Here is a 72,089-nt window from a genome sequence, read left to right as displayed (position 1 = left end):
TTGTCCATACCCACCAAATTTGGTGGGACCTGTCAACCATCTTTACCCAGACAGAAGATGCCAGGGAAAAGAAGGATTAGACAAGCTGGAATTTGAACTCCTTACCCTTTTTGCTTTCTGGGGTGATAAACAGCTGTCAAGTGAGTCTGGCAACAGCTTTCTCCACACATCCCTTTTAGAGCACATGAATATGGAGGAATGAACACAAATAGCTGTCTGCTGAATGAGCATTTGATTGACAGCTATCTCATGTATATGGCCAGTATAAGAAATAAAAAAACTTTCCCCTTTAAGTAATAATAGTGTCACATGACACCATAGTTTACAAACACTTCAATACTGTAGAAGTAACTCTAGAAGCAACTTTAGAGCTTATTTACATTGTGAAATTTGCATTTTATAAAAATAGTAATCCTTCTACCAGAGAGAAGTTAAATTTTCCTACTCCATGTTACTGGATCTAGTTCTGCTTTTGGATCCATAAATGATAACTAGCCACACAAGATGAACTATCTTATTCCAAAGTGATAAAACTGGAGGTGAATATTCATTTAGAATATCAAACCTCATTCTCACCAAACAAACCTAAAGCAAATAGAAGTGAGATATATCTTTAAAGCTGAGCTTTTAATGAATCCATAAAAACTGTGATATGACATACAACAAAAATTAGTTTGAAAATAACTAAAGCCGTTATCACACATTCATGTATCACAGTGCGGACAATGATGTGCTGTATTGACCGGCAGCGGATCTCCTGAACTGAACTCAACAAGTTTATATATGCCTATGATGCTGTTGAGTTTGGATTAGGAATACCGTGGCCGGTCCATACATCATGGTCCATACATGGGCCATGATACAGGTGTGAAACCTACCCATGGACAACAATTACCCTATAGGATTAGTGGTTGAAGGTTTGCATCAACAGCCTCAACCAACGAATCAAGGAGAGAAAAGAAGAGATGAATGAGACATGGCAAATTCTATGGCTATTACCTTGCCCTATGAAGCTTATGTATTCATAACACATGCTATCAATGGCAATACCTGGCTATTCCTTATTTACAAGTGCTTCTCACTAAATTAGAATATCATAAAAAAGTTAATTTATTTCAGTTCTTCAATACAAAAAGTGAAACTCATATTGTTGTGAACTCATTTTCTGCTCCACCAGTTGAGAGTTCTCCTTCTGTTCTCCCTCTGGTGGTGACAGGAGGTAGTGAGGTTGGTTTAATTGGTAGTGATCTGCCACCTGATGAGGAGGACAACGATTGGATCTCTGGAGTATCAGACTGAATATAAGACAGCCGACGCCCTATCCTGGTGCTGGTCATTCAGTCTGCTTCTCAGGTCTTGGACTTCAGCTCTGTTACAGTCTTCTCAAGTTAAGTTTGTTTTTGCTATTGTTCACACTTGCTCTTGTTGGTCATAGAATCATAGAATCATAGAATCGTAGAGTTGGAAGGGACCTCCTGGGCCATCTGGTCCAACCCCCTGCTCAAAGCAGGATTCGCTAAATCATCCCAGTCAGATGTCTGTCCAGCCTCTGTTTGAAGACTTCCATTGAAGGAGAACTCACCACTTCTCGTGGCAGCCTGTTCCACTCATTGATCACTCTAACTGTCAAAAAGTTTTTTCTAATATCTAATCTGTGTCTCTTCCCATTCAGTTTCATCCCATTGCTTCTAGTCTTTCCTTGTGCAAATGAGAATAAAGTTGATCCTTCTACAATGTGACAGCCCTTTAGATATTTGTAGACAGCTATTAAGTCTCCTCTCAGTCTTCTCTTTTGCAAACTAAACATTCCCAAATCCTGCAACCTTTCCTCATAAGACAGGGTTTGCAGACCGGTCACCATTCTGGTCGCTCTTTTCTGAACTTGCTCCAGTTTGTTGATGTCTTTTTTAAAATGTGGTGCCCAAAACTGGACACAATATTCCAGATGAGGTCTGACCAAAGAGGAGTAGAGGGAAATAATGACTTCACGTGATCTAGACTGTATGCTTCTGTTAATACATCCTAGAATTGCATTTGCCTTTTTTGCTGCTGCATCACACTGTTGACTCATATTCAGTCTGTGATCTATTAGTATACCCAAGTCTTTTTCACATGTGCTGTCACTTAGCCCTATTCCTCCCATTCTATATATACTTTTTTCATTTTTATTGCCCAGATGTAGTACTTTGCATTTCTCCCTGTTAAAAACCATTCTGTTAGTTGCTGCCCACTTCTCCAGTTTATTTAAATCTTTTTGAATCATCTCTCTCTCCTCTCTAGTATTAGCTATCCCTCCTAGCTTTGTGTCATCAGCAAATTTAATCAGTTTACCCTCAATTCCTTCATCTAAATCGTTGATAAAGATGTTGAACAATACAGGGCCCAGGACAGAGCCCTGTGGTACCCCACTTGAGACATTCTTCCAAGTGGATGTGCAGCCATTTACGACCACTCTTTGGGTCCGATCACTAAGCCAGTTATGAATCCACCTAACAGTTGCCTTGTCCATTCCATACTTAGTCATTTTTTCAATAAGGATTGTATGAGAGACTTTGTCAAATGCTTTGCTGAAGTCAAGATATACTATATCTACAGCATTTCCTTGATCCACCCAATCAGTGATACCGTCATAGAAGGAAATTAAGTTAGTCTGACATGACTTATCAGTTACAAACCCATGCTGACTCTGTTTAATCACTTCATTCTTATCCAGGTATTGACATACATGTTGTTTAATAATTTGTTCAAAGATCTTTCCTGGTATAGAAGTCAGACTCACCGGCCTATAGTTGCCTGGGTCCACCTTCTTCCCCTTTTTGAAGATAGGAACAACATTTGCTCTTCTCCAGTCTTCTGGCACTTCTCCTGTTCTCCAAGAATTTTCAAAGATTATGGAGAGGGGTTCAAAAATTTCTTCTGCTATCTCCTTCAGTACTCTGGGGTGTAATTCATCTGGACCTGGAGACTTGAATTCATTTAGGTTAGCTAAGTGTTTCCTCACTATCTTTCTGTTTATAGATATCCTGTATTCTTCTATTCCCTTAATAGGACAGTGAATAACAGTTGATGTTGCATTTCCTTTCTGACAGAAAACAGATGCAAAATAGGAATTTAAAAGTTCAGCCTTCTCAACATCCTGTCTTACCATTTCATCATTTTCATCCTGTAAAAATACTATAGCATCTTTGACTTTTCTTTTACTTTTGACATATCCCCAAAATCCTTTATTATTGCTTTTGACATCTCTTGCAAGCCTCAGTTCATTTTCAGCTTTAGCTAATCTGATTTGTGCCCTGCAGGTTCTGCAGACAGCATTATATTCTTCTTTAGATATGCCTCCCTCTTTCCATTTTATAAACATTTTTTTCTTCCTTTTTAGCATGTGCTTAAGTTCTGTGTTCATCCATCCTGGTTTCCTTAAATGCTTCCTATTCTTCCCTCTTTTCGGAATTGTTAACAACTGTGCATTGAGAATTTCATTTTTCAAGATTTCCCATCCTTCCTGGACATTTTTGTCTTTAAGGATATCCAGCCATTGGATCCCTCCAATTCTCTTTCTGAATCCCTTAAAATCTGCCTTTCTGAAATCTAACCTTGACGTCTGAGTCTTCACAGGTCTTCCACCTCTAGTTATCCAAAATTCTAAAATAGCATGGTCGCTACCTCCTAGGGTCCCAGCCACATTTACCTCCTCAACCATTTCCTCCCTGTTTATAAGGATTAGATCCAAGGTAGCAGTTCCCCTTGTTTTCTCCCTTATCTTTTGGAAGATAAAGTTGTCAGCAAGAGAGGATAAGAATTTCCTTGACCTGTTAGTTTTGCCTGAGAGAGATTCCCAACAAATGTCTGGATAGTTGAAATCTCCCATGACAACCATGTCATATTTTTTGGAGAACTTGGCCATCTGATGCATAAAGAGTTCATCTATATCTTCGGCTTGCACAGGCGGCCTGTAGTAAATGCCTACAATGGTGTCCTTTCCATTGTTCTGTCCTTGTATTCTTACCCAAACAGTTTCCACAGAACTCCCAGTCTCTGAAGCTTCAATCTCTGTGCAGATATACGCGTTTCGAACATACAATGCGACACCCCCTCCTGGTTTATCAAGTCTATTTCTTGCAAATAAGTTGTATCCTTCTAGTCTTGTATTCCAATCATGTGTATTGTCCCACCAAGTTTCAGTGATTCCAATGACATCATATTTCTTTTCCTGTGTTAGTAGTTCCAATTCTCCTTGTTTGTTGCCCATGCTTTGTGCATTAGTATAGAAACATTTTAGTTTGTGATTGGTTTCTCTTTCTCCAATATTTTTATTAATTAGATTCTTTCGTCTTTGTTCTTCCTTTCCACTTCTAATAGCAGAGTTCTCAATAGCATTTGTCAGGTGTATGGCTTTTTCTGGTCTTTTGCTTCCCTTCCCATGTTGTTCTAGTTTAAAGCTCTCCTTACAAGTGTAGCAAGGCGACTTCCAAATACATGCTTTCCAGTCTTCGTAAGGTGCACCCCATCTCTAGCAAGTAGTCCATCGTATAAGTAGTTCACTCCGTGATCCAGAAATCCAAATCGTTGCTGATGGCACCATCGACGTAGCCAGTTGTTCACCTGCAGAATCTTATTCCACCTCCTTGTTCCATGGCCATCCACTGGGAGGATGGAAGAGAAGACCACCTGCGCTCCCAGTTCTTTCAATTTCTTGCCTAAGTCTTCAAAGTCTCTGCAGATGGTTTCCAGGTCGTTTCTTGCGGTGTCATTTGTCCCCACATGTAGTAGCAGGAATGGGTAGTCATCTGTAGGTCTGAAGAGTCCTGATATCCTGTCAGACACATCTTTAATTTTTGCACCTGGAAGACAGCACATTTCTCTTGTAGTTATATCCGGTCTGCAGATAGCGGCCTCTGTTCCTCTCAACAGGGAATCCCCCATGACCACCACTCTCCGTTTCTTCTTCACAACATTTTTCTTTCTCCATCCAGGAGGACTCTGAAGGCGTACAAGGTTGCTGTTTGTTGGCAGAGTCTTATCCTGATGTATTTCTTCATCGTTTTCCTGCGTGAGAGCCTGGTACTGGTTTCTGAGCAGTATGGGTGCTGACTGCCTCCTGATCCTCCTGCTTCTCTGGGTCACATGTCTCCATTCCTCTGTTTCTTCAGGTGCACTTCGAATTTCTTCTCTTTCTGTAACATGAAGAGATAATTCTGCTCTGTCCAAGAACTCTTCACCTTCCTTAATGATCTTCAACGTAGCTAACCTCTCTTCGAGATTTTGCAACTTTTCCTCCAACAGGGACACAAGCTTGCATTTGTGGCATGTGAAGTTTGGCTTTTCCACTGGTAAATCTGTGAACATGTGGTCAATTCAGTTTTTTGTGGTCAGCCAGCCCCTGCTGGGGTTGTGCTGAATTTCCACTCCTATTTATCTGTATTTGCCTTTTGGTCCCTTATTAGATTGGCCTCTTTTTGCTCTGTCTCAGAATATTTCAGAGTGCTGATATAGTGGGAGAAGTCTAGTGAATTCAGGGTTAATTTTGCTATCAGAAGTGTTGGACATTATTTTGGTAGGGTTTTTGGCAGATTTCAGACAGTGTCTTTCCTTTCCTGTCCTTTCTAGTTAGTCGGGCCCCATCGTTTGCTCAGCCTATTTTTCTGCCTTTGTTTGTGTTTTCATCTTGTTTCACCATCAATACATGTGGGGGGCTGTCTTTCCTTTGGGGTCTGCTCTGGGGCAGTTAGTTTTCCTCTTTTCCTGCTTTAGGCTTATGTAGCTGTCCGGTTGTGACGAGGTGTCTAGGATCATCGTAGGTACGCTCCACGACTGCTGCTAGTTGTGTGGTAAGATCAGGGATCTGCAATCTGCATAGTTACCAACCTCTCTGGTTCTCTGAGACTTGGTTTGTGTTGTTTTTTCCTCCTCGGTGACCCATTCATAACAGAATTACCAGCCATACCGCAGATTCTAGGGTACTCAAAGGCAGGAGAAAATTGTTTAAAAAGGAAAAAAAAAAAGGAAAAAAAAAGTGTCAGAATTTTTTTTTATTTCTTTATTATTATTATATTTTTTCCTCTTTTTCTCTGGGGTCGTAGGAGGATTTTTTATTTTCTTTTTCCTCTCCTAATGGAGATTAAGCAACTGTCTGATCGTGTGGAGCAACTTGCTGCTGAAGTACAGGGAATTTCCACCTATCTCATTCAGTCACGTGCTGCTGAACCCAAGATTCCTACCCCTGATGTGTTTTCTGGGGATCGGTCTAAATTTCTGAATTTTAAGAATAATTGTAAATTATTTCTTGCCTTGAAGCCTAACTCATCGGGGAGCTCTGTGCAGCAGGTTAAAATTGTCATCTCCTTGCTGCGCGGCGATCCCCAGGATTGGGCTTTTTCTCTGACACCTGAAAATCGTATTCTGACTAATGTGGATGCATTTTTTCAGGCCTTGGGGGTGTTGTATGATGAACCTAATGCCATTGATCAAGCTGAGAGAACTCTGTTGGCATTAGACCAGGGTCAGGATCCTGCAGAGTTGTACTGTCAAAAATTCCGAAAGTGGGCGGTCCTTACTACATGGAATGATAGTGCATTGGCAGCTCTCTTTCGGAAAGGTTTATCAGAGACCGTAAAAGATGTTATGGTGGGATTTCCTGTTCCCTCTGGTCTGGATGACTCTATGTCATTAGCCATTCAAGTTGATCGGCGTTTACGTGAACGTAAAACTACACGGGAGGCGCTGCCACCTTTTGAACAAATGTCTGAACCTGTGCAATGTGATGGGGTTTTGTCTAGGGTGCCACGTCAGGAGTTTAGAAGGCGTAATAAGCTGTGTTTTTTCTGTGGAGACGCCTCTCATACTATTTCTGTCTGCCCTAAATGAGAGAAACGTTTTGCACACACATTTGCTGTGGGCAGTGTACAACCTAAGTTCCTTTGGCAATTACTCTGATCTGCTCCTTGTCCACGTTTTCCACTAAGGCTTTTGTGGATTTAGGAGCAGCTCTGAATCTGATGGATTTGGACTTTGCTAAACATTGTGGTTTGTCCATGATGCCTCTGCAGACGCCTATTCCTTTGAGGGGTATTGATGCCACTCCTTTGGCGGAGAATAAACCTCAGTATTGGACCCAGGTGATAATGCGAGTTGCCCCAGACCACCAAGAAAATTGTAAATTTTTGGTGCTGCATAACTTGCATGATACTATTGTTCTGGGTTTCCCCTGGTTGCAAACTCATAACCCAGTTTTGGATTGGAAATCTGTGTCTGTGGTGAGTTTGGGTTGTCAGTGTGTTCTTAGGGGCGCTCCTGTTTTCTCCAACTCTCCTCAGTCTCATGATATTTCTGATTATCTGGCTGATTTCTCTGATGTATTTAGTGAGAGTAAGTCTGCGTCTTTGCCTCCTCATAGGAGTTATGACTGTGCAATTGAGTTGATGCCTGGGTGTAAATTTCCCAAGGGTCGGCTTTTCAACTTATTTGTACCCGAACATGATGCTATGCGATCCTATATTAAGGAGTCGTTGGAGAAGGGTCATATTAGACCATCCTCGTCACCTTTAGGTGCTGTTTTTTTTGTGGCCAAGAAAGATGGTTCATTAAGACCTTGTATTGATTATCGTTCCCTTAACAAAATGACGGTTAAATATCAGTACCCGTTACCTCTGATGTCTGATTTATTCTCCAGAGTTAAGAGTGCCTGCTGGTTTACTAAGCTTGACCTCAGGGGGGCGTATAATCTTATTCGCATCAAGCATGGGGATGAATGGAAGACGGCGTTTAATACTCCGGAGGGACATTTTGAGTACCTGGTGATGCCTTTTGGGCTCTCTAATGCCCCTTCTGTCTTCCAGTCCTTTATGAATGATATTTTCCGAGACTTTGTGGATAAGTTTTTGATCATCTATCTGGATGATATTTTGATCTTTTCTAGTGATTGGGATTACCATGTGAAACATGTCCGGACTGTGTTCCGGATTTTGAGGGAGAATTCCCTGTTTATTAAGGGATCGAAATGCCTCTTTAGTGTACAGAGGATTTCATTTTTGGGATTTATCTTATCTCCATCGACTATTAAAATGGACCCGGCTAAGGTACAGGCCATTTATGATTGGGTTCAGCCTACTTCTTTGAAGGCTCTACAGAAGTTTTTGGGTTTTGCTAATTTCTATCGTAAATTTATAGGTAATTTTTCTAGTATTGTCAAACCTCTGACTGATCTGACCAAGAAGGGAGCTGATGTGCTGAATTGGTCTCCTGAGGCTGTCTCAGCATTTCAGGAGCTTAAGCGGAGATTTACTTCAGCTCCAGTTTTACGGCAACCTGATGTCTCACTTCCATTTCAAGTGGAGGTAGACGCTTCTGAGATTGGTGCAGGAGCTGTTTTGTCCCAAAAAGACCCTGTGACTTCTAATATGAATCCCTGTGCCTTCTTTTCTCGAAAGTTTTCCCCATCTGAACGCAACTATGACGTGGGGAATCGGGAATTGCTGGCCATGAAATGGGCATTTGAGGAGTGGAGGCATTGGTTGGAGGGAGCTAGACATCAATTTGTGGTCCTCACCGATCACAAGAATCTGATTTATCTGGAGTCGGCCAAACGCTTGAATCCTAGACAGGCTAGATGGGCCTTGTTTTTCACGCGTTTTAATTTTGTGGTCTCTTTTCTTCCGGGCACTAAGAATGTTAAGGCAGATGCCCTTTCTAGGAGTTTCTTTGCCGATTCTCTTAATGTGACCGAGCCTACTACTATCCTAGGTGAGGGGGTAGTTCTTTCTGCCATTTCGCCCGATTTGAGACGCGCCCTGGAGGAATTTCAGGAGGATAGGCCTGAGCGTTGCCCTATGGGAAGATTGTATGTTCCTGACCAGTGGAGAAAGAGAGTGATGTCTGAAGTCCATTGCTCCGCATTGGCTGGTCATCCAGGTATTTTTGGTACCAGAGATTTGGTGAGTCGGTCGTTTTGGTGGCCTGCCTTGTCTCGTGATGTCAGGAATTTTGTACAGCCCTGTGGAACTTGTTCTCGGTATAAACCATGTTCTCGTTCTAGTGGGTTGCTGATGCCCCTGCCAGTGCCCAAGAGGCCATGGACCCATATCTCAATGGATTTTATTTCTGATCTTCCTGTCTCTCAGAGAATGACTGTTATCTGGGTGATTTGTGATAGATTTTCGAAGATGGTCCATCTTGTACCACTCCCAAAGTTGCCATCTTCTGCTGAGTTGGTACCCTTGTTTTTACAACAGGTGGTTCGGTTACACGGGATTCCTGAGAACATTGTGTCCGATAGAGGGGTCCAGTTTGTTTCGATTCTGGAAAGCCTTTTGTTCCAATCTGGGAATTCAGTTATCCTTCTCCTCCGTGTTTCATCCCCAGACCAATGGGCAGACTGAGAGAACAAACCAGACCCTGGAGTCTTATTTAAGATGCTTTATATCTGCTGATCAAGATGATTGGGTCTCATTTTTGCCCTTGGCCGAATTTGCGCTGAACAATAGAGCTAGTTCTGACACTTTGATTTCACCCTTTTTCTGTAATTTTGGGTTTCATCCTTGATTCTCTTCAGGGCAAGTGGAATCTTCGTCCTGCCCAGGTGTGGACACTGTGGTTGTGAGAATGCAGCAGATATGGGACCAAGTGGTGGATAAGTTGTCACTTTCTCAGGAAAAGGCCCAGCGTTTTTCCAACCGGCATAGGACCATTGGTCCCCGGTTTAAAGTGGGTGATATGGTTTGGTTGTCGTCTAAGAATATTCCTATGAAGGTTGCATCTCCAAAATTTAAGCCAAGATTTATTGGCCCTTATAAGATTTTGGAGATTCCTAATACTGTTTCTTTTCAATTGGCTCTTCCAGTTACGTTCAAAATCCATAACGTATTTCACAAGTCACTGTTGAAGAGGTTTTTTGAGCCAGTAGTTCCTGTGGCGGCACCTCCTGACCCTGTATTGGTTAAAGGCAATGTGGAATATGAGTTAGAGAAAATATTGGATTCTTGTTTGGTCAGACGGAGACTCCAGTATTTGGTCAAATGGAAGGGTTATGGCCAGGAGGATAATTCTTGGGTCTCTGCCTCTGATATTCATGCCAATAAATTGGTTCGTGCTTTTCATCGGGCCCATCCTGATCGGCCAGGTGGCATGGATGAGGGTTCGGTGACCCCTCCTCTAGGGGGGGTACTGTTGTGAACTCATTTTCTGCTCCACCAGTTGAGATTTCTCCTTCCGTTCTCCCTCTGGTGGTGACAGGAGGTAGTGAGGTTGGTTTAATTGGTAGTGATCTGCCACCTGATGAGGAGGACAACGATTGGAGTATCAGACTGGATATAAGACAGCCGACGCCCTATCCTGGTACTGGTGATTCAGTCTGCTTCCTAGGTCTTGGACTTCAGCTCTGTTCCAGTCTTCTCAAGTTAAGTTTGTTTTTGCTATTGTTCACACTTGCTCTTGTTGGTCAATTCAGTTTTTTGTGGTCAGCCAGCCCCTGCTGGGGTTGTGCTTAATTTCCACTCCTATTTATCTGTATTTGCCTTTTGGTCCCTTATTAGATTGGCCTCTTTTTGCTCTGTCTCAGAATATTTCAGAGTACTGATATAATGGGAGAAGTCTAGTGACTTCAGGGTTAATTTTGCTATCAGAAGTGTTGGACATTATTTTGGTAGGGTTTTTGGCAGATTTCAGACAGTGTCTTTCCTTTCCTGTCCTTTCTAGTTAGTCGGGCCCCATCATTTGCTCAGCCTATTTTTCTGCCTTTGTTTGTGTTTTCATCTTGTTTCACCATCAATACATGTGGCAGGCTGTCTTTCCTTTGGGGTCTGCTCTGGGGCAGTTAGTTTTCCTCTTTTCCTGCTTTAAGCTTATGTAGCTCTCCGGTTGTGACGTGGCGTCTAGGATCATCGTAGGTACGCTCCACGACTGCTGCTAGTTGTGTGGTAAGATCAGGGATCTGCAATCTGCATAGTTACCAACCTCTCTGGTTTTCTGAGATTTGGTTTGTGCTGTTTTTTCCTCCTCGGTGACCCATTCATAACACATATGTTATATAGAGTCATTACAAACAGAGAGATCTATTTCAAGTGTTTATTTCTGTTAATGTTGATGATTATGGCTTACAGCCAATGAAAACCCAAAAGTCATTATTTGGTATCCCAGTAACCCTTCTACTGCTGCTGAATATGGCAGTTGTCATGTTGCAGTAGATTTTTCCCAGTGTGTCAGAATTAGTTTGGGCACTGTGAGGTAGAAAATGTAATACATTGCATTGTATACCAACGACTCATAAATGTGCTTTGCTGCCATCTACTGGCCAATGTGTATATGAAAGTTAAGTTATTATTCTCACAACAAGCTGCCATAGAAATGGCTGGGAGGAGCCTCCCAGCTCTAGACTCACACCGACTTCCTGAGGTAAGTCCCAGCTCAGGGACTCTCACTTGTTCCTGAGGTAACTTCCAGTATTTTGCGGTTCAAGCTGCCTGGGGAAGCAAAACACTTCTGTTCCCATCATAGGTTTCCATGCGAGTCCACGTTGAGGGGACATCTTTCTCCACATAATCTCCTCCAAAATGGAGTGAAGGTTCATCCTGTCAGAAGAGATAAAGCTGCACATGTGCTCTCCTGCATGTTGGTTATCTGCTTTGCTTCTAGCCAGGACCAGATCCACGTTGCTGCCACGCCACTGACTTTGCTTAACCTACCCCCTGCGAAAGGGAACTGTAGGCCCAAAAGTGTGAGTACTTCAACACTTTAGTGTGTTTCCACAGAGAGCTAATCTGTGAAGATCCCTTCATCAGTGTAATATTTTTCGGACTGCGCATAGCACTTCCTCTAATAGCAAGTGAAGAGAACTCTGCTCCAGCCGCCCTGAGAGGCCATAACCTCGCTTTTCTCATGAGGAGAGAATCATTACTTCCATATGCACAATATACTGTGAACTTTGCCTTTAAGAGAGAGACTGTACCCCGTTACCTCTTTCAGTAAAATTGTTATGTTTACAAGTTCAGCTAACATAGAAAATTTCAAAAAAACACATGCCATAAGGTTACAGCATTTCCAAAACCTGTCCGATAACAAATGCACTAGCAGGATGCAGCAGGCACCCACTTATAAAGGCTAAGGGTAGCACAGGCACAAACTACTGATAAAAACCGCCACCCACACACCTAGCAAATTAAGGAGGGGCTTGCTGCAAAGTAGAAAATTTGCACACAAATAGAGCTTGAATAGAACGCCAGTCACACAGGTATGTGTGGTGCAAAGTGTCTGGCTAACAGCCTATTGATGACACCCATAGTACTGTATTAGCAGGCGGGCTGCCCAGCACTATTTACAGTTGTGGCCAAAAGTATTGACACCCCTGCAATTCTGTCAGATAAGACTCAGTTTCTTCCTGAAAATGATTGCAAACACAAATTCTTTGGAATTATTATCTTCATTTAATTTGTCTTAAATGAAAAAACACAAAAAGAATTGTCCTAAAGCCAAATTGGATATAATTCCACACCAAACATAAAAAAGAGGATGGACAAAAGTATTGGCACTGTTCGAAAAATCATGTGATGCTTCTCTAATTTGTGTAATTAACTCCACCTGTAACTTACCTGTGGCACCTAATAGGTGTTGGCAATAACTAAATCACACTTGCAGCCAGTTGACATGGATTAAAGTTGACTCAACCTCTGTCCTGTGTCCTTGCGTGTACCACATTGAGCATGGAGAAAAGAAAGAAGACCAAAGAACTGTCTGAGGACTTGAGAAACCAAATCGTGAGGAAGCATGAGCAATCTCAAGGCTACAAGTCCATCTCCAAAGACCTGAATGTTCCTGGGTCTACTGGGTGCAGTGTCATCAAGAAGTTTAAAGCCCATGGCACTGTGACTAACCTCTCTAGATGTGGACGGAAAAGAAAAATTGACAAGAGATTTCAACGCAAGATTGTGCGGATGTTGGATAAAGAACCTCAACTAACATCCACACAAGTTCAAGCTGCCCTGCAGTCCGAGGGTACAACAGTGTCAACCCGTACTATCCGTCGGTGTCTGAATGAAAAGGGACTGTATGGTAGGAGACCCAGGAAGACCCCACTTCTTACCCCGAGACATAAAAAAGCCAGACTGGAGTTTGCCAAAACTTACCTGAAAAAGCCTAAAACGTTTTGGAAGAATGTTCTCTGGTCAGATGAGACAAAAGTAGAGCTTTTTGGGCAAAGGCATCACCATAGAGTTTACAGGAGAAAGAGGCATTCAAAGAAAAGAACACGGTCCCTACAGTCAAACATGGCGGAGGTTCCCTGATGCTTTGGGGTTGCTTTGCTGCCTCTGGCACTGGACTGCTTGACCGTGTGCATGGCTATATGAAGTCAGAAGACTACCAACAAATTTTGAAGCATAATGTAGGGCCCAGTGTGAGAAAGATTGGGCTCCCTCAGAGGTCATGGGTCTTCCAGCAGGACAATGACCCAAAACACACTTCAAAAAGCACTAGAAAATGGTTTGAGAGAAAGCACTGGAGACTTCTAAGGTGGCCAGCAATGAGTCCAGACCTGAATCCCATAGAACACCTGTGGAGAGATCTAAAAATGGCAGTTTGGAGAAGGCACCCTTCAAATATCAGGGACCTGGAGCAGTTTGCCAAAGAAGAATGGTCTAAAATTCCAGCAGAGCATTGTAAGAAACTCATTGATGGTTACCGGAAGCGGTTGGTCGCAGTTATTTTGGCTAAAGGTTGTGCAACCAAGTATTAGGCTGAGGGTGCCAATACTTTTGTCTGGCCCATTTTTGGAGTTTTGTGTGAAATTATCAATGTTTTGCTTTTTGCTTCATTCTCTTTTGTGTTTTTTCATTTAAGACAAATTAAATGAAGATAATAATACCAAAGAATTTGTGTTTGCAATCATTTTCAGGAAGAAACTGAGTATTATCTGACAGAATTGCAGGGGTGTCAATACTTTTGGCCACAACTGTATACTTATGCACCCCACAGAGACAGACGCCCCAGTACACCAAGCCAACAAAAAGGGGCCGAACTGCATCCTGAAAAAAAATGCTAAAAAGTGCAATAAAAGATGATAAATACATTAAATGAGGTATTGGTTAATATTTTGGCCTAAATAGATAAGCTCGCAACCCAACGTCAAGGGTCCTCATGCTTGCGAGACCCACCACTAACTTCAAAAACAGGTAACAAAGAAAAGTTCACCTGCGTGTCTGGTTGCTTGAGATTGCACAAACACCACAGGCGCTCCAAAACCTGCACCAAGACACCACTGCTACAGGAGTGCCCCCGGGGGGTCCTATACCATCCACAAATGCCACTTCCCACTATTGACAATTGTTGTGGACACAAGAGAAGTGTTGAGGGGTCGAGCAACCCACTTCAGCTACCGTGACATCCTTATCTGCTGCCAGTGGGACTACATGCCCCAGCTGACCCTTCTGGAACATCTGGCGCCTCCCGAGTGGCTCACCACAATTATCTCAGTAAATTAGAATACTTTATAACACCAGCTTGAAAAATGATTTTAACCCCTTCACCCCCAAGGGTGGTTTGCACGTTCATGACCGGGCCAATTTTTACAATTCTGACCACTGTACCTTTATGAGGTCATAACTCTGGAACGCTTCCATGGATCCCGGTGATTCTGACATTGTTTTCTCGTGACATATTGTACTTCATGATAGTGGTAAAATTTCATTCAAATAACTTGCGTTTATTTGTGAGAAAAACGTAAATTTGTCGAAAATTTTGAAAATTTCGCAATTTTCCAACTTTAAATTTTTATGCCCTTAAATCACAGAGATACAGCACACAAAAAACTTGATAACTAACATTTCCCACATGTTTACTTTACATCAGCACAATTTTGGAACCAAAATTTTTTTTTGTTAGGAAGTTATAAGGGTTAAAGGTTGACCAGCGATTTCTCATTTTTACAACACCATTTTATTTTTAGGACCACATCACATTTGAAGCCACTTTGAGGGGTCTATATGATAGAAAATACCCAAAAGTGACACCATTCTAAAAACTGCACCCCTTAAGGTGCTCAAAACCACATTCAAGAAGTTTATTAACCCTTTAGGTGCGTCACAGGAATTTTTTTGAATATTTAAAAAAAAATGAACATCTAACTTTTTTTCATAAAAAAAATACTTCAGGTTCAATTTTTTTTATTTTACCAAGGGTAACAGGAGAAATTGCACTGCAAAAGTTATTGTGCAATTTGTCCTGAGTACGCTGATACCTGATATGTGGGGGGGAACGACTGTTTCGGCGCATGGCAGAGATCAGAATGGAAGGAGCGCCGTTTGACTTTTTCAATGCAAAATTGGCTGGAATTCAGATTGGACGCCATGTCACGTTTGGAGAGTCCCTGATGTACCTAAACAGTGGAAACCCCCTACAAGTGACCCCATTTTGGAAATTAGACCCCCCAAGGAACTTATCTAGATATGTGGTGAGAACTTTGAACCCACAAGGGCTTTACAGAAGTTTATAACGTACAGTGGTACAATTAAAAAATCATATTTTTTCCACAAAAATGATCTTTTTACCCCAATTTTTATTTTCCCAAGGGTATCAGGACCTAGAAGTTATTGTGCAATTTGTCCTGAGTACGCTGATACCCCACATGTGGGGGTAAACCACTATTTGGGCGCATGGCAGAGCTCGGAAGGGAAGCAGCGCCATTTGATGCTTTTGGCTGGAATTGAGATCGGACACCATGTCGCGATTGGAAAACCCCTGATGTACCTAAACAGTGGAACCCCCCACAAATGACACCATTTTGTAAACTAGACCCCCCAAGGAACTTATCTAGATGTGTTGGGAGCACTTTGAACCCCCCAGTGCTTCACAGAAGTTTATAACGCCCTGGCGTGAAAATAAAAAATTCGTATTTTTTCCACAAACATGATCTTTTAGTCACCATTTTTTTATTTTCCCAAGGCTACCAGGAGAAATTGGACCACAAAAGTTGTTGTCCAATTTGTCCTGAGTATGCTGATACCCCATATGTGGGAGAAAACTACTGTATGGGCACACGTCGGGGCTCGGAAGGGAAGTAGTGACGTTTTGGAATGCAGACTTTGATGGAATGGTCTGCGGGTGTCATGTTGCCTTTGGAGAGCCCCTAATATACCTAAACAGTGGAAACCACCCACAAATGACACCATTTTGTAAACTAGACCACCCAAGGAACTTATCTAGATTTGTGGTGAGCACTTTGAACCCCCCAGTGCTTCACAGAAGTTTATAACGCCCGGGCGTGAAAATAAAAAATTCGTATTTTTTCCACAAACATGATCAATTAGTCCCCAATTTTTTTATTTTCCCAAGGGTAACAGGAGAAATTGAACCCCAAAAGTTGTTGTCCAATTTGTCCCGAGTACGCTGACACCCCATATGTGGGAGAAAACTACTGTATGGACACACGTCAGGGCTCGAAAGGGAAGTAGTGACGTTTTGGAATGCAGACTTTGATGGAAAGGTCTGCGGGTGTCATGTTGCCTTTGGAGAGCCCCTAATGTACCTAAACAGTGGAAACCCCCACAAATGACCCCATTTTGGAAACGAGACCCCCTAAGGAACTTATCTAGTTGTGTGGTGAGCACTTTGAACCCCCAAGGGCTTCACAGAAGTTTATAATGTCCGGGCATGAAAATAAAAAAATTGTATTTTTTCCACAAACATGATCAATTAGTCCCCAATTTTTTCATTTTCCCAAGGGTAACAGGAGAAATTGGACCCCAAAAGTTGTTGTCCAATTTGTCCTGAGTACACTGACACCCCATATTTGGGAGAAAACTACTGTATGGACACACGTCGGGGCTCGGAAGGGAAACAGTGACGTTTTGGAATGCAGACTTTGATGGAATGGTCTGCGGGTGTCATGTGCGTTTGGAGAGCCCCTGATGTACCTAAACTATTGAAACTCCCCACAAGTGACCCCATTTTGGACACTAGACCCCCCACGGAACTTATCTAGATGTGTGGTGAGCACTTTGAACCCCCAAGTGCTTCACAGAAGTTTATAACACTCGGACGTGAAAATAAAAAAATCATTTTTTTCCACAAAAATGATATTTTTGCCCCCAATTTTTTATTTTCCTAAGGGTAACAGGAGAAATTGGACCCCAAAAATTGTTTTGCAATTTGTCCTGAGTAGGCTGATACCCTACATGTGGGGTAAAACACTGTTTGAGCGCATGGCAGAGCTTGGAAGGGAAGGAGCACCATTTGACTTTTTCAACTCAGAATTGGCTGGAATTGAGATCAGACGCCATGTTGCATTTGGAGAGCCCCTGATGTGCCCAAACAGTTGAAACCCCCAATTCTAACTCCAACCTGAACCCCAACACACCCCTAACCCTAATCTCAGCCCTAACCCTAACCCTAGCCCTAACCCTAACCCTAGCCCTAGCCCTAACCCTAATGGAAAAATGGAAATCAATACTTTTTTTAATTTTATTATTTTTCCCTAACTAAGGGGGTGATAACGGGGGGATTGATTTACTATTTATGGTGGTTTTTATGTTTGGCAGCTGTCGCACGCTAAAAGACGCTTTTTATTGTAAAAATAGTTTTTGCATCACCACATATTGAGAGCTATAATTTTTCCGTATTTTGACACACCGAGTCATGTGAGGTCTTATTTTTTGCGGGACGAGTTGACGTTTTTATTGGTATCATTTTCGGGCACGTGACATTTTTTGATCGCTTTTTATTCCGATTTTTGGGACGCAGAATGAACAAAAACCAGCGTTTCATGAATTTCTTTTGGGGGGGTGCGTTTACACCGTTCCGCGTGCGGTAAAATTGATAAAGCGGTTTTATTCTTCGGGTCAGTACGGTTACAGCGATACCTCATATCGGTCTTTTTTTATGTTTTTTCGGTTTTATGCAATGAAAACTATTTTATATAAAAAATAATTATTTTTGCATCGCTTTATTCTGCGAGCTATAACTTTTTTATTTTTTAGCTGATGATGCTGTATGGTGGCTCGTTTTTTGCGGGACAAGATGACGTTTTCAGCGGTACCATGGATATTTATATGCGTCTTTTTGATCGCGCGTTATTACACTTTTTGTTTGGCGGTATGACAATAAATCATTATTTTTTGCTTCGTTTTTAATTTTTATTTTTTAAGGGGTTCGCTAAAGGGGTTAACTAATGGGACAGGTTTATAGGGCAGGTCGTTGCGGACGCGGCGATACCTAATATGTGTACTTTTATTGCTTTTGGGTTTTTTTATTTCCAAAAAATTGATTTATTGGGGGAATATTTTTTTTTTTTTCTAATTTATTTGGCGATTTTTTTTAATTATTTTAACACTTTTTTTTATTTTTTTTTTAACTTTATTAAATAGTCCCAGGTGGGACATCACTGTCCTGTGACAGATCGCTGATCTGTCACATCACAGATCAGCGATCTGTCACAGGCAGTGCAGAAGGCTTCCTTATGCCTGCGCTTTGCAGGCACTGAGGAAGCCAGCTTCCTGCAGGCCCCCGAAGGCCCCCGTCGCCATCTTGGATTCGGGGGCCTGCAGGAAAGGAGCCCCCCGCAGCAGCGCTGCACATTGCGCTGCCGTGGGGGGCTCAGGGAAGCACGGAGGGAGCCCCCTTCCTGCTGATGGTTCCCTTTAACTTCCGGTACAACGCGATCATGTTTGATCGCGGTGTGCAAGGGGTTAACATGTCGGGGGCGGTCCGTGACCGCCCCTGACACATTGTGCTGGGTGTCAGCTGTGATAATCAGCTGACACCCGGCCGCGATCAGCGGCGCTCACCACGTGGGCGCCGCTGATCGCAGTAGACGTACTATCCCGTCCATGGGCATAGGGGCGGATGGAAGGAAGGGTTTAAAATCCAAAATGTTGGCCTACTGAAATATATGTTCAGTAAATGCTCTGAATGTGATATTTCAGTTTTTCTTTTTTAATAAATTTTCAAAAAATTCTACATTTCTGATTTTTTTAAGTCAAGAAGGGGTGCAGAGTGTACATTAATGAAAAAAAAATAACTTTTTTGAATTTACCAAATGGCTGCAATGAAACAAAGAGTGAAAAATGTAAAGGGGTCTGAATACTTTCCGTACTCATGGTATAGCTGCCTTTCCCTGTTCCTATCTATCTCCCTGAGTGACATGTAGGTGGAGCCATTTAAATGAATGGCTGTATGTGTAATACAATGGATATATCAAGGCCACTAGAGCAATTCTCCACTTTAACAAATGTAAACGGGTTGTCCAGTAACCTAAGTTTTATTCATTAAAATTACTATATTTCTTTTACATAGTAAAATTCACTTTGCCTCCTTTGTGATGATACTTCCCTGGATTCCCTGCAAGTATTTGTTAATCTCATTCCAGCGATGCCAAGTTGACCTAACATGTGACTACTACAGTCAATTACTAGATGACAGCACTGCAATCACCATTGTCACCAGTGACTGATTGCAGAGGTGGCACTGTCAACACAACAATGATAAAACAGAAAGAAATAAGACTGATGAAGGGACGAAACGCGCGTTGGGGCGCTCGTGGAGGACCGCATTGGCAGACCACAATTTATATGTAAGTGCCCAGATTAACTCTTTGTTATCACAAGCAGCCATTCATAGGCAATATAACAGTACCTATTGTGTACTGATAGCTGACATGTAGTTAATGCTAATTAATGTTTTGGCTTTCTGTGAATTACAAATTTGCACTGTTCAGCATAATTAGTAGGTCAGGCTTCTGGCATTGTTTTACTCCTATTATAATTTTTGTAGTGACCTTGGAACTGTATTTTGTATACTTTTTTCTACTATTAGTCTATTTTGAATAAAGATTAATTCTATTGTCATGTTATACTGTCTTTTGCTCTTTTGTGGTTGATTGGTAAAAGAAATTGTTTGGAGAGTTACAATTTAAATTAAAAACAAAACCACAATAAGAATTAGAATTCCCCCCAAAATTCAAGCATTAACACAGCAAAAAGGGCAGCAGTGTTTACATGCCCAAGTCTCAGAACTAGTGCACTGGATGCAGCAAACCCATGTAAAAAAGATGGCAGCAAAACAGGTGAAAAATACTGATGAGACAACCACCCACTACCTACCAATTCATGGAGGAGGTGATTGCTTAGTATTAAAAAGAAAAGATTTAGAATTTACAAGAGAAGTATTAGATCTGTTGTTACTTTTTGACATCACGAGCCATTTTAAATAAAAAGAAAAGTTTATTGCATTGACCATTCAAATTAATGCAGTATTATTGCAGTATTATTATTAATGCATCTTATTTTTATCTATTAATAAAACAATTATTTTCCTGATTTATTTTCTGATTTTTAATCATCTATTGGATGGGGTTGTCCAGTTAAAACAAGTCCTCATTTGAAACAATAACACAATAATAATAATAATAATCTTTATTTATATAGCGCCAACATATTCCGCAGCGCTTTACAGTTGAACAGTTTCAAACACAAGTCATAAGTAATAACGTTAACAATACAATAATTAAAGCGAAATAAGACGACCCTGCTCGTGGGAGCTTACAATCTACAATGAGTTTGGGGGAGATACAAAGCACAGGTTTGTATTTACAATGATGTATTTACAATGATGGTCCAGCCATCTTCAGGGGGTGGGGGATAGATGGAGATAGTGAATGGGCTACACACACACAGGCATAAAATGACTTTGATTACTGAATGTGATAGGCCGCTCTGAACAAATGTGTTTTGAGCGAGCGCCTAAAACTATGCAAATTGTGGATGGTCCTAATATCTTGGGGTAGAGCATTCCAGAGGATTGGCGCAGCACGGGAGAAGTCTTGGAGTCTGGAGTGGGAGGTACGGATTAGGGCAGAGGTTAGTCGAAAGTCATTTGCAGAGCGCAGTGGTCGGTTAGGCCGATAGACAGAAATGAGGGAGGAGATGTAAGGGGGTGCCACACTGTGGAGAGCTTTGTGGGTGAGAACAAGTACTTTGAAATGTATCCTGTAATGAATGGGCAGCCAGTGTAATGACTGGCGAAGAGTGGACGTGTCCGAGAAACGATTAGCCAGATGGACAACCCTGGCTGCTGCATTAAGGATGGACATCACCTCTACCAAATTGACTAACCAATAAACAGTTTGACTGAAGAAAACTCAAGGATTATTCAAAAATAATTGTTAAGCAATCGCACAATGATGGAGCTGTAGTAATTATGTGTTAGGACACCGCTGGTGCCCCTGGATGTGTCTTCCACCTCCCCAATGCAGGGACACCAGTGTGTATACTTACCCATCCGCGCTCCCCCAGCGTCTGTCTGCTCCCAGGATCTGAGCACCGCACGCAGGTCTCCTGGGAGTTATCTTAGGGAACACGCTTCCTGACTCTTAAAGAGCCAGCGTGCACTGCTAAAGATCTCCCCAGCCCATAGCTGGGATATGTCTTGTATATGAGGCATCCTCCCCTATTGAAAGGTGCCTTAGCAACTTAGTTATAGTGTTTCCAGTTGTAAGGTACCCTGATCCAATCCAGTCCTGCCTCCCTGTCCCCTGTGGGGGTAAGCTGCCATGGCTCTGTGGGTTTGTCCTGGAGAAGCACCTGGCATGTACCTGGAGCCAAGTCTAACCCCACCATCAGGGGCTCTAGCGAAGATTTAGGTGCCCGCTTAGTTACGCCCCTCCAGGCTCTCCCCAGACCGTGGCAAAAGAACAAAGGCAGAAATGCTTACCTGCCCAGGTCTCAAAACAAATGCACTATCAGGGTGCAGTGGACCCAATTAAAGATGGCGGTTACACAGGTGCAATAATACCGATGACACAGCCAGCCTTCAATCAGGGATTGGCCGTTTGGTACACCAGTGCACAATAAGATACAATCTGTAAGCGGCAATGTTCACAAAAAAGAGATGCAGAGCATCTGGCTTACAGCCTATTAATGATGCCCATACTCTCAGATCAGGCGGGCTGCCCAGTGCTAACCAAAATGCATCCTGTGTGAACAGAGGCCACAGTTTACAGAGCAATCTGGGCCCAACTGCACCCTGAAAAAATATAGAGTGCCCGGACCATGGCACAGTGGTTCCACATCCACGCGAGTAACATTATGGACAAAAGTTTATATTTCAAACTAGCAAGGGGATTTGTTGGAGAAACCGCAAACCTAGAGACATATTTTGTATAGCATCCTAGTGTAACGATAATGTACCTATCATGTATGATTTCCGATATTAGCACACATTCCGGAATCTTCCATTCTCTACACTTTCTAGAATGATCTATGGCTGTCACAAACACACACGCTGTAGATGTGACCGCCTCCTCGCAGCCTCCTGCTCCAAGGGGGAGATTTTTCACTCACAGCCCTTCTCTTCACTCACAGCCTGTAACATGAGACTCCGTCCTGACCCCCACCCCCTCCTCTCTGCAAGGAATGTCATTTTTTAAAACCCATGTGCTTGCTGTATATGGGGGAGATATTAAAGAAGCCATAATGCGACGCCAGTTTGTGATAGAAAAATGACAGATACATATTTGGAACGTGCTTTGATAGAGCTTCGCCACAGCAGTTTTTGCTAATTATAGCTTCAGCAGAATCCGAGAAGTGGATTCCTGTGCAGCCGGGGCAGCCCGATGCTTCGTGTTTTGTTTTGAATGAATGCCAGCGACAAGCTGAATAAGATGATGCTATGTGCGTTTCTATACGAGGTACCCTCTGCAAGATGATTATTATAGTTTTCTTAGCCAGATTGTAACTCTGAAAGCAGGGGGAGGACTGCCACAAACCAGCTGCTTTAGTGATGTCACAAGCCCAGAGGTATAAGGTACTTTTCCTCAGTCTGCATTCACTTTTGCCTGGGAGACTGCTGCATCCAGACCCCTCAATGCATTGTGATTTCTGGATCCTCCCACCAGCATGGTTTTGCCTATGATGATCTAAGCAACATGTGAGTTTATTTCTTCTTTTAATCCTCTTTTATTTGTATTCGCTTTGTACACAATTTAATTGTCTCATATTGTAAAATCTTTTTATACCTTCTGTAAACACTGCCTTCCATTTGGAGTAAAATATAAAACTACTAGTTCATCTCCATTTTCTAAACCGAACTTTTACGTGCCTGAAGTAATTACGCTACTAATTTCGGTTGGCTTCGGAACCCCTGTATTAATTCAAAATATTAATATAGAAATCGGACCTGGTGGCGGCAAAGTGTATTCTGGGCTAGTGGGTACCGCTGGCAGTGACAGAAGGGGTTTTATAAGCTGATTGTTTGGTTGCGGCCAGAGCATTTATAATTTATAAGCATTTATAATTCCCTCGCTGCAGCGTGCCTGGTAGCCAGTCCACATTGAAGCGGCCATCCGGCGACTAATTATCCTAGGTGCAGTTCCCTGACTGACCTGAGGGTAAGGGGGTCGCCAGAGAGCTGCGAGTTCCAAAGTGGAACTGGAAAGTGGGATATACCTCCCGGCAGTTCGTAACGCATTGTTGGCACTGGCGGGATAACTAAAATAATCCCCCCTGCGGTAAATTGATAGGTCAAGACTAGCTTGCTGTTTTCATCACATTGTGGCAGTGGTGGGATAACTAAGATAAGCCCCCCCTGCACATGTGATAGCCGTGTGCTGGCCAAAGGCCACCCCCCTTTTCGTGACACCTAGTCACACAATTAAAGGGAATCTGTCTGCAAGAACAACCGTCCTAAGCTATCTATATGGTCATGCAGATCATAGGAAGCTGAATAACATGATACCTTGATATCTGCAACCTGATGTATTTTTACAGAGAAATCCATGCTTCTCTTATATGTAAGTGAGCTATTCAGGACTATGGACACTGATCTGCATGAGACTTTGCCTCCAGAGAAAATTATAAATAATAGTGGGTGTTTCCAGTGTGAGACATATCAAATGCAAGAAAAAGGCACTATGTATGAGACAGTGATCACTAAAAAGGAGAAGCAAAGGCGATTTTTATTATAAACAACAAGCCAAAACAACAAATTTAAAAAAACTAAAAACATGACACAAAAGCAATATACTGGGGACTTAGACAATATAATGTCATAAGTCAAATCCTACATTGGGTCACACAAAAAATATGGAGAAGCATGGGGAATAGCCAGCTGGACCACAGGGCAACTAAACAATGTTCAGGTCCAAATGGCTCCAAGTAGGATGATATGTGCAAAAAGATGAAGGAGGCCAATGTGCAAATTAGTAGAGTAATACAAGGTGCATAAATGTGCAAAAATGCAAAAAGAAGGACAATGAGGGCTATGAGATGCACAAATATATGACATATAATAAGGAAAAAAATCACATGTACAATAAGCCAAAGCATTGCACAAGATATCAAATAGTCACCTATCTCATGCTGCTGGAGAAATGGAGATTCAAATGAGAACCGACATGGAAGACAAAATGTTACCCATGCTTGTGACCCATAGGAAAAGGAATAAGCCCAGAGCTCAATCCAGTGTGAGACAAGTAACTAACACAGGACAGTAGAACTGAACTTTGTCTCCTTACAATCACATTTTCTGCAGCTCTCACAGCTCTGCTGTATTACAACCCTGTCTGCCTGTGAGCTGGAAGCTGAGAGGAACCTGCAGATGTGTCAGGTATAATCACACACAGCTCTGCAGTTAGATCAGGAAAGCAGAGAGCGGCTATCACATAATACACTGGTAATGTCCCCTTTTATTTATAACTAGCTGAAGAGCCCGGCGTTGCCTGGGCATAGTAACCAACTGTGGTTAGTTATAACAAATTATAATGATTATATTGCACATAAAAACATTTCACATCATATATTCAACACTACAGATTTGCAACACAAATTAACTAAACGATTACCCAAGTATTGATAGTATTTTATTTTCAACTCATTCAAGAGCATTTTGATAAACATGTTTGGTTTTTCCTTTCGGTGCAAAGATGAACAGATTTTTGGCAGTTCTAACTCTTGAACAGATCACGTAAAGTTGACCATGAGAAAAGCATGGAGACTGCAAATCGATCCCTACTACTTAAATCGATCCCTACTACTTTCAAGGACTGTCCCTGAGCATTGTTAATGGACATTGCAAATAGCAGTTGAACTGGAAACTGGAGGCGTTTATAATCAAAAAACAAATCAGATGGAATGAGTGGAATTCTTGGAATGACAATGTCCTCTCCTTTGGCACATCCTGTTTCTGAGCCGTGTATCTAACCCTATCCTGTGTGATAATGTCTGCTGAGCTGTGTATCTAATCCTCTCCTGTGTGATACTTTCTGCTGTGTATGTAATCCTATTGTGTGTTACTGACTGCTCAGCCATGTATCTAATCCTATCCTGTGTGATAATGACTGCTGAGCAGTGTATCTAATCCTATCCTGTGTGATACTGACTGCTGAGCTGTGTATCTAATCCTATTCTGTGTGATACTGTCTGCTGAGCCGTGTATCTAATACTATTCTGTGTGATACTGTGTGCTGAGCTGTGTATCTATTCCTATCCTGTGTGATACTGACTGCTGAGCTGTGTATCTAATCCTATCCTGTGTGATACTGACTGCTGAGCCGTGTATCTAATCCTATCCTGTGTGATACTGACTGCTGAGCCATGTATCTAATCCTATCCCGTGTGATACTGACTGCTGAGCTGTGTATCTAATCCTATCCCGTGTGATACTGACTACTGAGCTGTGTACCTAATCCTATCCCATGTGATGCTGTCTGCTGAGCCGTGTATCTAATACTATTCTGTGTGATGCTGTGTGCTGAGCTGTGTAATCCTATCCTGTGTGATACTGTCTGCTGAGCCGTGTATCTATTCCTATCCTGCGTGATACTGACTGCTGAGCTGTGTATCTAATCCTATCCTGTGTGATACTGACTGCTGAGCTGTGTATCTAATCCTATCCTGTGTGATACTGACTGCTGAGCTGTGTATCTAATCCTATCCGTGTGTGATACTGACTGCTGAACCGTGTATCTAATCATATCCTGTGTGATACTGACTGCTGAGCTGTGTATCTAATCCTATCCCGTGTGATACTGACTGCTGAGCCGTGTATCTAATCCTATCCCGCGTGATACTGTCTGCTGAGCTGTGTATCTAATCCTATCCCATGTGATGCTGTCTGCTGAGCCGTGTATCTAATACTATTCTGTGTGATGCTGTGTGCTGAGCTGTGTAGTCCTATCCTGTGTGATACTGTCTGCTGAGCAGTGTATCTATTCCTATCCTGCGTGATACTGACTGCTGAGCCGTGTATCTAATCCTATCCTGTGTGATACTGACTGCTGAGCTGTGTATCTAATCCTATCCGTGTGTGATACTGACTGCTGAGCTGTGTATCTAATCCTATCCCGTGTGATACTGACTGCTGAGCCGTGTATCTAATCCTATCCCGTGTGATACTGACTGCTGAGCTGTGTATCTAATCCTATCCCGTGCGATACTGACTGCTGAGCTGTGTATCTAATCCTATCCCGTGTGATACTGACTGCTGAGCCGTGTATCTAATCCTATCCCGTGTGATACTGACTGCTGAGCCGTGTATCTAATCCTATCCCGTGTGATACTGACTGCTGAGCCATGTATCTAATCCTATCCGTGTGTGATACTGACTGCTGAGCTGTGTATCTAATCCTATCCCGTGTGATACTGACTGCTGAGCCGTGTATCTAATCCTATCCCGTGTGATACTGACTGCTGAGCTGTGTATCTAATCCTATCCCGTGTGATACTGACTGCTGAGCCGTGTATCTAATCCTATCCCGTGTGATACTGACTGCTGAGCTGTGTATCTAATCCTATCCCGTGCGATACTGACTGCTGAGCCGTGTATCTAATCCTATCCCGTGTGATACTGACTGCTGAGCCGTGTATCTAATCCTATCCCGTGTGATACTGACTGCTGAGCCGTGTATCTAATCCTATCCTGTGTGATACTGGGCTCCCCCTGCAGTCTGGGTCAGAGGATGGTCTGTGTTGGCACGGTAATAAATTGTGTTATTTCCAGCTTTAGAGAAGGACGATAACACCATAGAAATGATGAGAATAATAGGCCTCAGTTACCACAACTGTCTTCAAAGAAAACTGTTGCTGATAGCAACCAATCACAGCTCATTTTTCATCTTTTAAACAGCTCTGGGACAGCGTGGCGAGTTTTGAGTGGCGACTTTTGTGTTTTAACTTTTATGTGGCAAGGTTCGTGTATGTGTGGTGAAATGTGTGCTGAGGGTGGTGTATGTGTTGAAGCACGTGGTAGTGTGTGGCGCATTTTGTGTGTGTGTTCATATCCCCGTGTGTGGTGAGTATCCCATGTCAGGGCCCCACCTTAGCAACTGTACGGTATATACTCTTTGGTGCCATCGCTCTCATTCTTTAAGTCCCCCTTGTTCACATCTGGCAGCTGTCAATTTGCCTCCATCACTTTTCCTTTCACTTTTTCCCCATTATGTAGATAGGGGCAAAATTGTTTGATGAATTGGAATGCGCAGGGTTAAAATTTCGCCTCACAACATAGCCTATGACGCTCTCGGGGTCCAGACGTGTGTGTGCAAAATTTTGTGGCTGTAGCTACGACGGTCCAGATGCCAGTCCCGGACATACACACATACACTTTTTCCCCATTATCTACCTAGGGGCAAAATTGTTTGGTGAATTGGAACACGCGGGGTTAAAATTTCACCTCACAACGTAGCCTATGACGCACTCAGGGTCCAGACGTGTGACTGTGCAAAATGTTGTGGCTCTAGCAACGGTGCAAATGCCAATCCCGGACATACACACATACATACATACATACAAGCATACACACACACATTCAACTTTATATATTAGATAATCTCTGGAGGCAGAGTCTCAAGCAGATCTGTGTCCGACCCATAGCCTGAAACAGCTCATTTACATATATAAAAAACGTGGATTTCTCTGGAATAAGCCAACAAATCGCAGATATCAATGTACCATTTTATTCAACTTTCTATGTTCTACATGCCCATATACAGATAGCTTAGGAGCGTTGAACTTACTGACAGATTCTCTTTATAAAAGGAACCTGTCAGCAGGATTGTGCTCAGTAACCTACACACAGTGTCAGGTTGACGCCATTATACTGATTACAATGATACCTTGGTTGATGAAATCCGTCTTGTGGTTGTTGTTTAATCTGCATTTGTGATTTTCAGTTAATGAGGTTCTCATGCTTCGGGGCGGCCGGTGTGAGATGGGGGGGTCTTCATGTGGTTCTCTGCTTACATATTCCTCTTTATGGGCTTATGACAGGTCAGTGATCCCTCAGTGATCTGCCTCCTATTTTACACAATGAATATAATACGTATTGAAAAAGAATCACATTCAGCAGATGGAGCTGCTGCATGATCGCATCTATAATATGCATTCAATTATTTTATTTAGTAATATACATTTATTCTGAGAAAAAAATAACAAAAAATTTTTTTTTTCCATACATATTATATGCAGTATGTAAAATAGGGGCAGATCACTGAGGGATCAGTGATCTGTCAGAAGCCATCAATATGAAAACCTTAGCAGAGCACCACAAGAAGACCCCCACAGGCCGCCCCGGAGCACGAGCATATCATTAACTGAAAACTACAAATAAAGAATAAACAACAACCACAAGACGGATTTCATCAACCATGAGTATGAGCCCTCACATAGCCCACTATATACAGTGTGAGCCCCCAAATAGCACCTTGTATACAGTTTGAGCACCCTTATAGCCTCTCTATATACAGGTCACTCCTCTGTCCATACCTTACCTTCCTTGAAAATGATTTTAATTTTTAACATGATCTAATAAAGAATGCACATTTCTTTTATTCATAGACATGATGCTGGATTTGTTTCTCCTGCTTGCTGCCAATACAGCACTCTGGGCACCCCCAAGATTAACTCCACAAGCGGAATAGAACATAGGTGAGCTGGACTTTTCTCTTTACAAGTCCTCTCTATAAGCAGGATAAGCGATGTACATTTTCCATATTTCTTGTAATATACGGTCTTGAGAGCTAATTTATGGTTATCCACTAAACACACTCTGTGAAACATACAATAACTGATCGTGCTTTTTAATGCAAAGGGGACAGTCTTGTTCACAGTGAATAACATTTCTTAAACAGCTCCTTTATTGGAGCAAAATACAGTTGCTTGTAAATTTTTGGGCACCCCTGGTCAAAATTATTGTTATTATGAAGAGTTAAGCGCGTTGAAGATGAAATGATCTCTAAAGGGCCTAAAGTTAAAGGTGACGCATTTCCTTTGTATTTTAGGCAAAAAATGTATATTTTCATTCATTTTACATTTTAAAAATTAGACAAAGGAAAAGAGCCGTTGCAAAAGTTTTGGCACCCTGCATGGTTAGAACCTAGTAGCACCCTCTTTTGCAAATATCACAGCTTGTAAACGCTTTTTGTAGTCACCAAAGAGTCTTTCAATTCTCGTTTTCATCCATTTTTCCTTGGAAAATTCTTTTAATCCTGTGAGATTCCTGGATTGCCTTGCATGCACTGCTATTTTGAGGTCTAGCCACAGATTTTCAATAATGTTCAGATCAGGGGACTGTGAGGCCATTGTAAAACCTTCAGCTTGTGCCTTTTGAGGTCTAGTGTGGATTTTGACGTGTGTTTAAGATCATTATCCATTTGTAGAAGCTATTCTCTTTTCAACTTAATGGATGTGAATACTTTTCCGCCCAATGATGACAAAAGTATTCTCAGAGTGATACCTTTATTGGCTAACCAGAAAATAATATGTTTGCAAGCTTTCGGAGCACAGAGGCTCCTTCTTCAGGCAAGATAACAAATGGATTAATAAGAAAAAAGCACAACATTTAAGGTATACTACAGTAGGACATTTGTTCATTTGGTGGGAGGTGTGATGCCTCCTAAAGATGAGTCAAGGAAATCGAATTAGCATTTTCTTACAAATGGAGAGGCAGTTGGAATGAGGTTCTTCATTGTCTGGAGTCCTTCTGGTGGAAGTGTGAACTGTGTCCATGTAGTGAGTCATAAATCCAGGTGTTAAATTGAGTCCTAGTGTCAAAGTATTGAACATCCTTATAAGTTTGAATTCCCAAATTTTTCTCTCTCTGTCATCCTTAAAATGTCCTTTTACTATTAAGACTTTTAAGTCTGTCATACAATGTCCAGGTCCAGAGAAATGTTTTCCCACAGGCGTGTCCATTTCATTCCTGATTGTATGTCTGTGTAAATTCATCCTTGTTTGTAGTTTTTGCATGGTTTCCCCAATATAGATAGCGCCAGGGCACCTCGTACATTGTATCATGTGCACCACATTGGAGGATGTACATGAAAAGGAACCCATGACCTTATAGTCATGATTTGTGTTTGGTACGCAAACTATATTTGTTGGTAATATGTGGGTACAAGTTTTGCATTTTTTATTGTTACATGGGAATGTGCCAGTCATTGATGGTGACAAGGAGATTCCTTAAGTTAGGGGGCTGTTTGTAGGAGAGAAGTGCTAGTTCTGGGAATGTGTCTTTCAATTTGTGGTCTCTGTGGAATATGGGTTGGAGATCGGCACCAATTTTCCTTAGGATGCTCATGTGGGGGTTGTATGTGACCATAAGAGGTACCCTGTTGTCCTCTCTCAATTTGTAATCCAGGAGGCTGCTTCTTGGGATTCTTGTAGCCCTGTGAATCTGTTCATCTATTACTATTACTACTATTGACTGTGTTGCGGAGGCCCCAGCCCCGCAGTGTAAATACATCATAACACACTGTGGGGCGGGATCTGGGGCCTCCACAACACGCAGGCGCAATAGCCTGATGTCAGTTCTCGGGCAGCACGCACTGCGCATGCCCGAGAGCTCTTGTCACAGCGGAGGCGCCAGCATTCAAAACAGGAGGCAGCGACGCACAGGGGCATCATGATGGACGGATGGTGGACGGCACCCAGACACAGGACAGAGGCATGATGGACAGATGGTAGGCGGCTGATACAGGGGGACACACCATACCTATAGGACACATTACAGGTATGAGGAGCTATTTTTAAAAATTGCTATTTCAGCATCACTAGGGGTCAGAAAAAGAAGAGCCACCTTCACAGAATGCAGCCTTAGTGCTGCTGAAGGTGGCTCTTTACCTGAAAAACACCCTGGGGGGTGATAGGTTCCCTTTAACTTGGGAGGCTATTGGGGTGTAATACTGATTCTGATACAATTTTATACTTATTTGCCTCTAGGCTGTAATACAATCCCTCATTTGATACTTACCTTATGCACATGTTATTACTGTTTTCACTAGGATTTTTCTTTCAACTCTGGATAGTTACAGGCCTCATATTTTGATCAGGTGCAAATTTAACTGCTCACATAACTTTCTAATCTGCCTAAATGACTCCTTGCTTTATATATATGATATCCCAGGTTTATTATATAAACTGTGTTCCAAATTATTATGCAAAAAGAGTTTAGGAGTGATAAGGTTAGAATTTTTTGTTTGTCATTTAAACTCATTGACCGTGATGTGTGTCAGGGCTCTTTATATCACTGAAAGCAATTGCAGATACCTGTGCAAATTAGTTTGGCAGGTGTGTCCAAATAAAGGCAAGACTACTTAAGAAGGCTGTTCCACATTATTAAGGCCTGTTTCACACTTCCGTTTTTGTGTCCGCCAAACGGATCCGTTTCCGTTTTTTTGACGGAAACTGATGCAAACGGATCCGTTTTTAAAAAAACGGATCCGTTTTTTTGACGGATCCGCGGTAACCACTAATGGAAGTCTATGGGACAAAAAAAACGGATCCTGCAAAAAATGGCGGATCCGTTTTTTTACGGAAACCAACGGATTTTGACGGATTTGAAAAAACGGAAGTGTGAAACAGGCCTAAGCAGCCTACATTTTTTGCCAAAATGGGAAAGAAAAAGGATGTGTCGGCTGCTGAGAAGCAACAAATTCTGGAGTATTTAGGTCAAGGCATGACTACAATCAGCATTGCCAATACACTTCATCGTGATCATCGCACAATCAATAAGTATGTAGCTGATTCCCAGCACACACGTGTGCGTGCTGATAAGGAAAAATTGAGGACTCTTTCCAACAGGTAATTGCGTCAGGTTAAAAGAGCAGCTGCAAAAATGCCTTGTCATAGCAGCAGACAAGTTTTTGAAGCTGCTGGTGCCTCCAACGTCCTCCGAACAACAAGATTCAGGGTCCTTCAGAGGTTTGCAGCTGTGCATAAGCCATCCTGTCGACCACCTCTATCCACTGCACACAAGCAGAAACGGCTCCAGTGGGCCAAACGATACATGAAGACTGACTTCCAAACTGTTTTGTTCACCGATGAGTGCCGTGCAACGCTCGATGGTCCAGATGGATGGAGTGGAGGATGGCTGGTTGATGGCCACCCCATGAAAACACGGCAAAGGCGCCAACAAGGAGGAGGTGGAGTAATGTTTTCGGCTGGAATCATGGGGAGAGAGATTGTCGGCCCCTTTAGGATCCCTGAAGGGGTAAAGATGAACTCCATAATCTATGTGGAGTTTCTAAAACAGCACTTCATGCCATGGTTCAAGAGGAAGAACCGTGCTTTCCGCAGCAAGATCATTTTCATGCATGATAATGCACCGTCTCATGCTGCAAATAACAGATCTGCATCTCTGGCTGCTATGGGCATAAAAGAGAACAAACTTATGGTGTGGCCACCATCTTCCCCTGACCTCAATCCCATTGAGAACCTCTGGAGCATCATCAAAAGGAGTGTCTATGATGGCGGGAGGCAGTTCACATCTAAGCAACAGCTCTGGGAGGGTATTCTGTCCACAGGCAAAACAACTGAAGCACAAACCATCCAAAAACTGACAATTTCAATGGACGAGAGTTCAGAAGCTTCTTTCCAACAAGGGGTCCTATGTGCAAATGTAACATCACCTAGAATAAAGTTTTGACTTGAAAACTGTTTGATTTCATTTTGTAATAAGCTGATAATGCTTATAGTTTCACAATTGACCATTTTTTTGTTCAAAATAAAAAGGTTGAAAACTCTGCTGTGCATAATTTAGAGAAAATAGGAGGAAATATTTTTTGCATAATAATTTGGAACACAGTGTAGGTGTTCATTTGGATGGGGGGGTCACAGCATTCTCATTGTTCAAGCACCCAATCTATACTGTAATATCTTTCATTCTTGAATATTGCTTGCGTATCAGCATACCCTGTATGATATTCTGCTTTTTATTGTTTTTAATCATTTTGTTCCAATAAAGAATTTTTTTTTATTATGGATCTTTTCTATACTCAGTTTTTATTACACTTAAGGCCCCGTCACAGATGAACCAGCGATCCCGACGATATGACCTTGTCAGGATCGCTGGTGCATCGCTACGATTGCCGGTGAGCTGCCAAACAGGCAGCTTTACCAGCAATCAGCACCAGCGAGGATGCTGTTATCCAAGGTAAATATCGGGTAACAAAGCGCGCGCGTCACTTAGTTACCCGATGTGTACCTTAGAAACCTGCGTGCTCGCGCCGGGAGCTGCCAGCACGCAGGTTTCTAAGGTACACATCGGGTAACTAAGTGACGCACGCCGCTTAGTAACCCGATATTTACCTTAGAGACCAGCTCCCAGCGCCTGCTTAGAGTGCTGGGAACCTCGCTGATCGTTGGCTCCCGCTGCCACACGCAGAGATGCGTGCTGGCCAGCGGGAGACCAGCGATCAAAAAAATGGCCCAGGCAGATCGAGCACGATCAGCGATACCTGGCGGGGGCCGCCGATCCCCGTCACACACAGCGATCTCGCTGTGGTGTCACAAAATCAGTGATCTCGTTAGCGAGATCGCTGTGTGTGACGGGGCCTTTAGCCTGAGTCTATGGTGTTTCAATTTATAAGAGGTGCCATTAGCATTATTGGTGGCTATTGGAGTGTAACTTGTCTTGACCTCCACTGTTTCTGTTAACGGTCATTTCTTAAAGCGAACCTGGCAGCAAGATTTTGCAAAGTAAACTAAAGGCATTGTCAGGTTGCAGCTGTTATACTGATTAAAATGATACCTGGGGTGAAGAAATCTGTCTTGTGGTTCTTGTGTAATCAGTGTTAGAAATTTTCAGGTAATGAGATGCCCGTGCTCTGAGAAAGGACTGTAGGTAGAGTCTTATCTCCCTACTCTAAGCCAGAGAAACCAAGGATAGACCTGCTCACAGGCCGCCCCGAAGCACAAACAATGTCTCAGAGGAACATGTGCTGCTTAGCCTATATGCATATATCCTTAGTCCTATATACATGATGGTGACAGTGCCTAAAGTGCTGTACTTGACCTGTAGAGACCAACGTTGCCCACTTGGTGGTGGAATATAACCGGAGCGTGCAGTGTTATTACAGGTATGCATGACGACTGCAGCCTTTTAGAATAAACTATTTCAGCAAATGCACAAAAAGCAGTCCTTTCACCTCTCCAGTTTATAGCTGGCGGAATGTTATAAACTAGTCGTTAATTGGCATCCCATCTGTCAGACGGAAGAGCCTCCTGAATCTCTGCTCAGTCCATTTTCCTTTTTGTAATTTTTAAAATGTAAAAAATGAAGATATTTGTTAGCCTAAAATACAGAGGCAATGTGTCATCTTTAGGCCTTTTAGAGACCATTTCATCTTCAGCTTGCTTAACTGTTCACAATAACAGTAATTTTGATCAGGGGTGCCCAAACTTTTACATGCCACTGTATATGATGCACAATTGTTGACAGGAGAAATTCCACCATAATACAATATATGTGGACTGAATCCTGCTCACTGTGCAAAATGGAGCTTTGATTCCTCTTTACCCCATCTTATCTTCTAAGTTTGGTGAATGTGCATCATGTATTGCATACTTAAGGCTAGTTTCACACTAGCGTTTTGGAGCGCAGCGACGGCCTGCGCACGGCCGCCGCTAAGCCCCGCCCCCGCCGGTAGCTCCGCCCACCGGCGCATGACGCTGCATGCGCCCTGCGTCCCCTATCTTTATCACAGGGGGCGCAGGCCGTGCGCAGTATGCGTTTGGCGGCGCATGCGCCTCTTTGACGGTGCGCCGACGCAACCAAAATGCAGCAGGTTGCGTTTGGCGCAGGTCGGCGCACCGTCAAAAGGACGCATGCGCCGCCAAACGCATACTGCGCACGGGCTGGGCCCCGTGATAAAGATAGGGGACGCATGCAGCGTCATGCGCCGGTGGCGGAGCTACCGGCGGGGGTGCGGCAGGGGGCGGGGCTTAGCGGCAGCCGTGCGCAGGCCGTCGCTGCGCTCCAAAACGCTAGTGTGAAACTAGCCTTAGAAAAACGAACAACAGTGGCACGCACCGGTTCTGTAAAATTCAACATCTTTATTTGCATCATAAAAGCCGACTGCAGAGAGGAAGCATGTGCAAAGGACGGCCGTTTCACGCTGGCCTGTGCTTCAGCGAGTCTGGGAATCGGTCAGTGTGAAGACCAATCAGTAAGCTATTAGCGATTCTGAAGATAGAGGATAACTCTTGTAACTGGACAACCCCTTTAGGACAGTTTAACAAATCGCACTGAGGGCGTGCTCCGGGGCGTCCCACACCACTGTGGGCGTGCTCCGGGGGCGCCTCACACCACTGTGGGCGTGCTCCGGGGGGCGCCTCACACCACTGTGGGCGTGCTCCGGGGGGAGTCTCACGGCACTGTGGGCGTGCTCCGGGGGGAGTCTCACGGCACTGTGGGCGTGCTCCGGGGTGTCCCACTTAGAGGGAAGTACGGTACTTCTAGCCCCATATACCATTCAAACCACTAATACAGTATGCCAACATCTGACAGTGGGACAATAGTTGATACACCCATAAAAAACAAACAACCTGGTGTCATGATTGCCCTATTCATATTACCCCCCTGGGAGTCTCTTGCCAGCTGCCCCCCCACATATAATCTGTGGTGGCGATCTTGTGCATTCAGCAGCCCTCCTTTCTGCACATTAAGCAAGAACTCATTTTCTAACAAAAATTCAAGTACAGTGTAAGGGTCTGTCCTACCAAGTCCACATGGGTCTCCTGCCCCGCTTAAAAAAACAAAATCAGGAAATCACTTTGTGGCAGGCCAACATCCCCCCCCCCCCAAAAAAAAAAAAAAAAGTGACATAGGAGGTAGAGAATGGCCACTCGCTGGCTAATTGATCAGGGAATGGGTTTCTTCTTGAACTAGGCTCTCTACGTAATGTATTGGACATGTCTCCCTTCCTCAACCCAGTAAAGTTCCACTAAATATAAGACACGTTATCCCTCCCATCAAGGATGACTGACTTCAAGGTGGAGTCTCCAAAACCGATGCCTCAAATAAAATAAAAGAACATTCTGTATAGGACATATGCATTCATAGATTTTAAATGATAGTGTCTTGAAGCCAGAGGTTGATGGTACTGTGCAGCTGGCTACCAGACCATGCTCGGCTCCTCCGTCCGGTACTTTCCCACCACACAAGCGCCATGGTTTTTACCTACTTCCTCTTGCAGTTGTCCCATGTTCTGTACGCTAATCTCCTATTGCATCAGGGTGTGTTGACAGAAAACATTCTTGCACATTGTAATTAAGGGGCAGCTGACAACACACACAAATGTTTGCATCTTTTGATGTTTCCACCAGCCCTGCCCAAGTGGGTACACCAAAGCAGAAGGGAGCATTGCTCATCCAGCAAATTCAACAAAGTTACCATAGTTGCATACGTTACCCCTAAAACCACTTTTGGCTTGCAGAAAGTTTGTACGCTGCAGTCACATGGCACCATGTCTGGCTGCCTTAGGCCTGTTTCACACTTCCGTTTGTTTCCATCAGTCAAAATCTGCTGATTTGAAAAAAAAAAAAAAACGGATCCACTTTTTTTGGCAGATCCATTTTTTTTTTTCTCATTGACTTGCATTAGCGGTGGATTTTGATGGATGGTCATCTGTTGGATCCGTTTTTTGACGGCTCCACCAAAATTTTGGCGTCCGCTTGAGTGGACGGACAATAAAACATTTTTTTTTTTTTTTTTGTATGCACGGATCCACTTTTTTTACACTGAACATGCCCGGGGTTATTTCCTTTCCAGAAATTTAACCCTGAATCCCGTTCTGGCGGCAGGAAAAAAAAAAAACTTTCCAGGCTGTGACTCCTTTAAATTTCCGACTTCAGCGGATCCGTCAAAACAGTCCGGTGGCATACGTTGTGTCACGACGGAAACAGATCCGTCTTTTGCATTTTTTCACAGATTGCAACTGACCAAAAAACAGAAGTGTGAAAGAGGCCTTAGCTGAGCAGCAGCAATGTGGTTATACAATCAGTCACTCCAATCATCAAGGCTGTGCCAAAGACTGTTCACACCAAGTACAAGCACTCTGTGCACCACAGCATGGCCACATATTTACATGCACCTTCCCACTGGTCTTCCCCTAAATCGCCAGTCTATGATTGACAGTTAGGGCTTCATAGAGTTAGAGATGGAAAATAAGTGGAAAGGTGCACTTAAATATATGGCCATGCCACAATGCACCAAGCTCTTGTACTTTGAAGTCATTCTGCACTGACGGTCCCTTACATTAGTCTAGCACATCAGCCTGTGCTGCAGCATATGGGAAGGACGAGCAGTCACTAGGCTGGAGTGTTACTATACTGCCCTGATAACTGGAAGCAGTTAGCTGCAGGGGGACAATCACTGCCTTTTCTCCCTGTAGCTGCTGCTATTGTGAGCATTCAAATCATGTCTGCCAGGATACAGACCAGCAGGTGTCTGCAGGTAAAAGGCTTTGTTTAGATTACGCTCATTATCAGCAAAGAGACAAGTTGTTTTTAAGCCAGAGAGGACTATTCCTTTATTCATCCAAAATGCGACATTTCAGCCAGCAGCGGGCCTTTTTGAAGCATAAGCAAAATGGCAGATGAAGCAGACCTACAGAGTTGAAAGGAAAGGCCCAACAGGTCCCAGATGTAAAGAGTACTGAACGTACGTTAGCAAAATCTGCTATTTTGTTGGTGCTTGACGAAGGCCACTTGCCAGCCAAAACCCTGCTTTTATGATGCATTTTTGATCAAAGGAGTAGAATCAGCTCTATGGTGCTGTGGAAACAATTGTGCAACTCAGAACATCCTACTCTGATCAGTGCCTGCAGCTGATGATTAGTTTATATGACAGGACATGGCTGTTTCATTGACATGGAAGAAACTACACTTCTCCAGTAGCATATAAAGGAGGAAAAAAATAAACAAACAAAACACGAGAACTGGATGCAAATAGGAAAACTCCTAACAAATGAGGAGAAAAAAAAAAAAAAAAAGTGTTTTTCTCAGACAGCAAGTGCACACACTGCGGAACCACAGCAGTTCCGCAGACATGGTACAGTACCATATAACCCTATGGGTTTTCAAAACTTCAGTGCTCACGCTGCGTTTTTTTCCCCCACACGGTTTTGCTGCGGTTTATAAACCACAGCATGTCAATCGTTTCTGCAGATTCACACCTTTAACAGAGGTGTGAAGCCGCAGGGAAAAACCGCAGACCAAACCGCTGGTCACTTTACCTGTGGTTCTGCAGGGAAAAACCTGCAGGTGATTCCACAGTGTGTGCATACAGCCTAACACTCACATGTGTGAAGTCAGCCTACATATTGTGGGGCCCAAACATTACATTAACTGGTCTGGTGAACCCCAATAGATTAAGAAGCCCCGATTTTGCTCATGTGTGAATTCCCCCAATTCATTCAATGAGAGCAAGTGAGAATCAAATATCAAGGTCTCCATTAATATAGTTATAGAAAAGCATCTACAGGGCTGCACACAAGTCCTACCACCCTGAAGAATCCTAATAAAGATGTTGATGTCCCAGGAGGAGGAACTCAGATAAGATGTCAGCTGAAGAGCAAGTACATACATCCTTACAGCTGCTCAGATGTGCCACCAAGTCCACAGGTTTCCAAAATGCCAGTCTTGATAAGACCTTAACGTTGTTTAGTTAGTGTTGTCCAGTGGGCCAAAATGCTGCATTGTTTGCAACAAAGAACACTAAAATAGCATGGAAGGATGAACTGTCACCCAAGTGGCAATTTAAAAGAGTAGGTTTCATAACTCAAAGTGTATAGTAATAGCTAATGCTAACGAAGCCTACAACCAGGATTTTATACCCAAAACTAGTTACATGTACATAAGGCACAGATTCAGAATTAATCTATACTTGCTTGTAGAGTTCTTTGTGGCTTCAGATTTATACAATGGATTTCTGTAGTGTAAATGAATAGCAAGAGCAGCAATGTAGACAATGTCCCTCACCGCCCATCCCTGGCAGGTCACTTTCAGTGAGACCATCCCCCCCAGTGAAGTTATTGCTTGGGGCTGTGCATGCACAGATTGCTAGGCTAGCTCTCCTGCCATCAGCACCTTACTGTGCATACACCACAGGCAAAGACTAGTTGTGCAAGTTCTCACTAGGGAAAGTCCTGATGTTGTGAAAGTTGGACTAGTAATCTGAACACATTGCTGGGGGATAAAATGTTGTGAAAAAAACCAGGTCACTGAAAGTGATCTGTCTGACAAGAAGCAGGCAGCAGACAGGCACAATGAAGGGGAGCAAGTGCATTGTCCCATTGTGCAGCATATTTCCTACTTGTTTGCAGAACATTTCAGATTGATTTCTTGAAAACAGCAGAAAAAAATTCTGGTGTGTATTTATACAGAATTAGTGTTTTACATACAGGTCGTTAGTTTCAGGTAAAAAAAATTTATGATTACCAGCTCCTGTTAAAAAGCAGAAGCACCAAGTTAATGGTATCATTTAGACCTGTGGTTCCCAAACTCCAGTCCTTGCAGACCCCAACAGGTCATGTTTCAGGATTTCCTTAGTATTTCACAGGTGATGGAAGAATCATCAAGGCATGTGTTACATGTGTAACATTATGGAAATCCTGAAAACATGACTTGTTGGCATCAGTGAGGACTGGAGTTTGGGAACCACTGATTTAGACAAACACTTCCATTGAAAGACTCAAAAATTCCTTCACAGGTTCCCAAAAGTAAGTGAAACCATTTAGAAACCTTAAATGAACAGTGAAAACATTAAAGCTACATCAAGGCATGACCAAGAACTGCAAACTTGAATAAAATAATTACAGCCTAGGACATCATTGCTTCTGTATTCATTTTAGTGGAATATGCTTTACATAAGGCATTGTACAGATACGAGTTTCCACTGTACTGTAAGTTTTTAGCAGCTCATTTCATACATCTTTGCAACTTCAAATTAAACAGCCATCACTTATTAGGAGCCATATTTTAATGGAACTTTATTTAAAAAATATAAGATGGAAGGCTTTAGCTTGAGGGGGAAAAGAGGCACATTTCAACTAAATGTTTAATACTCATCACCATCATCCTCTGCTTCAGCACTATCTGCACCAACTTCTTCATAATCCTTCTCCAGGGCAGCCATGTCCTCACGGGCCTCAGAGAACTCTCCCTCCTCCATACCCTCACCTACATACCAGTGCACAAAGGCACGCTTGGCATACATTAGGTCAAACTTATGGTCCAGTCTTGCCCAGGCCTCTGCAATAGCAGTGGTGTTGCTCAGCATACACACAGCCCGCTGGACCTTGGCCAGATCCCCACCTGGAACCACAGTTGGTGGCTGATAGTTAATACCAACCTTAAAGCCAGTTGGGCACCAGTCCACAAACTGGATACTACGTTTGGTCTTGATGGTGGCAATAGCTGCATTAACATCTTTGGGCACCACATCACCACGGTACAACAGGCAGCAAGCCATGTATTTACCATGACGTGGGTCACATTTCACCATCTGGTTGGCTGGCTCAAAGCAAGCATTAGTTATATCTGCTACTGTCAGCTGCTCATGGTAGGCTTTCTCTGCAGAGATGACTGGGGCATAGGTGGCAAGAGGGAAGTGAATACGAGGATAGGGCACCAAGTTAGTCTGGAACTCTGTCAGATCTACATTCAGGGCTCCATCAAATCGGAGGGAAGCTGTAATAGAGGACACTATTTGACTTATAAGGCGGTTCAAGTTGGTGTAAGTTGGGCGCTCAATATCTAGATTTCTACGGCAGATGTCATATATGGCCTCATTGTCCACCATGAAAGCACAGTCAGAATGCTCAAGAGTGGTGTGAGTGGTAAGGATGGAGTTGTAGGGCTCAACAACAGCGGTGGACACTTGGGGAGCTGGGTAGATCGCAAACTCCAGCTTGGACTTCTTTCCATAATCAACAGAGAGACGTTCCATCAGCAGAGAGGTGAAACCAGAACCAGTGCCACCACCGAAACTGTGGAAAACCAGGAAGCCCTGAAGACCTGTGCACTGGTCAGCCTGTGGAGAACATGAGGCACAGCATGTTACAATCAAACATTTAATGTGTCTGCTATATATCCACACCATCAACACAGCCACTCACCAGTTTGCGGATTCTGTCGAGCACCAGATCAATGATTTCCTTGCCAATTGTGTAGTGACCACGGGCATAGTTGTTGGCAGCATCTTCTTTTCCAGTGATCAGTTGTTCTGGATGGAATAACTGTCGGTATGTACCAGTGCGCACCTCATCTGTAGAAATAAAGTCATTCGTCATGAGGTTTAAGGATTTACCCACTCCCTGAAGTGAAAACACAATCAATACACTTTCAAAGCAGGCAGCTAAACTCATGAGAGGACAAACCTTGAATAGCCCAAGTGTGGGGAAAACTGCAGACTAACTTACCGATAACTGTGGGCTCCAGGTCCACAAACACCGCCCTAGGGACATGCTTGCCAGCTCCAGTCTCGCTGAAGAAAGTGTTGAAGGAATCGTCCCCTCCTCCGATGGTCTTGTCACTGGGCATCTGCCCATCAGGCTGGATGCCATGTTCCAGGCAGTAGAGTTCCCAGCAGGCATTACCGATCTGCACACCGGCCTGACCAACATGGATGGAGATGCACTCACGCTGGAAGGAGAAAAAAAAAAAAAAAACAGATCACATTATGCTGTGTAGTAAAATGGAGCTGCTCTTTTAATAGTGATCAAATGCCCTTGATAAACATGTTTTACATTTGCAAATAAAAATATCTTAAGTGGTCATGTGATCAGCAGGTCACAGAACATGGGAGGCGATTAGAAGATTAATTATTTTGTCCCCATGTTGTACATGATCAGATCCCTCCAAGTACTATACATGAAACCAAGCAATATAGTATACGCCACAATATGAAGCACGTTACTTCAGGCCTGCCAATTGCTACAGAATACTTAGATACACGGTACAGTACAGCCATTACAATTGCCATACGGTTGTCTGGTCTCAGAACAGTCTGACATTCCTTTCTGTAGACTGATGAACCATGAGTATATAATGCCCGCTGCCACAATTCCAGTGTCCCCTGGCGGCAGGTGGGCTGTCGGGAAACTCGATACAAGTTACTTGAATACCTGCAGTGATGTGCCGACTAGCATCTCCTCGGCTTCTCAATGTTCCAGATGGCACAACTGTAAGTATGCAGATCGTGCGTGTGTGCCTCAGAGCGCGACTTGGAAGAACCCACGGCTGCTGTTTGGCACACACAGGAGGCTAGGTTTCAATAAAGCTGGGAAACTTGCATCACCTGGCCTTTCCTAATGATCGCGAAAAAGGCATAACCCCCGATAGGCCAATTAAGGTCTGAAACCTTGGTCAAAGTTATCTGACCACACAAATCTCCAAGGATGCCCAGACTTGTATTTGTGACTGTATATGACCTACAACTGTTAGCCATGAGAATTTCCACCATAATACATTGTATGTGGACAGAATCCTGCTCACTGTGCAAAGTTGTGTTTACACCATAATATTTAAGCTTGGCGATTGTGCATCATGTATTGTATACTTTATCTATGGTGCCCTAGTTATGCAGCATAATCAACTGGAAGACAGGAGTATGACCAAGGAATGTGCACTGCAATGCTAACACAATCCCTCTAGTTTTTCTGATGCATCCATTTGTTCCTTTATATCCAAACCAGCTTATGGCAATGATTTCAAGGCTGCAAATCTGACAATTGTCCCATTGCCCTTAAATAGTTGTTTAATCTGCACAGGCTGTGAACCAGGGCTAATCCTGAAACGCGTTGGTGGTTTGCACATGCTGCCATCATTGCCAGTTAAAACTTTTGTGAAAATGTGAATAAAAATGAGAATTTAATCCCCAGTTTAAACAAATTACCTGATCACCAGTGGGCAGGGCTTATGCAAATTAACAGAATCGCTTGCAGAGAGATGCTACTGCGCATGTGCAGCCATTTTACTGGAGTTATTTTTACTTATTTTAATTATTTAAGAGCACACTATTAACTGCACAGGCACAGTATTTAAAATAGGAGGCAAGTTACTGAATGTTCAGTGATCTGTCATTTAATCCCAAATGATGATCGTGAGGCCAGAGCAGCAAGAGACCCTCCCTCAGAATCATAGAGTTGGAAGGGACCTCCTGGGCCATCTGGTCCAACCCCCTGCTCAAAGCAGGATTTGCTAAATCATCCCAGACAGATATCTGTCCAGCCTCTGCTTGAAGACTTGTATTGAAGGAGAACTCACCACCTCATGCCGCCCCAGAGCACGAGAATCTCAATCTTGGTTTGCAGTTTTAAGATAAACCACAAGACAGCTTTCTTCGACCCAGGTATCATTTTTATCAGTGTAACAGTGCCAACTTGACAATGCCTGTGGTTTACTTGGCAAAATCCCTGAGGGGTTCACTTTAATAGATCACTAATTCTGAGAAGAGGATTTACAGGCCTTAATCATAGTTCAGTATATTGGCACATGACATGCCATCTACAGATCAGAGATGTACACAGGAGGGCACAGGAGCCACTCACAGAAAAAGGTCAGTTGATAATAGTTAATGCTAAAGTGGTCTAACAGAACTTTATTAATAGACCAGAGGGGGGGGGGGGGGGGGAAACCACTCATCTCTAGGCTCTCCCTGCATCATTCACTGGTCTTCTGGGATGAAACATTCGGTGGGGGTGTCACAGCTGATCGGCTGCAGCGCTCACATGCCACCACCCCCAGATGTTTATCCCAGCACACCAGTGGGACATGCAGAGCCGAGTAGTGGAGCTGCTCCAGTCTAGGAGGAGTCTCGTTTCCACCTTCCAAAGCCCTTTCATAAATTAATGGATAACCCGATTATGGCTCTGTTTACATCAAGCAGCACAGCAGGCTGCTGCATTTTGTCAGCTAAAAGGCCACAAATCTAATACACCCAAATAAAGGTAATGGAGCCCACTGGGCACTGCTGTCCGTCATGAGCCTAATCTGGCAAAGTTACCATTTCTGTTCACCTGTAATGGAGCAGATTGGAGGTTTACAGTTCTTTAGGCAGAGGACAGACCATGTGAACATAATTAAGTTTAAAGTGTATTTTACACCAACCCATAGCAGCTTCCAGCGTGATGCACAAAGCTCAATTGATGAATGTTCTGCCCCAGTGGCCCTGGCGCTCCTGAGTTATTCTGTCCCCATTGTTCTGCCTGGTGAGGCTTAATCATATGCTTCACATACTAATTTTTGTTCTACACTATAAACCGGCTGAAACCAGCACATTTCCTAGCACTGACTCACTGAGGAATGCAAGGATGGCAGCGACAGGATCAACCACACTATAGTGAAGCTTAGATAACCTATGCAGACGTGCTGTAACAGCACTACGTGGGGCATAAGCAGATCTTACCAGCTGGGACACCTAAAGACAAACCTCAACATGAACTTTAAACTTCAGGACATGTGCAACAGCCAGACAAAAAATGGCAACCAGGTCCAAGCTAAAAAAACTTACAAGAATAAGGCCTTTAGAAGCCATCACCAGTGAAAATTAATGGATCAATCCCATTTGCGACATTTATGGCATACCTGATGGAACTGTACGCTTGATATACATGTGACATGTTACATGGTCCCCCGTTTACAACACCACCCCTCAACCTTATGAGCAGAAAAAACTATGGGGCAATAAGCTGATGACCACAGTTGGGTGGATTTTTAAAAAGTAATCTGATAAGGCAAGAGTTTTTAATGGTCATTCATTTTAGTTAAATTGTTTACCAAGACGCTAAATCAAGATAAAGTAAAACTTGGAGCTAAACCCTTGTTTCCTCACCCTACAGAAGTGACCGATCCTCCTATACCAAACCCTAGAGTTATAGTGGGAGCAGGATAACGTGCCCTCTATGATCACAGGTGCATTATATGAAGAGTGTGCAAAGACAACTCCACTGATTCCATGACATGGTGCAAGCAGTTTAGTTTGGTCCACACCTAAGTGTTAGCATCAGAAGTCATTTTCTTAAAAAGGGAATCCTTCAGGTGACCTGTTAAAGGGAATCTGTAAGTAGGTGTTTGCTACCCCATCTGAGAGCATCATGATGTAGTGAAAAATTTACACTGATGAGCCACTTACTAGGCTGCTTGCTGTATTTCGTGCTGCAGATTTACACAATGCTGAGCTGTGAATGACCCTGCCCTCGCCAATAATTGGCAACATTGGCAGCTTTCTGCCTATGCACAGTGTGAGTGTGCACAGTCTGGTGGATGGGGTCATGCATAGCTCAAGGATATGGAAGGCATGGTACCAGGTTTACTAGTTCACTTGTGGATCCCCTGCTGAAAAGTGATTTTACAAAAAAAGTGAGCAGCCCAGTGACATTGCTGCAATAAGGGTCTCTGCCTCTACATTAGGCGGCTTTCAAAAGGTGGCAACAACTGGATGACAGGTTCCCTTTAAATCAGGTTTCTTGTAATAAATATATTTTATAAAAAAAATAAATAAAAAAGACTGCATACACTTTCCTAAACTGAAAAAGTGTTTAGTATAATATTGCAACTTGCACTCTGGTTAAACTTTGAGAGGGCTCCTTAGTAGAGGCATGACTACAGTCAGGCAACGCCTATACACAGCTGATAACAGGGTCCACCAGTCACAAGATGTCACAGTGGACCGCCCTGGTCACTATGTGGGGATCTGGCCATTGAGGTCCATGTATTGTTTCCTAGAACAGGAAGTTAATCCAAAAGAGAAGCCCCAGTGGCCAGAGTGAGCACTGCAAGATTCCTACTTAATACAAATATCGATCTGTAAATTAAACATGTATTCTGGAAACTTCCAGAAAATCTAATTTAAATAGGTCATTTCCTGATGATTGCTTCCCTTTAAAATGGTTCCAGAATATCACTAAACATGAACAAAGGCTCAATGCGTTTACATACATTACCAGACCACATTAGGGAAACTACAAGGCCACAAACAATATATGTGCAATAAAACCTTCCCATTATCAAAAATAATATTCACTACACTGTATAGACACCATGTTCCTAAACACAGCCACTTCGGCCCGCTGCACATTACACTAGGGGGCTTCTGATCAGCACCGTCACCCCTCCTGGGTCTGCCCCACCTGCGCTGTACGTGCTCCAGCAGTGACCCCACAAGTCAGGAGGCCTCTGATCTCTCCAGTGAGCAGATCATGAGTCACAAGTAGCAGGAAGCAATGACTTCATCCTAAGCACACACCTTATCACTGGAGAGCTGTACCCCTCCCTCACATCCTGAGCTGGCATTACACCCTTGTGGACACGTATAGAACCACCAAGCTGTGCCACCAGTTGCACTATTACCTGGGGACACGAGGCCAGCCCTCCATAGTACATATTGTGGTTATCGAACCGTTGCCGCATCAGACTCCGTGCACCATGATGGAGGTCGTTTCCTCTGGAAATCATCATTTATTGCATCGCTGATGGTACCTAACATGAGGACCTGTACCTTCCGGCAGCTTGTGACTTGGGGGATTGCTCCGATGTTTCATGAGCGAGCAGGAAGCCATAATATAAGTCTAGGACTGGCATCGAGAGCTTGTGACGACACTTCTGACAACTCAGGAGCTGTGGTCACAGGAAGGCACCGCAGGACTGGAGTGGTGCCGGAGGAGGAAAACTACACTCCAGTGCTAAGAGGAGTTTAGAGCAAGAACCCACAATGGATGTCTTATTCACAAGATAGGTAATTATGTCTCCAAGACCCCAATGATCACCAAAAATGGGACCACCAGGAGCCTGAATGAACAGGCAGCCATGCACACACAGACGCTCCAGTCTACAGAAGCCATTCCTTTGTCCAGTCTGCAGCAGAGAATGGAGAAGGACCACTGCATTTTCTTCTGCTCTAGTGGGGTCAGACATCACTTCTCATAGGCGGGGACCATTACATAGGATGACCCCTCTCACCCTCAGGGTCTAGTGCTGTGGATGCCCTGGTTCTGTTACTGACATGTCCTAACTCCCCTGTAAGGGAGACACGTGACCAGGGTCCTGCAGAGACCACCACACGTCCCACCAGGACTCCATCTGTGACCGTTATAGAGAAGGGCTGGTGCAGCTGCTGAGCAGGACCATGGCCACGTGACACTGACAGCCCCACCACTCCAAGGCCCCTCTGATTATCAGCGTCTCCACGAGGCCCTCCCGCTATAAGGAGCGGCCCAGGTCACGTGACACCGCACGTGCGCCACCAGCGAAGAGAGCGCGCGGCCTGTGCCCACCGGCGCCTGGCAGGAAGGGGTTAACGGCCCATCACACTACATGCCCCGAATATCGGTGCTCGGCCGGCATAGGGACGGCGGGCTGAGGAGCTAAATACGGAGGAGCACTTCCCGCTAGAGAAGGATGCGGTGAGCAGGCGCCCTCCCGCCACATCACTTACCATGGCTGCTCAATAAGAACCTTCACAAACAGAGAGGACGAGCGTTCCGAGAAGTGTAAATTCTCACCGACCGACAGTTAGGAGTCTCGGTAAGAACTGCCCTGGAATGCGCTCCGGACGGGCGCTTATAACAACTTTGCTGACGTGACGTCAGGCGGGCGGGCGCACTGGTGAGGGATGGGCGGGGGTGCGCGGACGGGAGCCGCTATTGGTGCCTTCGAACTTTTGAAAGAAAACGTCATTTATAGAGCAGAGCGCAGTGGCGGCCGGAAGCGGCAGGGTTACGTGGTGAGAGGTTGGGAGGCTGCGCTGGTGGCGGCTTATCAGGGCCGTGCAGCTGTACAGGGCTGGGGCCCAGCAACGCCAAACATGGTAATGGCCCGATATCACGGAGAGAAGCCGCCTGCCGAGCAGCGCACAGCTCTGTGTGGCGGCACCTCCGACCCTGCAGAGGGCGCTGCTGGGTGTGGGGACATTCCCCAATGCGTCACCGCGCCCTGCTATAGCGGAGCACAGTGCCGGGGCCTCAGGTGCGGCTCTGTCACCATGCGTATGGCCGTGTGCACACCCTCAGTATGAGGCGACGTTTTCTACCCCAGTATGTTGGGTGATAAATACAGAAGTGGTGACGTGTCTCTATTAGGCTGGTTTCACAGTGTTTTGAGGTGCAGCGCACGCTCGGCGTCAAGCTCCACCCCCTGCCGCGCCTCCTCCGGTCAGCTCCGCCTATGGGCGCATGACGCTGCATGCGACCTGCGTGCCCTATCTTTAGCATTGGGGACGCAGGCCGTGTGCAGGTATGCTTTTGACGGTGCATGCAACTCTGACACTGCGCCTGGCGCACCAAAATTCAACACAATATGTTTGCCGCAGGTCGGCGCACCGTCAAAAGGACGCATGCGCTGGCAAAAGCATACCTGCACACGGCCTGCGTACCCAATGCTAAAGATAGAGTATGCAGGTCACATGCAGCGTCATGCGCCCACAGGTGGAGCTGACCGGAGGAGGTGTGGCAGGGGGCGGAGCTTCATGCTGAGCGTGCGCTGCGCCTCAAAACGCTAATGTGAAACTAGCCTTATACTTCTCTTAGGGCTCATACATGCGAGAAACTCCCAAGTGTCTTGCACGTCAATACTAGGCTCAGAGTGTGCGGTTGCATGTATTTCTTTGCAGCTGAACTCTCTGATCAGAGTGCTGACGGCAGTTGCCGGGTATTGAGCCGCGAGACTCTTGGGACTTTCTTGCATGTGAGTATGACCCCTAAGAGGAGAAGTGTAACAGAAACCTGTCACCACTTCTGTATTTATCACCCACTCCTGGTTTTGGCTTACACATACTGATCGTCTGACCTGTCAGGGTACGTTCCCACGGTCAGTAAACGTTGCGGGTTGGGTGCTGTGTACAGCCGCAGCGTCCAGATGTTACAGCATAGTGGATGGGATTTTATGAAATCCCATCCACTATGTGTGCACTGGCGCCCTCCTCACCTGCAGAGACCCACATGTGGCGTGTCTTTCCAGACCGCAGCATGTCTATTTATCTTGTGAAGATGCGAGTCTCTGCAAGATAAATATCACCAGTGTAATGTATAGGATGCAGTGAGTCAGCACGATTCAATGAACACATGCGGATTCACCTGCGTCCAAAAGCCGGCAGCGCTTTGGATGGAGTGGACATGTGCTGTGTTCAAAGTGCTGCCAATTACTGACAGTGGGAACATACCCTCAGGGCCCTTCATATGGGTCCATAATGGTCTGAGTGACAGCCCATTCTAAAGCTGAATTCAGACAGGTGTGTGACGGGCAAGTCATGGCGGTTGATGATGGAGCTGCTGTGGGCTCCTGACCTGAATGTGTGGGTCTCATCTATATGGACCCTATTAGACTGGTTTCACATTAGCGCTTTTTAAGCGCACGCACGGCCGGGGGTAGCTCCGCCCCCAAGCCGGCTCTCTGCCCGGCGTGCCCGCCCCTTGCTTGTAGCGCCGCCTCCTAGCGCACAGCGGCGCCTGCGATCGGCGCACCCTATCTTTAGCATAGGGTGCGCAGATCGTGCGCAGGCCGTGCGCTAGTTGCGCTTTGACCTGCGCTGCGCACTTTTGACGGTGCGCCGTGCGTGCCAAAATCCGAAAAGTTTGATTTTGGCGCGCACGGCGCACCGTCAAAGGTGCGCAGCGCAGGTCAAAGCGCAACTAGCGCACGGCCTGCGCATGATCTGCGCACCCTATGCTAAAGATAGGGTGCGCCGATCGCAGGCGCCGCTGTGCGCTAGGAGGCGGCGCTACAAGCAAGGGGCGGGCACGCCGGGCAGAGAGCCGGCTCAGGGGCGGAGCTACCCCCGGCCATGCGTGCGCTTAAAAAGCGCTAATGTGAAACCAGCCTTACCTAGTGCTTTTGTGTGTGTGTATATGCAACCACCGCATCACTGATAGTTTTACATTGGTCACAAACACTTCATTTTTCAATGTTTTTTTTTTTTTTTTGATACTTCACAAATAAAACATGTAAAGGTTCAGTCTCTGTAGAATTATTTAACCCCTTAACGACCGCCGATATGCCTTTTAACGGCAGTAGTTAACCCCTTCACTACCAAGGGTGGTTTGCATGTTAATTCCCAGGCCAATTTTTACAATTCTGACCACTGTCCCTTTATGACGTAATAACTCTGAAATGCCTCCATGGATCCCGGTGATTCTGACATTGTTTTCTCGCGACATATTGTACTTCATGTTAGTGGAAAAATTTCATTCATATAACTTGCGTTTATTTGTGAAAAAAAGGGAAATTTGGCGAAAATTTTGAAAATTTCACAATTTTCCAACTTTGAATTTTTATGCTCTTAAATCACAGAGATATGGCACACAAAAAACTTAATAAGTAACATTTCCCACATGTTTTCTTTACATCAGCACAATTTTGGAACCAAAATTTTTTTTTGTTAGAAAGTTATAAGGGTTAAAATTTGACCAGCAATTTCTCATTTTTACAACACCATTTTATTTTTATGGAAAAAAAAAGATTTTTTTTACTTTCATGGCTCTATGTTATAAACTTTTGTGAAGTACTTGGGGGGTTCAAAGTGCTCAGCACACATCTAGATAAGCTCCTTGGGTGGTTTAGTTTCCAAAATGGGGCCATTTGTTGGGGGTTTCTACTGTTTAGGCTCATCAGGGGCTCTGCAAATGCAACATGACGCCCGCAGAACATTCCATCAAAGTCTGCATTCCAAAATGGTGCTCCTTCCCTTCCAAGCTCTCCAATGTGCCCAAAAAGTGGTTCCCCCCACATATGGGGGGTATCAGCGTACTCGCGACAAATTGCACAACAACGTTTGTGATTCAATTTCTCCTGTTACCCTTGGGAAAATAAAAAATGGCAGGTTAAGAAATCATTTTTGAGGAAAAAAAAAGTGTTTTTATTTTCATGGTTCTTCATTATAAACTTTTGTGAAGCACTTGGGGGTTCAAAGTGCTCACCACACATCTAGATAAGCTCCTTCGGGGGTCTAGTTTCCAAAATGGGTTCACTTGTTGGGGGTTTCTACTGTTTAGGCACATCAGGGGCTCTCCAAACGCAACATGACGTCCGATCTCAATTCCAGCTAATTCTGCTTTGAAAAAGTCAAACGGTGCTCCTTCCCTTGCAAGTTCTGCCGTGTGCCCAAACAGTGGTTTACCCCCACAAATGGGGAATCGGCGTATTCAGGAGAAATTGCACAACAAATTTTGTGGTTCATTTTTTCTTTAACGCTTGTGAAAATAAAAAAAATTGGTTCTGAAGTAAATTTTTGCAAAAAAAAGTTAAATGTTATTTTTTTCCTTCCACGTTGCTTCAGTTCCTGTGAAGCACATAAAGGGTTAATAAACTTCTTGAATGTGGTTTTGAGCACCTTGAGGGGTCCAATTTTTAAAATGGTGTCACTTTTGGATATTTTCTGTCATATTGACCCCTCAAAGTGACTTTAACCCCTTACCTACAATTGACGTAATATTCCGTCCATGTGACCATGGACCTAATTACCATGGACGGAATATTACGTCATCGCGATCAGCGGCGCCCACGTGGTGAGCGCCGCTGATCGCGGCCGAGTGTCAGCTAATTATCATAGCTGACACCCGGCACAATGTGTCAGGGGCGGTCACGGACCGCCCCCGACACGTTAACCCCTTGCACACCGCGATCAAACGCGATCGCGGTGTACCGGGGGTTAAAGGGAAGCATCGGCAGGGAGGGGGCTCCCTCCGTGCTTCCCTGAGCCCCCCACGGCAGCGCAATGTGCAGCGCTGCTGCGGGGGGCTCTTTCCCTACAGGCCCCTGGATCCAAGATGGCGACGGGGGCCTGCAGGGAGCTGACTTTCTCACTGCCTGCAAAGCGCAGGCATGAGGAAGTCTGCAGCAGTGCCTGTGACAGATCGCTGATCTGTCACGGTGATCTGTGATGTGACAGATCAGCGATGTCCCACCTGGGACAAGTTAAATAAAGTTAAAAAAAAAAAAAAAAAGTGTTAAAAATAATTTAAAAAAAATCGCTAAATAAATTAGTAAAAAAAAAAAAAAAAATATTCCCCAATAAATCCATTTTTTCAAAATAAAAAAAACAAAAACAATAAAAGTACACATATTTGGTATCGCCGCGTCCGTAATGACCTGCCCTATAAAACTGTCCCATTAGTTAACCCCTTTAGCGAACCCCTTAAAAAATAAAAATAAAAAACGAAGCAAAAAATAATGATTTATTATCATACCACCGAACAAAAAGTGCAATAACGCGCGATCAAAAAGACACATATAAATATGCATGGTACCGCTGAAAACGTCATCTTGTCCCGCAAAAAACGAGCCGCCATACAGCATCATCCGCAAAAAAATAAAAAAGTTATAGCTCACAGAATAAAGCGATACAAAAATAATTATTTTTTATATAAAATTGTTTTCATTGCAAAAAACCGACAAAACATAAAAAAAGACCTAAATGAGGTATCGCTGTAACCGTACTGACCCGAAGAATAAAAACGCATTATCAATTTTACCGCACGCGGAACGGTGTAAACGCACCCCCCAAAAGAAATTCATGAAACGCTGGTTTTTGTTCATTCTGCGTCCCAAAAATCGGAATAAAAAGCGATCAAAAAATGTCACGTGCCCGAAAATGGTACCAATAAAAACGTCAACTCGTCCCGCAAAAAATAAGACCTCACATGACTCGGTGGGTCAAAATACGGAAAAATTATAGCTCACAATATGTGGTGATGCAAAAACTATTTTTACAATAAAAAGCGTCTTTTAGCGTGCGACAGCTGCCAAACATAAAAACCGCCATAAATCGTAAATCAAACCCCCCGTTATCACCCCCTTAGTTAGGGAAAAATAATAAAACTAAAAGAAAATGTATTTATTTCCATTTTCCCGCTAGGGTTAGGGCTAGGGCTCAGATTAGGGTTAGGGGTGTGTTGAGGTTAGGGTTGGAGTTATAATTGGGGGTTTCCACTGTTTGGGCACATCAGGTGCTCTCCAAAGGCAACATGGTGTCTGATCTCAATTCCAGCCAATTCTGCATTGAAAAAGTCAAATGGTGCTTCTTCCCTTCCAAGCTCTGCCATGTGCCCAAACAGTGTTTTACCCCCACATGTAGGGTATCAGCCTACTCGGGACAAATTACAAAACAACTTTTGGGGTCCAATTTCTCCTGTTACCCTTAGGAAAATAAAAAATTGGGGGCAAAAATATAATTTTGCGGAAAAAAATGTTTTTTTTATTTTCACGCCCAGGCGTTATAAACTTCTGTGAAGCACTTGGGGGTTCAAAGTGCTCTCCACACATCTAGATAAGCTCCGTGGGGGGTCTAGTTTCCAAAATGGGGTCACTTGTGGGGAGTTTCAATAGTTTAGGTACATCAGGGGCTCTCCAAACGCACATGACACCCGCATACCAATCCATCAAAGTCTGCATTCCAAAACGTCACTACTTCCCTTCCGAGCCCCGACGTGTGCCCATACAGTAGTTTTCTCCCACATATGAGGTATCAGCGTACTCAGGACAAATTGGACAACAACTTTTGGGGTCCAATTTCTCCTGTTACCCTTGGGAAAATAAAAAAAATGGGGACTAAAAGATGATGTTTGTTGAAAAAATACGATATTTTTATTTTCACGCCCGGTCGTTATAAACTTCTGTGAAGCACTGGGGGGTTCAAAGTGCTCACCACACATCTAGATAAGTTCATTAGGGGGTCTAGTTTCCAAAATGGGGTCACTTGTGGGGGGTTTCCACTGTTTAGGTACATCAGGGGCTCTCCAAACGCAACATGACACCCGCAGACCATTCCATCAAAGTCTGCATTCCAAAACGTCACTACTTCCCTTCCGAGCCCCGACGTGTGCCCATACAGTAGTTTTCTCCCACATATGAGGTATCAGCGTACTCAGGACAAATTGGACAACAACTTTTGGGGTCCAATTTCTCCTGTTACCCTTGGGAAAATAAAAAAATGGGGACTAAAAGATCATGTTTGTGGAAAAAATACGATTTTTTTATTTTCACGCCCGGACGTTATAAACGTCAGTGAAGCACTGGGGGGTTCAAAGTGCTCACCACACATCTAGATAAGTTCCTTGGGGGGTCTAGTTTCCAAAATGGTGTCATTTGTGGGGGGTTTCTACTGTTTTGGTACATCAGGGGCTTTCCTAACGCGACATGGTGTCCGATTTCAATTCCAGCCAAAAACGTCAAATGGCGCTGCTTCCCTTCCGAGCTCTGCCATACGCCCAAATAGTGGTTTACACCCACATGTGGGGTATCAGCGTACTCAGGATAAATTGCACAATATCTTTTAGGGTCCTGTTACTTTTGGAAAAATAAGAATTGAGGGTGAAAAGATCATTTTTGTGGAAAAAATATGATTTTTTAATTGTACTCCTGTACGTTATAAACTTCTGTGAAGCCCTTGGGGGTTCAAAGTTCTCATCACACATCTAGATAAGTTCCTTGGGGGGTCTAGATTCCAAAATGGTGTCATTTGTGGGGGGTTTCCAATCGCGACATGGTGTCCGATCTCAATTCTAGCCAAAAACGTCAAATGGCGCTGCTTCCCTTCCGAGCTCTGCTATGCGCCCAAATAGTCATTTACACCCACATATGGGGTATCAGCGTACTCAGGACAAATTGCACAATAACTTTTAGGGTCCTGTTACCCTTGGAAAAATAAAAATTGGGGGTGAAAAGATCATTTTTGTGGAAAAAATATGATTTTTTAATTGTACCGCTGTACGTTATAAACTTCTGTGAAGCCCTTGTGGGTTCAAAGTTCTCACCACATATCTAGATAAGTTCCTTGGGGGGTCTAGTTTCCAAAATGGGGTCACTTGGGGGGGTTTCCACTGTTTAGGTACATCAGGGGCTCGCCAAACGTGACATGGCGTCCGATCTGAATTCCAGCCAATTTTGCATTGAAAAAGTCAAACGGCGCTCCTTCCATTCTGAGCTCTGCCATGCGCCGAAACAGTGGTTCCCCCCCACATATCAGGTATCAGCGTACTCAGGACAAATTGCACAATAACTTTTGCAGTCCAATTTCTCCTGTTACCCTTGGTAAAATAAAGAAAATTGAACCTGAAGTATTTTTTTTGTGAAAAAAAGTTAAATGTTCATTTTTTTTTAATATTCAAAAAATTCCTGTGACGCACCTAAAGGGTTAATAAACTTCTTGAATGTGGTTTTAAGCACCTTAAGGGGTGCAGTTTTTAGAATGGTGTCACTTTTGGGTATTTTCTATCATATAGACCCCTAAAAGTGGCTTCAAATGTGAAGTGGTCCCTAAAAATAAAATGGTGTTGCAAAAATGAGATATCGCTGGTCAATTTTTAACCCTTATAACTTCCTAACAAAAAAATATTTTGGTTCCAAAATTGTGCTGATGTAAAGTAAACATGTGGGAAATGTTATGTATTAAGTTTTTTGTGTGCCGTATCGCTGTGATTTAAGGGCATAAAAATTCAAAGTTGGAAAATTGCGAAATTTTCAAAATTTTCGCCAAATTTCCGTTTTTTCACAAATAAACGCAAGTTATTTGAATGCAATTTTACCACTAACATGAAGTACAATATGTCACGAGAAAACAATGTCAGAATCACCGGGATCCATGAAAGCGTTCCAGAGTTATGACCTCATAAAGGTACAGTGGTCAGAATTGTAAAAATTGGCCCGGTAGTTAACGTGCAAACCACCCTTGGTAGTGAAGGGGTTAAATATGATGTGGTCTAAAAGAAAAAAAAAAAAAAAAATTTGTAAATTTTGTTGTAAAAATGAGAAATCGCTGGTCAACTTTTAACCCTTATAACTTCCTAACAAAAAAATTGTTTCCAAAATTGTGCTGATGTAAAGTAGACATGTGGGAAATGTTGTTTATTAAGAAATTTGTGTGGCATATCGCTCTGATTTAAGGGCATAAAAATTTAAAGTTTGAAAATTGCAAAATTTTCGCCATATATGTGTTTATTTCATAAATAACACAAGTCATATAAAAAAAATTTTACCACTAACATGAAGTAAAATATGTCACGAAAAAACATTCTCAGAATCAGCGGGATCCGTTGAAGCGTTCCAGAGTTATAACCTCATAAAGTGACAGTGGTCAGAATTGATGATGATGGTTTCCCCGCCGATCAGAAGCGGTATGTTTGCCACGCTGTCATGCATATGACAGCGTGTCAAACACTATTGTCGGGCCCCCATTCAAGTGAATGAGGTTCAGGTCGTCTTTGCTGGATGACAAGCTGTATGGACGCATCATGCAGCCTGCCATGTAGATGTAGCGGAGCTGACTGTGATGTCACATCCTGCTGTCCTTGATAACATAACATACAAGCGCCAGCACCCTTCAAACCTCACGCATGCACACAGCTCCTTTCCCTCAATGCATTGATCCTCTGAAGCCCGGTCTATGTGTGCTGGCCTCAGCGAGGTGCACTGGACATGATCAGAAGTCTTCTCTTCGGCAATGACTCAGGCGCTTGTAAGTCATGTTATCACTCCCACAGGGGCCTGATAACATGCTAAGTGGGCTGACAAGTCTGGGGATGCCAACATCTCATCGACTAGTCAAAGGTCTCATTTACATATAGACCGACTTTAGAAATACTTTTCTAAAGATCTTGTATAAAAGAGAACGTTAGGGCTCATACCCACTTGCGAGAGATTCACACGATTCTCGTGCGAGTTTCTCGCATGAAAACCAGGCACTGCCGCCGGCACTCGGACCGGAGCGTGTGGCTACGTGTATTTCTATGCAGCCGCACGTTCTGGTCCAAGTGCCGGTCACTGTGCCAGGTCTTCATACGAGAGACTCACACGAGAATCGTGCGAGTCTCTCGCAAGTGAGTATGAGCCCTTAGGGCATTTTCATATTTAGACACAACTGCTGGTTGTTCTGGGGCACAGAGTCCCTTTAATTAGCGTGTTAGGGTTATGGCTTGTTCACTATCATCGTTAGGAAATGCCAATTGATGAAAATTTTCCAGCTTTATTTAAAAAAAACCCCCAGCCTTCTTTAATCTTGTGCCAAAAAATAGCATTAATGGGTTCTTCTAAGCAGCTGACTAGCACTCTGAAAATGGTGGAGGCCCACAAAGCAGGAGAAGGTTATAAGAAGATAGCAAAGGGTTGTCGAGTTTACCTTTCCTTAGTTCGAAATGTGATTATGAAATGGCAGTTAACAGGAGCAGTGGAGGTCAAGATAAGGTGTGGAAGACCAAGCAAAATTTCAGTGAGCGCGCTTGTAGGATTGCTAGAAAGGTAAATCTGAACCCCTGCTTGACTGCAAATGACCTTCAGAAAGATTTAGCAGACTCTGGTATTGTGGTACATTGTTCTACTGTTCAGAGACAACTGCACAAATATGGCCTTGATGGAAGAGTCATCAGAAGACAACCTTTCCTGCATCCTCACCATAAAATTCAGCATCAGAATTATGCAAAAGTACATCTAAACAAGCCTGATGCATTTTGGAAACAAGTCCTGTGGACCGCTGAGGTTAAAATAGAACTATTTGGCCACAATGCGCAAACATAACACCAGCTGTAAAAAAGCTGAAGTTCAAAAGAGCTTCTACAAGTGGATAATGATCCTAAACAAGTCAAAATCCACAACAGACCTCACAGTCCTCTGATATGATCATCATTGAAAATTTGTGACTAGCCTTCAAAATAGCTTATGCATGCAAGATGGCCCAGGAATCTTACAGAACTGGAAGAACTTTACAAGGAATAATGGACGGAAATCCCTCAAACAAGAATTGAAAACCATTTGGCTGTCTACAAAAAGTGTTTACAAGCTGGGATACTTTCAAAAGGGAGCTCTACTAGGTACTAGCCATGCAGGGTGCCCAAACTTTTGCATCTTTTTTGCAACTTTTTACTTTATGTAATTTTTACAATGGAAGAGAAGAAAATATTTAAAAAATTTTTTTTTTGCCTAACGTTCAAATGAAATGTCATTTTTAACTTTAGACCTTTTCGAGATCATTCATCTCCAACTTGCTTAACTGTTCACAATAACAGTAATTTTGACAAGGGGTGCCCAAACTTTTACATGCCATTGTATGGGGGGGGCTGTGTGTGGGCCCATACAGTATATAAGGGGCTGTGTGTGGGCTCATACTATTTGGAGAGGTGTGTGGTCCTATACTGTATATAGGGGGCTGTATGTGGGCCTCATACTGTAAATAGGGTGCTGTGTGTGGGCTCACACTGTATCACACTGTATATAGAGGGTTGTGTGTGGGCTCACGCTGTATATAGAGGGTTGTGTGTGGGCTCACGCTGTATATTGAGGGTTGTGTGTGGGCTCACGCTGTATATTGAGGGTTGTGTGTGGGCTCGCGCTGTATATAGAGGGTTGTGTGTGGGCTCGCGCTGTATATAGAGGGTTGTGTGTGGGCTCGCGCTGTATATAGAGGGTTGTGTGTGGGCTCGCGCTGAATATAGAGGGTTGTGTGTGGGCTCGCGCTGTATATAGAGGGTTGTGTGTGGGCTCGCGCTGTACAGTCATATGTAAAAGTTTGGGCACCCCTATTAATGTTAACCTTTTTTCTTTATAACAATTTTGTTTTTTGCAACAGGTATTTCAGTTTCATATATCTAATAACTGATGGACTCAGTTATATTTCTGGATTCAAATGAGGTTTATTGTACTAACAGAAAATGTGCAATCTGCATTTAAACAAAATTTCACCGGTGCAAAAGTATGGGCACCCTTATCATTTTCTTGATTTGAACACTCCTAACTACTTTTTACTGACTTCCTGAAGCACTAAATTGGTTTTGTAACCTCATTGAGCTTTGAACTTCATAGCCAGGTGTATCAAATCATGAGAAAAGGTATTTAAAGTGGCCACTTGCAAGTAGTTCTCCTATTTGATTCTCCTATGAAGAGTGGCATCATGGGCTCCTCAAAACAACTCTCAAATGATCTGAAAACAAAGATTATTCAACATAACTTTTCAGGGGAAGGATACAAAAAGTTGTCTCAGAGATTTAACCTGTCAGTTTCCACTGTGAGGAACATAGTAAGGAAATGGAAGAACACAGGTACAGTTCTTGTTAAGCCCAGAAGTGGCAGGCCAAGAAAAATATCAGAAAGGCAGAGAAGAAGAATGGTGGGAACAGTCAAGGACAATCCACAGACCACCTCCAAAGACCTGCAGCATCATCTTGCTGCAGATGGTGTCACTGTGCATCGGTCAACAATACAGCGCACTTTGCACAAGGAGAAGCTGTATGGGAGAGTGATGCGAAGGAAGCCGTTTCTGCAAGCACGCCACAAACAGAGTCGCCTGAGGAATGCAAAAGCACATTTGGACAAGCCAGTTACATTTTGGAAGAAGGTCCTGTGGACTGATGAAACAAAGATTGAGTTGTTTGGTCATACAAAAAGGCGTTATGCATGCGCTGTATTGTTGACCGATGCACAGTGACACCATCTGCAGCAAGATGATGCTGCAGGTCTTTGGAGGTGGTCTGTGCATTGTCCTTGACTGTTCTCACCATTCTTCTTCTCTGCCTTTCTGATATTTTTCTTGGCCTGCCACTTCTGGGCTTAACAAGAACTGTACCTGTGTTCTTCCATTTCCTTACTATGTTCCTCACAGTGGAAACTGACAGGTTAAATCTCTGAGACAACTTTTTGTATCCTTCCCCTGAAAAGCTATGTTGAATAATCTTTGTTTTCAGATCATTTGAGAGTTGTTTTGAGGAGCCCATGATGCCACTCTTCATAGGAGAATCAAATAGGAGAACTACTTGCAAGTGGCCACTTTAAATACCTTTTCTCATGATTTGATACACCTGGCTATGAAGTTCAAAGCTCAATGAGGTTACAAAACCAATTTAGTGCTTCAGGAAGTCAGTAAAAAGTAGTTAGGAGTGTTCAAATCAAGAAAATGATAAGGGTGCCCATACTTTTGCACCGGTCAAATTTAGTTTAAATGCAGATTGCACATTTTCTGTTAGTACAATAAACCTCATTTGAATCCAGAAATATAACTGAGTCCATCAGTTATTAGATATATAAAACTGAAATAGCTGTTGCAAAAACCAAAATTGTTATAAAGAAAAAAGGTTAACATTAATAGGGGTGCCCAAACTTTTACATATGACTGTATATAGAGGGTTGTGTGTGGGCTCGCGCTGTATATAGAGGGTTGTGTGTGGGCTCGCGCTGTATATAGAGGGTTGTGTGTGGGCTCGCGCTGTATATAGAGGGTTGTGTGTGGGCTCGCGCTGTATATAGAGGGTTGTGTGTGGGCTCGCGCTGTATATAGAGGGTTGTGTGTGGCCTCGCGCTGTATATAGAGGGTTGTGTGTGGCCTCGCGCTGTATATAGAGGGTTGTGTGTGGGCTCGCGCTGTATATAGAGGGTTGTGTGTGGCCTCGCGCTGTATATAGAGGGTTGTGTGTGGCCTCGCGCTGTATATGGAGGGTTGTGTGTGGGCTCACGCTGTATATGGAGGGTTGTGTGTGGGCTCACGCTGTATATGGAGGGTTGTGTGTGAGCTCACGCTGTATATGGAGGGTTGTGTGTGGGCTCACGCTGTATATGGAGGGTTGTGTGGGCTCACGCTGTATATGGAGGGTTGTGCGTGGGCTCACGCTGTATATGGAGGGTTGTGCGTGGGCTCACGCTGTATATGGAGGATTGTGCGTGGGCTCACGCTATATATGAAGGGTTGTGCGTGGGCTCACGCTGTATATGGAGGGTTGTGCGTGGGCTCACGCTGTATATGGAGGGCTGTGCGTGGGCTCACGCTGTATATGGAGGGCTGTGCGTGGGCTCACGCTGTATATGGAGGGCTGTGCGTGGGCTCACGCTGTATATGGAGGGCTGTGCGTGGGCTCACGCTGTATATGGAGGGCTGTGCGTGGGCTCACGCTGTATATAGAGGGCTGTGCGTGGGCTCACGCTGTATATAGAGGGCTGTGCGTGGGCTCACGCTGTATATAGAGGGTTGTGCGTGGGCTCACGCTGTGTATGGAGGGCTGTGCGTGGGCTCACGCTGTGTATGGAGGGCTGTGCGTGGGCTCACGCTGTATATGGAGGGCTGTGTGTGGGCTCACACTGTATATAGAGGGTTGTGTGTGGGCTCACACTGTATATAGAGGGTTGTGTGTGGGCTCATTGTCATAAGAACCGCACAAGAGACCTGGGATCACGAGTTCCGACACCGCTGGAATGGCGCTGGCATGGGAGGGGAGTAAAAGGTTTTTATTTTATCAAGGTCAAACATTTAGATCAAGAAGGGGTTGTCCTAGTAGTGGACGACCCCTTTAAATATTCTATTTTCTTTGACTTGCATCATCATAATAAAGCTGAGCCTTGCAAAATAATGGGTTGTGTTTTTCGATCCATATCTGTAGGAAGCGCAAATGCCAGTTTGTACACAGGATGAAAGAGGCCGTTCTGCACATTGCTGCAGGACGCCGTGTATTTCACTGATCATGTTACTGGCTCATTTGCTGCTTGTTTCATTGATTGTTTTAGATATTGATTCAGTCGTGTCTTAGAGCGCTGTGTCTGTGCTTGTCAGACAGCTGGGAGTCTTATAAGAATGCATTCATTTCACGTTATAAATGTTTTGGCGTCTGCCTTTTAGCCATTAAAGCTTATTTATAGCTCTGTATTCTGTATGTTTGTTGTGGCTATGTGAATCAGCATTACTATGGGACAGATCCATCAATGTTCATAAAACAGTCACATGTCTTTATCAATCTCCTCACCACTATTTTGCAATGATTATGCCCCATCTTAGGCCATTTCCGAAAGAGAAATTGACATGCTGCGGTCTTGAAAGACGCGCCGCATGTCCGTCTCCGTGGGTGATCCGCAGGATTACATGCATGCATAGTGAACATGGGATCCACTATGCTGTCACAGCCGCTGCTTAAATACGCAGCATCTAAGGCTGGTTAAGCTCTGCCCCCTGCCGCGCCTCCTTCGGTTGGCTCCGCCTATGGGCACATGATGCTGCATGCGACCTATGTACCCTATCTTTAGCATTGGGTACGCAGGCCATGCGCAGGTATGCTTTTGCCGCCGCATGCGTCCTTTTGACGGTGCGGTGACCTGCGCCAAACGCAACGAGTTGCATTTTAGTGTGATCGCCACACCGGCAAAAGGACGCATGCGCCGGCAAAAGCATACCTGCGCACGGCCTACGTACCCAATGCTAAAGATAGGGTACGCAGGTCGCATGCAGTGTCATGCGCCCATAGGAGGTGCGGCAGGGGGCGGAGCTTCATGGCGAGCGTCCACTGCGCCTCCAAACGCTAATGTGAAACTAGCCTAACCCGCAGCATTTCCTGAACGTGGGCACATTCCCTTATAGAATATGGACATGCTATGCTGTACACGTTGTATATTGGCAGTACTCCTGTGCTAGTAAACGTGCTATCCATTCCATAGATGGAAACTCTTTTTAGCGTAGTGAAAAAAAATTGCAAGTGTGGTGAAAATTGCAAAAAAAAGTTCAATTCCGCAATGTTTTTTTGTGTTTTTTTTTTTTTTTACCATTTTCAATATATGGTAAAACCAAATTAATAATATGATTTCCCAGGTCAGTATTTGTACACAGATTTTTATTCGGACTCCCATGACAGCACCACGAGAGAGGGGATCCGCCCTTCGGGAACAGGAAACCTACAGATACAAAAAGGGCGGCACCTCTCCCACGCATCAGTTGGTTTCCTGTTCCTGAGGGGACGGGATCCTGCAGATGACCGGATCCCAGGCCGGCCGGTACAGGTAGCGAGGGGGTCTCCTACCTCGGCCTGGTGCGGAGCTCCTGGAAGACGCCATGGTGGCCCAGGATGGGTGGCACGGCGGTGGCGTAGACAGCAGGGAGCGGCGTCCGGAGGAGGTCCGTCTCCATAAGCGGACCGCTCCGGTGAGTATACTCCCTGGGACTCCCAACTCCAGCGGAGCGATCGCGGTGGTCGGGGGGGGCCGGCGCGGCTGCAGAGCGTTGGGGCCGGGGAGCGCTCCATAGTGCAGTGCCCGGTCACGTCGGAGTCGCGGTGACGTCAGGGGGCGGAGCCTCGGGGCGCTTCCGGGTCGGCGGCGCCACTGCGCAGGCGCGGAGACCCAAGATGGCGGCGCCCATCGGGAGGACGCCGGTAAGCGCCGGTTCGCCTGCCGAAAGCGGCGCCAGCTGGGGAGCGGGGCCCTATTAGGGGGGGCGTGGCAGGAGGATATCTGCTGTCCAGAGGAGGGGTATATAGGCAGGACCCTAGATGGGTGCCTTGCCTTAGCCACATTATTGCAAGCCAGTAATGGAGAGCGAGCAGCAGCAGCAAAAGCAGCAGCAGCAAAAGCAGCAGCAACGGCGGCAACAGTGACAATCTTCACTGCCACCCCTGGATGACCTTAGGCAGGTCAAACAGAAGAAGAAAGGCCCGTGACAGTAAGGAGCGTCCGGGACGAAGTGACCAGTCCAGTTATAAGAGCTCCGCTAGGCGGACAGGAGCATCGACTGAGAAAAATCCCCCTCATTCTCTGGTACTTGATTGTGGCACTGGTAAGTGATCTTCGTGAATGTTCACTCAGTGACGGGGCCTCCTTCTGTGTTTTATTCTAGGGGAAGAAAGCTACGAGTAAAACCAGACACAGGGAGTGTGCACTCTGTGCATGCCCGTTACCAGATTCATGCCCCAAAAAGTTATGTCTCCCCTGTATCCAGCAGACAGTGGCGGAGGAATCGCCCGCAGTAGCGGCGTGTTTAAGGGATATAGTAAGGGCAGAGATGAAGGAAACCCTAAGATCCCTGTCCCAACCAGAGAGTGTAAGGGGTGAGGACCCGGTGGAGTCGGATTCCTCGACAGAGTGGAGGAGAAGTAAGGGCTCCCATATTTCATCTCCCTCGTCCTCCTCAGAAGAAGAGGACTCTGGTCGGTTTTGCCTGCCGCTCGACCGAGTAGACAAATTGGTAAAAGCGGTCAGAGGAACAATGGAGGTGGAGGAGCCGAAGCCTCAATTATCCATGCAGGATGTGATGTTCGGGGGGCTGGAGCAGAGGAAGCGTAGGGTCTTCCCACTAAACGAAAAGATCCAGGATCTCATCCGCAGAGAGTGGAAAAAGCCAGATAAAAGAGGGTCGCTACCACCAGCCCTCAAGCGGAGATATCCCTTTGACGACACAGCAATGAATTCTTGGGACAAGGCCCCCAAATTAGATGCAGCTATTGTGAAAGCATCGAAAAAATCCTCGCTACCCTTTGAGGACATGGGGTCCCTTAAAGATCCGCTAGACAGGAAGGCAGATACCTTCCTTAAAAATACCTGGGAGATGGCAGCCGGTTCCTTAAGACCAGCAGTAGCATCGACTTGCACGGCCAGGTCCATGATGGTCTGGTTGGACCAGTTAGAGTCGCAGTTAAAACAGGGAATATCTAGACAGGCAATCCTGGGGGCCCGTCCAATAATCCAGGATGGCGCAGCCTTCCTAGCGGATGCCTCGGCGGATGCAGTCAGAATGACCGCCAGGGCAGCAGGACTCTCTAATTCGGCTCGGAGAGCCCTGTGGCTGAAGTGCTGGCCGGGAGATATTCAGTCCAGGGCGAAACTCTGTACTATTCCGTGTGAGGGGGAATATTTATTCGGAGCAAAGTATAGGAGTAACCCCAGCACACTAATAACATGAAAGTAAAGTCTTCTCAACGACAGTCTTTAATTGTGGTGATTTTATTGATTATGAAAAAAAAAGGGTGGTGTTACAATCCAAAAAAGGGTGGTGTTACAATCCAACGTTTCAGCTCTACATCTCGAGCTTTCATCAGGGATATGACTAGATCCTTGGTTTTGAGGTGTGTGTATAAGTGGTATAGGTTTGCCTTTGTAATCCAGCTGCTGGAACGGTACCTATAGTAACCACGATGTGTAGGGTCAGCACGTGACTCCCGTCCTTGTGTCCTAAATCTAGTCAGGTGTGGAGGAGGCCTACCTATACCACTTATACACACACCTCAAAACCAAGGATCTAGTCATATCCCTGATGAAAGCTCGAGATGTAGAGCTGAAACGTTGGATTGTAACACCACCCTTTTTTGGATTGTAACACCACCCTTTTTTTTCATAATCAATAAAATCACAACAATTAAAGACTGTCGTTGAGAAGACTTTACTTTCATGTTATTAGTGTGCTGGGGTTACTCCTATACTTTAGTCTTGTTTTTTCCCAGAGCACCTAAGTTGGGGTTTGAGCCTGTCATATCTACTTTATATTTATTCGGAGCAGTCCTGGACGAATTACTGGAGAAGGCCGGGGATGATAAAAAGAAATTCCCAAACCTTTGGGCCGCATCTTGCCGTCGTCCGTTTGATAGGAGGAGATTCGGTCAAGGGAGAAGACGTAACCCTTCACCTAATAGAGACCGTCCCAGATGGGAGGATAGAAGGAGAAGAGGTACGGGCTTCATGTTCAGACGCTCGTCGAGAGAGCGTAAAAGACAAAACCAATGACTAGCAATTCCCGTGGGGGGTAGACTGTCATCCTTCCTCCCAGCATGGCTACAGGTCACCAATAGTGACTGGGTGCGGAATGTGATATCCACCGGACTCAGGTTGGAGTTCACTCAAGTCCCACGGGATACCTTTAAACCAACACCCTTAAGGTCTTCACCCTTCGAGCAAGCGGCTTTAGAAGCAGAGGTCTTGAACCTGTGTCTAAAAAACGTTCTGATAGAGGTTCCAAAGTCTGAGAGAGGAAGAGGATTCTATTCTCCCTTATTCCTAATCCAAAAGCCGGATAAAACATTCAGAACGATTATTAATTTACGTTTCCTTAATGAATTTTTGGTTAAACGCACCTTTAAAATGGAATCCATTAGTTCTACAATAAAGATGCTGTTTGAAGGGTGTTTTATGGCGGTAGTGGACTTAAAAGACGCATACTATCATGTGCCCATCCACGCAGATTTCCAGCAGTTCCTGAGAGTGGCGGTATCAATAGACGGTATAATCCATCATTATCAATATAGAGCCCTTCCCTTTGGTCTCTCAGCAGCGCCCCGGGTATTTACAAAAATAGTGGCCGAGGTTATGGCTCATTTACGGGAAGTTGACATCTTAGTTATCCCATACTTGGATGATTTTTTGATTGTGGGAAATTCGGTGGACCATTGTCTATCTCAGATTAAAAAAGCTAAGTCCAGATTAGAGAACCTCGGATGTATTACAAATTACGAAAAGTCCCGATTTCAGCCCTTAAAGGTCCAGAAGTTTCTAGGCTTGCTGTTAAATTCAGAAACCCAGCAGTGTCTGTTACCCGTAGATAAATTACAGCAGCAGGTTCTTCGGGCAATCGATAGACCCTCCATGACCCTCAGGCAGGCCATGTCCCTGTTAGGCTCCCTAACCTCATGTATCCCAGCGGTCAAGTGGGCACAATTCCACACTAGGGCCTTCAGAATGACGTCCTGGTTAATAGCAGAACCTTAGAGAGCTTCTTGCAGGGTCAGGTATTGCTAAGCCCCTCAACTATTACATCTCTTAGGTGGTGGCTCGATGTTGGAAATTTAGCCTCGGGGGTGCCCTGGGTGGTACAGATAACCCGGGTAATAACCACAGACGCTAGTCCTTGGGGTTGGGGGGCCCATATGGGGGACATAATGGTACAGGGACAGTGGAACTCCGATGCTGAGATCTCATCTAACCAGAGGGAGCTGCTGGCGATTGAATTGGCCATTAAAAAACTCATGTATCTACAGGGCCATCATGTGAGGATACTTTCGGACAACCAGGTAGCGGTAGCCTATGTCAACCACCAAGGTGGAACCCGCTCCAACGCCCTGATGCGGATAACGGAACGTCTCCTTCAGATAGCAGAGAAAAATTTTCTATCTTTAACCGCACTCCACATCAGCGGAAAAGACAACGTGAAGGCAGACTTTCTAAGCTGCAGGGCCCTTAGGCAGGGAGAATGGGCCTTAAACTCAGACATCTACAATCAGATTGTCCGCAAATGGGGTCGACCGGAGGTGGACCTCTTTGCCACCAAGGAAAACAGGAAGGAAAAAACTTTCTGTTCCCTAAATCCCAGGGAGGACCATGTCAGTAGGCGATCCTTGGGTACTGCCGAACCTTCCAGATCTCCTCTACCAGGGGCCAGTCAACCACCCACAAGTAGCGGGACTCCGTTTGACGGCATGGTGTTTGAGAGGACACTATTGAGGGATAGAGGGTTCTCAGAAAATGTAATCAATACACTCCTAAAAAGTAGGAAACAAACCACCACAGGTATATATGCTAGAACCTGGAGGCGATTCCTGTCCACCTGTGAGTTTAATATCAGGGATGGAATACCTGTAAAACAGATCCTAGAATTCCTCCAGAGGGGTCTCGAGTTGGGCCTTTCCACTAGCACATTGAAAGTGCAAGTTTCAGCTTTAGGGGCCCTATTTACATGTGACATTGCCGGTAACCATTGGGTAGCGAGATTCATTAAGGCAGTTACCAGATCAAGACCCATACTCAAAGATAGGTGTATGCCTTGGGACTTAAATTTAGTCCTGACAGCCATGACAGAGAAACCGTTTGAACCTCTGGATTCTGCTTCACTAAAGATGATATCACTTAAGACAGCCTTTTTGGTAGCAATAACATCTGCACGTAGAATAGGCAACATACAGGCACTTTCCAGATTACCTCCATACACAGAATTCTTACAGGATAGAGTAATCCTAAGGCCAGACCTGGCATAACTTCCCAAGGTAGCATCTCATTTTCATAGGACACAAGAGATAGTTCTGCCTTCCTTCCTCCCTAATCCAACCAATCCTAAAGAACAAAGACTTCAGACTCTAGATGTTAAGAGATGCCTACTTAAATATTTAGCAACCACAGATCCTTGGAGGAAGGAGAACGCATTATTTTTATCCTTCCAAGGTCCCAGGAAAGGGTATAGAGTGTCAAAGCGCACGTTAGCAAGGTGGATTAGGGAGGCTATCTCTCTTGCCTACACAGCAGGTGGCGGTCCGGCTCCACAGAACCTGAGGGCGCATTCCACCCGTGCCATGGCATCATCCTGGGCAGAGAGGTCAATTGACCAGATATGTAAAGCGGCCACCTGGTCATCTCCTTCCACCTTTTTTAACCACTATCGGTTAGACATGGGTGCCTCCTCAGATCTCACCTTCGGGCTAAGGGTGCTGCAGGCTGTAGTCCCTCCCTAATTTAGTTTACATCTCTGTAATTCTCTCGTGGTGCTGTCATGGGAGTCCGAATAAAGTATTAAGTTACGTACCGGTAACGGTATTTTTCGGAAGCGCATGACAGCACCCTTAGTTCCCTCCCTTGTTCACGTAGAAGGGTGCACCCCTTTAGAGGATTGTTTTTGCGAGTTCACCTTATGTGGGAGATGGTTTAAAGAATTGTAAATAGGATAGATAGGTTGTATATATTGTGTATATGCGGTGTACTAACCATGGTAGCCTCTCAAGCTCTGTAATCCAACTGATGCGTGGGAGAGGTGCCGGCCTTTTTGTATCTGTAGGTTTCCTGTTCCCGAAGGGCAGATCCCCTCTCTCGTGGTGCTGTCATGGGCTTCCGAAAAATACCGTTACCGGTACGTAACTTAATACTTTTTTCTCATTACACTGATCAGATTAATTTTAGATTTTGATAAACCAGACATATCTGAATGCGTAGATACCAAGTATGTGTATTTTTTATGGTTTGATTTTTAATGGGGAAAAGGGGGTGATTAGCATGTTTATGCTTTTTTTTTTTTTTTTACTTTACACTGTTTTTCATAGTCCCTTTAGCAGACTTGATGCTGCGATTGTGCTATACATAGCAGTGCTTTGTACAAAAGCCTTTGATGGTATTGACAGCTTCAAGATGCCTCCTGTATGGAGAAACTAGTTGTTTGCATTGCTCAGGTTTTATTTGGATGAAGCATTTCAGTGCAATCGTGTGTCGGGTGTAGTTGGTCCCTGGACGTATAGCCTTAACGTAATCCTCTCTTGCATATACACTTACGATCATTGTATATTATATGTATCTAGGAATCCATACTTGATCCTTGGGCTATCCTAGGTGGATGATTTTGGGTGTATGTCTGTTTATTCATTTTATATATTTAAAAGGAACCTGTCACAAGAATTGAATCTGCAGATATGGGGTTAATCTGCAGGTTGATGGTGTTCTGAACCTGTGTGGCACCGGCCGTTAGAGCCCCGTTGCTGGGAGAAAATTAACTTTTATTCCTCCCGATAGCATTCGAGTTTCAATCACTGCTCCGTGTATAGAGAGCGGCGGCTGTACCTGCGCACCCTGCACTGATTGACCGCAGCGTTAGTCACGGGGGGCCCACATCAAAGGCAGAGACACGACATATGACGTATGTTTATGTCAAATGTCATGATATGTCATGATGGGGTTAAGCATAGGTGCACAATGTGCCTATACAGTTAGCCTACAGTATACCTCATTAGCGTTTATTGACATATACAGTAACATGGCCATATGCCCCTGTAACGGATCGTACAGGGGAAGGGGTGTGTCAATTTCAATCACCTCTGGGGAGGTGAGAGAATGAACCAGCAGGGATCGGCTCTTGGCGCCACCACTTACCCCAGGTCAGTCAGGGAACTGCACCGAGGGCAATAGTCGCCGGAGAGGCTTCCCTTATAGGTACAATTTATTGAGGAGCTCCCAGTGAGGGGGATATATATTATATATCACCAGTCCAGGCTGGGGATACATATGTAAACCTCTCCGCCATCACTGTCAGAGTTCCTCACTAACACAGTACAGTATGCTGCCACCAGTTCCTTGTTCGATATAAGCCCCGTCCAACAACAGGCGTATATCGGGTCAGAAACCAACCCCGGGGTAGCGTATAATAACCAACCGAGCGTGGGGATTCGTGAATCGAAATAAAAGAGCGGCCCAAGATTAAATATTTAATCGCAGAAAGGTGCACTAGAAAGATACAGGTGCGTGTGTGTGTATATATATATATATATATATATATATATATATATATAGTACAAGTATACAGTCAGGAGTGTAGTACAAGGGTATGATACAGATAGTGTTAGGAGCGGCGGAACACACTAAATATATATCACCACTCGCCGCTCGAGGTCCACCGTGTAGAAGGTGTCAACACTGCTGCTGAATAATGGCAGACGCGCTATATGGTGGTATAACGCGCACGGGATAAACGCCACCCGATGTGCGCTGAGCGGACTCTGTTAGCTCACAGAGGCGCTGTAACATAAACATAAACGCCGAGCCTGTTAGACTCACAGGTCTCAGCGAAATGGCACACGCGGTATCCGGTCACAGGCCCAAGGCTGAGGTCAGTGTCCGTCTACTAGATCTACCGTGCGTGCGGCGTCGCTACCGCGGACGCCGTTAAGTGCTGCTGACTGCAGCGCTGCGGCAAACACAGCAGCTATACGATAGTGCCGTGAGACGTGACACAATCGGACGCTAGTGTAGAGGTGCGGTGTGCACAGTGGCCTATGGCTTGCCACTGACTGGCGCTGACTCTCTAGTTCCCTATCCACATGTGTAATATCAGAGGGAGGGGAATCATAATAAGTCAGTCACCAGAATCATACATCCATCACCTTTCACACATCTAGCAAGTAACGTCTATACTAGCGCATGGCCGAGCGGCCATGCGAGCTTTTTATAGCCGTGCGCTGCCAGGACCTTCCAGATCTCTGTGATGGACCAATCAGATCTGGTGAAGGACCTGAGCACGTGACTCCCGACCTCCAATGGGAGATCGTCTTGTGAGCATGCTCAGTGGAGTGGCAGAGGGACTTAGCCTCAGGAATGACTTGCTGCAGAGCAGCATGTGAGGCTCTGGATTTCTGTTGTGTCGCTGACGCCTAACAGATTGCAGTTACCGTGTTATGTAGGATGTGACCACAGGGAGGTGCTGATGTTTCACAGGTCCAATTCTTTGTTACGTGATTTTCTGGCTGCATCAGGTAACTGGCCCCCTGCCAGTAGAAAAACTGAGTCCAGAAATGAGAAACTGCCTATTATCCCTTAGGCTGCTCCCTCCCACGCACTGCACTAATTCCCTGGGCTGTACAACCTCTCTCCTCCCATATCATGGTTTTACAGCCAGAACCGTGGATGCCCATAATTTTCCGCCCGAAGCTCTAAATAAGACAGCGGTTGCGCCACTGGGTTCCTCTGGATTTTATCTGTGTAGCGAGACCAAATACGGCTACCATATTTAATTCCTGGTAGCTAAGCTTTATAACTCAATAACGCAGAGTTCCATAGGTGTCTGCCCAGTATGGGCTTGTGGGGAAAGGAATGCAGATTCCAATTATGTGCTTGGCTAGGCTCAGAGATATTGCATTCTTTTATTATAGGTCATTTACTAGATTCAATATCTTAGAGCCTTGTTCTGTTTTAGCCTGTAATCTGTGGTCCCACTATGTCTGTGTGTCAGCTGAGTACAACAAAGGAAGTCAGTTGGCTGGTAACTGCAAAAGACTTCACACCCCTGTGATAATTGCTAAACTTGGTGCTGGTGAACACAGGGTCTATAACTTACTATAACTTTCCCCCCCAGGAGAGCCTCAAAGGCCTTTTTGCTGGATAATGAAGTCCCATGGTTTGACGTGTAGTCAACTTCCCTTTTGGCCTGGGGGGAAATGCCAAAGGTGGGGACTGAGTATGGGAGCAAGTGTTTTGGGCCAAACTGTATCTGATAGGGAATTCCATCAGAAATCAAAATATCAATTAGATATCATTTTCCCATATCTCACAGCCCCCATTCACCAGATGGAGGCCAAAAGTGTGTTCTTTCAGCCTCTGGCAGGTATGTGCCTGCATACTACATGTTTAACTGTATAGGAAAGTACAGAAGACCATGATATGTTACTTTAC

General features: G+C 44.4%; 1 protein-coding gene across 1 annotated transcript; it reads right to left on the bottom strand.

Moving 5' to 3' along the window:
- Window positions 1-40,220: 40,220 nt before the first annotated feature.
- LOC141076132 (tubulin alpha chain) lies at window positions 40,221-47,841 on the bottom strand. The gene is made up of 4 exons (XM_073563447.1): window positions 47,683-47,841; window positions 41,669-41,891; window positions 41,366-41,514; window positions 40,221-41,280 (listed from the first exon to the last, which is right to left on the bottom strand). Exons 1-4 carry the CDS (start codon window positions 47,683-47,685, stop codon window positions 40,306-40,308), a joined length of 1,350 nt encoding a protein of 449 aa, XP_073419548.1. The 5' UTR covers window positions 47,686-47,841; the 3' UTR covers window positions 40,221-40,305.
- Window positions 47,842-72,089: the final 24,248 nt, after the last annotated feature.

Source organism: Dendrobates tinctorius, unplaced genomic scaffold (genome assembly GCF_039654945.1).
Source record: "Dendrobates tinctorius isolate UK_male_01 unplaced genomic scaffold, ASM3965494v1 ptg000388l, whole genome shotgun sequence".
NCBI classification, from domain to species: Eukaryota; Metazoa; Chordata; class Amphibia; order Anura; family Dendrobatidae; genus Dendrobates; species Dendrobates tinctorius.
The sequence above is the reverse complement of the archived record's forward strand: the minus strand, read 5'-3'. Positions and strand labels throughout refer to the sequence as shown.

Excerpts from the sequence above, each read along its gene's own strand:
- LOC141076132 (XM_073563447.1), bottom strand. Across the intron at positions 41,515-41,668 it reads CCTGGAGCCCACAGTTATCG|ATGAGGTGCGCACTGGTACA; the intron begins GTAAGTTAGTCT and ends TTATTTCTACAG. Across the intron at positions 41,281-41,365 it reads TCGACAGAATCCGCAAACTG|GCTGACCAGTGCACAGGTCT; the intron begins GTGAGTGGCTGT and ends TGTTCTCCACAG.